General features: G+C 42.2%; 2 protein-coding genes and 1 long non-coding RNA gene across 3 annotated transcripts; 1 reads left to right on the top strand and 2 right to left on the bottom strand.

Annotated features, from left to right (window-relative positions):
* Positions 1-20,304: 20,304 nt before the first annotated feature.
* On the bottom strand, positions 20,305-39,045 carry LOC125923919 (uncharacterized). The gene is made up of 3 exons (XR_007458196.1): positions 39,025-39,045; positions 37,031-37,181; positions 20,305-21,427 (listed from the first exon to the last, which is right to left on the bottom strand). It is a non-coding gene; the product is annotated as an uncharacterized LOC125923919 (long non-coding RNA).
* Positions 39,046-42,564: 3,519 nt separating this feature from the next.
* On the bottom strand, positions 42,565-60,791 carry LOC125922511 (collagen alpha-2(I) chain-like). The gene is made up of 5 exons (XM_049630092.1): positions 60,400-60,791; positions 55,507-55,564; positions 50,037-50,755; positions 43,588-43,683; positions 42,565-43,014 (listed from the first exon to the last, which is right to left on the bottom strand). Exons 1-4 carry the CDS (start codon positions 60,789-60,791, stop codon positions 43,623-43,625), a joined length of 1,230 nt encoding a protein of 409 aa, XP_049486049.1. The 3' UTR covers positions 42,565-43,014; positions 43,588-43,622.
* SLC25A4 (solute carrier family 25 member 4) lies at positions 60,663-64,665 on the top strand. Its single transcript, XM_049632602.1, has 4 exons — positions 60,663-60,900; positions 62,228-62,714; positions 63,238-63,378; positions 64,216-64,665. Exons 1-4 carry the CDS (start codon positions 60,790-60,792, stop codon positions 64,371-64,373), a joined length of 897 nt encoding a protein of 298 aa, XP_049488559.1. The 5' UTR covers positions 60,663-60,789; the 3' UTR covers positions 64,374-64,665.
* The last annotated feature ends 7,223 nt before the right edge of the window (positions 64,666-71,888 follow it).

The following is a 71,888-nucleotide window of genomic DNA, read 5'->3' as shown; positions in this document are numbered from 1 at the left end:
GGTCACGGAGTTATCAAATGGAAGTGAATTTAAGTGGAATTTAGAAAAACAATCTTTCCGTTAAATGAGATAATGCATGTAAAGGTCTCGGCCGGTGCGGACCTATTTTAACTCCTCGTTAAATGGAACTACTCCTGGCGTTGCATAACTCAGAGCTGCGATGTGGAGTCCCGGAAAGGCCGTGGACTTTCATATCAGATGCACCGGGGTTCTACCGGTAGTGCTCCCTCAGCGGCTTAAGTCATCTGGGCAAATCACTTAAACTTTCTATACATCTGCTTTCTCCCAAGCAAAACGGGGATGACAAAGCGATAAAGCGTATCAGATAAGCAGAGGCGTTTGTTAATACCAGCAATGAAATTATAGTCTGTTCTTTGGTACCTTGAATCAAGAATATAAAGAATTAAAAGAGCGGTCTCCTGTCATGAACACGTATCCCCTAAAACTGAAGGGAGGAGGCCAGGCCCACATCAAGTCCACCCGCAGCACTCCTACACCTGGCTCACTGGCCACCTCATGCCGTTCCCGGGGCACTGACGCTTCAGCCTGCGTGCCCTTACCCTGCTGCCTCCTGGGTGTTCGGGAACTCCCCTTGGAGCACCCTGCTTATGTCTTTTTCTCTCTAGGCTCCCCTGTTTTTAAAAACTCTCCCTTTGTGCACCTCATTCTCTCAAGCATCTGATTCTGACTTTATAAGGTAAAGACTACTTAGCAGATTAACTTACCTAAGGTAGCACTCCCAAATCCTGTTCTGTGGAACCCTAGCCTCTAAGACGCTCCATGGGAAAACGTCAAATAACTCTGAGAAACGCTACAGACTAAATCCCACTGCAGCAGACGCCCGCCTGTAGATAAGGCCGACCAGTGTCTCCTCAGCGCTCCTGGTTCCCTTTTACACTAAGGGCTTCCTCCCACAAGCACCTACGCCTCGGCCTGAGAACATTCTGACCGGGAGCTCACTCTGCCAGCCTCTGGACACAGTCACAGGACTTACGCTGCCAAGAGGAGCCGCAGCCAATGGCAGGTGAGAGCTGACAGGTGTATCTACTCCAGCTTCCTTGTCCTCGACTGGCACAGCCCTGAGATGGATTCTACACAGTCTCCCAGAGGTCCTTGGCAGGAGAGCACCCCAGACACCCATAGCAATGGCTTGCTCGTTAATGCATCCTATTTATATTGGCTTTTCCCCCTTCTGTCTGATCTCCCTAATACCTTACTAGAATTTCATAGGACTGTCTTTGAAATAAACCACTTGTCTTAGGATCTGCTTTTCTTTCTTCGAGATTCATGACACACACTAGCAATATTAAAGACTATGGGAAATCTTTGGGGGAAAGGAATTCATTTACTATATTTAATCAGAAATTTTATTTAATAAGTTTTCCAAACTTATTTGGCCATGGGAACCTTTTTATTTATTCCTCCCTTCCTTCATGTATTTATGTAGATTCCATGGGACCCTATTTATTTATTTATTCCTTCAAGTAGGTTCCATGCCTAATGTGGGGCTTGAACTCACGTCCTCGTGATCAAGAGTTGCATGCTCTACCATCTGAGTCAACCAGATGTCCCACGGGAACCTTTTTAAAAGGGTGAGAGTTTTGATCCTGTGAAACTAGTGTTCCTCTTTGGTATATACTTTGGGAAACACTGACTGAAGCATTAATGACTGACAGAGTATTATCCCTCTCAGAGATAATCAGTATCTTAACAACTTCTGCAAATCAGTACTTTCTCACTCAAAGAACTGGATCCCTTTAGATGAGAAGGTCAGGCTCCATGGTAGATGTGATGGAAAATAATTTGGAAGCGCGTGTCTTATGTCAAGCCCTTCAAATCAGGTCAGGTTGGTAACTGTCTACTCTGCTATCAAGAGCTAACAGGAAATTATGGGTAGGTTTCTTGGTTCAAGAGTGTAGTCCTGAGACTTGGAGGACAGTGCAGGAGGTATATGGGATGATGACTGTTATTTTCTGAAATTGCTCTGGAGAAAAGAAATATCTTTAGGAAGAAGGAGCTCACTTTCAGTGGTCTCAGCCCCAAACAATCAGATGCCCAGGACTGCAATATTCCTTAAGATATCTGAAGAATAAAATAGTCGATAGTGATCAGAATTTTAAATAGTTAAGCCTTGAATTACTCTTTAAACTCCATGAAAAGAGGTTCTATGATAGAGAAATACAGATTGGGAATACTCTGCACAGCAGTCTTGCTCTGCCCTTAACACAACCATTGGCAATAGCAGGGTACTCGCTCTACTGTCCAGGCTGGACCCCCCTGGAAGAAAGTGGTAAGAAGTCTTATGAATGGACAGTACCTGGGAGGTGAGTGAGGGTGTAAAAGGTCAGCATGGTAAGAGCATGTTTAGAGCAAGTTGGGACAATTCATCTCCAGGACCTGATTTCTGCCATTGTACAGCAGTTTTCTTCCCAACTCTGCAACACAATTTTACACTATCTCCTTTGTCATCACGCTGTCCCCTCTCATGGCCATTTTCCAGATGTTGAGATAGTAAATATTTCAAAATGAATTGCCATGGATCAGCATTAAAGCATGCCACATTTTGGGTCAACATGGCTATTTTGAAAATCTCACTTATAAAATGTTAATAAATGAGATACAAATCAATAAAGAGAAATTTCAAATAATCCTAATTCTTCTAGTGGTTCATTCTCTGTATTAAAAACAACAAGAACAGAAAACCAGTGTGGAGTGACAAAATGTGGAAAAGGAGTACCGAGAATCAAACGTGGCCGTGAACTGGAGGTATCTGACATTTCCATCTTCATCAAGGGGGATTCTGTCAAGTAACAACTCAAACTCTTCACCAGTAATCTCCACACCAAACCTGAAACGAATAGCATTTAGCATCAGTCACCCCCCAAGTTCACATCTGGGTCACCCGTACCCACAATACCCTAAGCATATGGCTGCCATTACCGCTTTGTTATTGCTGCAGTCCTCAAGATCAAGAGCACCACGTGAATATCAGAGGTTAATCAGGGTGTTGATCGCTTCAGCTTTCTCAAAGAAAGAGATTCTACCACAGAATCCCTGCATTGGTGGTGCACAGAAATAGAAATACCGGCATGTTGAATTGTGTGTGATTGTCTTCTGTAAAAAGTTATTCATTACGCTAAAACACTGGTATTGCTTAAACAAGTTAACTCTGAAAGGCCTTTCAATTGGACTGCTTAGCATGAAAGAAAAGGTAGAGAAAAAAAGTGCCTTTCGAAAAACAGCTTCCTAATGCTCTTGCAAAGCATTTCATAATGGCTTTAAAGACATTTTGCATACAAATATTTAAAAAGTGGCAGTGTTTATTCATCAGCAAGAAAGTGTTTTCATCTCCCAAGAACAATCAAAACATAATCCTTGAATTACTGGCATAAATAAGAATGACTTAAGCAATAATAATGAACAAGGCATTCATTCATCATTCTGCAAAGCTGATAAGACCCAGCTGACTTTTGGAAAAGAGGAGGAATAGATTTTCTTTGGGCAATGCTATGAAAGAATAACATGAGAAAGGTTTTTTTTTTTTCTATTTTCATTATGACTTCCTTGATAATTATAAAACAAAACATATACACCATCAAGAATAACAAACAAAAATGGCTTTTTCATAGGCTACAAAGAATTGAGTTATCACATATTCGTATTTCAGAAGTACTTGAATATGTATAGTGTCTCAGAGGCTTTGCAGTTGGATGTCCTTTTTTCACTTGCACCAAATTAGGAAAAAAAGGATAGAATCAATTATTTAACATAACACATCACACTATATCTTATTCCTCGCTTTTCTCTCTTCTTTTTCATTTCTTTAGCAATGATGTTACCGGTACTAATGAACAAATCTTTGGCATTTTCTGAGAAGTTAAAATTAATTCTCAGGTTTTATTTGGACTTAAATTCCTGAAGTCAGTACTTAGAAAAGAAAATAAACAGGTTTTCCCTAGGAAATTTTTACCGGGATTTTTGACTGAAAAAATACCAGACCAAAACTCAAGAGAAGGATCTATTCTGTTCACGGTTATGTACTCACGGCAAAAACACTAGACTTGTCATATTTCAGTTTTCTCAACTCTCAAGTGGTCTGTAAGTTCTCTGTATCTTACTCAGTGGCCACAGGATTAGGAGAGAATGAAAATAAAAGTGCCTTGAAAAACGAGAATATCATAAAAATACTGTGTATTGTAAAAGAAATATATTGTGTATTGTGTATTATTATTACTGATAGAGAGTACAGTTTTAAAAATCTTCAAAAAAAGACTAGAATATAGTGCTTAAACCTAACAGTGACACAAAAAGCCCTTTTTCTCCAGAGGTTTTCCTTCTGAGTGGAATACATCGTGGAAAAAGCGTGGGCTTCAGATTAACTGAACCAACATTCGAATCCTGCTCTGCCATTTAGCTGTATGTAGCCTTGGGAAATTTACTTAATTCCCAGAGCCTCAGTTTCTGTACCTATAAAAAGAAAGGTTACTTAGAAAATTGAAACATTTAATACATATAATATGCACATACTCTCTTTAATGAGAAGTGTATTTTGGGCGGGTTGGGGGAGGGGAATCTGTATTTTCTTAAATTACCTTCCTTTTTTTGATGGATAAAACGAGCCTTTCTCTAACCGCTTAACTTCAGTCCACCTCAGCGACCTAGTTACTATTATATCATGCCTTTTTTATTATTATTTTCCTTATCCTTTGCTTTAAAAATAGGTACCCTGCCTGCCATGTGTTTCACTGTATCCCTAGAACTTCTAACAATGACCAGAAAGTGCTCAGTAAATATTTAATAAATGAATGAATGAATAACTCATGTCTCCTATAAGAGGATATATGTTCATAAAAAGAGGAACCTTTAAAAGCTACCATTCCATTATCCATCCTAATAGAAGGTAGCTGGATGGCCCACAACAGTAAAAAATTAAAGTCAGACATGTTTGCTTTGGAATACATTTTATGCTCCCCATTAAGCGTGGATATCCTATATTAACAAATTTAAACAGACTTCTAATAAAATAATAAAGCTGAATTTATTCATCCTTCTGGTTATTCAACAAATATTTTGGAACCACCTACTATGTGTTAGGCAATATATTGAATGCTTGGAATACAGTGATAAGACATACCTTACTGTAGAGCAAGGAAAACAGTAAATGAGTATTACTTATAAAACATGATTATGATAGAAGAAATACAGGATTTTAAGGGAGCTTTTAACAACATGACCTAACTCAGACTAAAGATGAGAAAAGGCTTCCAGAGGAAAAGATGAGCTGAGAGTTACCTAGGCAGAGAAGGAGAAAGAGCATTATAGGTAGAGAATAGGCACATTCTGGACATGAAAGGATCTCAATCTTACTAAAGCCTGGAGTTTAGGTGAGAGAAGGGAGAGAGACCAGGTTTGGAGAGAGGCCCGAGAATTCCAGCCTGCCCTTCCTGAGAGCCTCCCTTATGGCGTTTAGACTTGCCTAGCCAGCCTCGACCAGGGTAAACCAAATCCTTGAAACAAATCTTTTAATATACATCTCCTGTTGTTTCTGCTTGTCTGGTTGAACCCTAACTAATATATCATTAAAGGATTTAAAGCATATAGTGAAACCAAATTTGTGTTTTTAAAAGCACTCTGTCTGAAATGAGAGGGATTTGAGGGAGAGTAATACTTGAACCAAATAGACACTTCAGAAGGAAGCTGTTGAAACAATCCCCATTAGAGAGGATGGGAGCTTGATTAAGATCATAAAAGTATGAATGAGAGAAACAATGGGTTGGGGATATTCTAGAAGTAAAAGATACAAGATTTTGGGAATGCAAGCTGGTGCAGCCACTCTGGAAAACAGTATGGAGGTTCCTCAAAAAACTAAAAATAGAACTACCCTACGACCCAGCAATTGCACTACTAGGCATTTATCCACGGGATACAGGTGTGCTGTTTTGAAGGGGCACGTGCACCCCCATGTTTATAGCAGCACTATCGACAACAGTCAAAGTATGGAAAGAGCCCAAATGTCCATCGACGGATGAACGGATAAAGAAGATGTGGTATATATATACAATGGAGTATGACTCGGCAATCAGAAAGAGTGAAATCTTGCCATTTGCAACTAGGTGGATGGAACTGGAGGGTATTATGCTAAGTGAAATTAGTCAGAGAAAGACAAAAATCATATGACTTCACTCATATGAGGACTTTAAGAGACAAAACAGATGAACATAAGGGAAGGGAAACAAAAATAATATAAAAACAGGGAGGGGGACAAAACAGAAGAGACTCATAAATATGGAGAACAAACAGAGGGTTACTGGAAGGGGTGTGGGGGGGGGGATGGGCTAAATGGGTAAGGGGCATTAAGGAATCTACTCCTGAAATCACTGTTTCACTTTATGCTAACTAATTTGAATGTAAGTTAAAAAAATAAAATCAAGAAAAAAGAAGATACAAGATTTTATATTTTTAATTGGAAGAATTGGTAGGAAGTGAAGGAGAAGTCCAGGATAATTCCTAGGTTTCTGGCTTGGATGACTGGGTAGCTGGGGGGTCATTAACTGAGACGAAGGAACACTGGAAGAGAAACAGGTTGTGATGGTGCAAGGGAAGGTCACGAGTTCAGTTTTAAACGTGCTGAGTTGGGACTGTGAGATATCCAACACGAAGTGTCCAATAAGCAGGTAGAGGCAGGCCTGAAGCTCAGGAAAGCCATTGGCTGTAAATCTAAATTTGAGAGTCACCTGTATATAAAGGTGATCTGAGGCTAGAGGATTAGATGACATTACAAAGGAAAATACATACAGTGAGTTGAGAAAAGGACACAGAACAGAGACCCTACTTAAGGAAAGAACAGAGGAAGAGAATCTGCAACAGAATCTAAGGAGTCATGGGAAAAAATGGCAGAAAGGAAGCCAAGAGAAATGATAACAGGAGCCAAGAACACGGAGGCTTTGAAAAGGAGACTGTGATCAGTCATTTCAAAAGCAGTCAAGAAATCAAGCAAATTAAATTTCTATTGAATTTGGAAGTAAGAAGCCAATGACCTGGTGAGAGCTGCTGGTAGAGTGATGGGGTCTACAACCATAGTGTAGAGGGTTCAGGAGCAAGTGGAACTTGAGGGAAGACAGACAGAATGCATATCTCTTTCAAGAAGCTTAGGTAGGAAGGGAAGGAAAAAGGCAGCAAACAGGAAGGAAAGGTAGAGTCAAGGGAGCTGTTTTTTTAAAGATGAGTAATATGAGGGGCACCCGGGTGGCTCAGTTGGTTAAGCGTCCAACTTCAGCTCAGGTCAGATCTCGCGGTTTGTGGGTTCGAGCCCCGCGTCGGACTCGGTGCTGACAGCTGGGAGCCTGGAGCCTGCTTCGGATTCTGCGTCTCCCTCTCTCTGTCCCTCCCCAGCTTGGGCTCTGTCTCTCTCTTTCCCTCTCTCTCAAAAATAAATAAACATTAAAAAAAAAAAAAAGAAAAAGAAGATGAGTACCGTGAGCACTGTTAAATACCGACGGGGGCAGTATCAAGGTAAAGGTTAAAAACAGAGAGGGAATCATTGATGGATTCTATGAAAGATCAAAGACCACAGGTAGACTGGAGAAAGAATACCTCTTTCACTGAAACAGGGGGAAATAAGGAAACAATGTGTTTACAGGATTTGAAGTATCAGGAGTTCCCCCTTTTCTAATTTTACTGTGGAGATGCAAGGCTACTTTACTGAGAGTGGGGCAGGGGAGGAAGGTAAGTGAAAGGGCATGTGTTTTGAAGAAATTGAAAAAGGTCTGAAATATGCAGAGTGGAGACTGGGATACAGAGCTGACTGAGAGAACATAGTAGGCAGTGACAGAGAAGCTGAGAGCCCAGCTGAGGTTGGTGACAATGAATTTATTGTGATATAAATCTACTCAGTAGTATGATTGTCCCCAGTAACCTGCGTGCAGGTGAAGACAGAATGGACAGTTGGGTTCATCCACATTTGGGAATCTGCCACATAGATGTGAATAAAAGATGGCTTATGATATTGACAAGAAAATGTCTACCATGTGGGAAAACAGATTTTAAGCTGTGCTCTAGCTCAGACAGGGTGGTCAATGGACTAGATAGGAGATACTGATCAGAAATAGGCTGAAAGTGTGATTTCATAGGTATAGCTATTTTGGATGACGACACACTCTGTTGGGAGAGTCAGGTAGATGTAAGGGTAAAAACTAAAATTTACCAAGAATTTAGTATGTTTCTTAGCGTCCTGAAACCAATAACACACTGTGTGTTGACTAACCTGAATTTAAGTAAATAAATAATTGTAAAAGATAGGTTCTTAGCACTGTGCTGAGCATTTTACATGCATTGTCCCCATATAATCCCTGCAACCATCAATTAAGTATTATTATTATCATTGCCAACACTGTCCTGGCAGTAACAGTGAGATCCCTGAGGTGCCTAAAGAGGGCAGGAGAGAAATGTGTCTGGAAATGACACTGAAGAATGAAGACGATGGGCTCTCGTCAGGGCTTCCAGGAAGCAATGTCCTTAGCAGAGAGCCAGATTTGGTTAAACTAGATTGTAATATTTCAAAGAAGTTAAAAACGTAGTAGACCGTACTCCTCCTGGATTGGAGCTTCCATCAGGCACAGTGGGAGAGTGTTAGGAGGACAGGAGTGAGAGTGTGAAAGAGGGAACGAGAAACCCAGATAAACCTTAGGCTAAGAGAACACGGAGAGGGTACATAGGTTAGACAGTTGAGAGGTTCACATCATGGGTAGTATGACAACAAAAATGCATGTGAGGCCACATGGATTTAGAATCTAGAAGAAGCCTTCAAACATAAACATCCAGCCCCTATTTTCATCTCATCACTCATTCTGTCCCTACACGCAGTGGGTAAGTAACTTAAATTCTCAGACTGTAGTAGTAGCCAATATTCATTGACCTCTTACCACTTGTCAGACGTTACACGTACTAATTTCCTTAATCCTCACAGCGATAATATGAAGTACTGGGGTGCCTGGGTGGCTCAATCTGTTACGTATCTGACGTCGGCTCAGGTCATGATCTCAGGGTTCATGAGTTCGAGTCCTGCATGGGGCTCTCTGCTGTCAGCACAGAACCCGCTTTGGATCCTGTGTCCACCTCTCTCTCTGCCCCTCATGCTCCCCCATGCATGCATGCATGCACTCTCTCAAAAATAAACAAACATTTTAAAAAAGCAGTACATACGATTATCATCTCCATTGTACAGTGAAACCTTACACAGGTAGCATCTGGTAGAGCTTGAACTTGAGCCCCGCTAACTGACTTGGAGCCCTAAAGCTTGCCATGTTGCCATTCTCACTGCCTGAGTAGGGCTGTCATTTCTCTCCCTACAACTGTCTTTCCTACACCACACGCTTTCTCTAGCAGAAAAAGGTCTCTCCACAATCCTTCCCGAGAAACTTAAATGTCAATGTATGATAAGCTTATGATAATGTCAGTACATCCATAGCTAACCTTTAACACCATACTCTATAAATGGATCTTGAAATAAGGACAATTCATCTTGGACTTTATCCGAGAGAACTTCCATTTTTAAGTACCCAAAAGACCTCCTTTACTTACAGGGTAGGCTTAAGGCATACAGCTCAAAGATAGTATTTTAGCAGCAATCTAGTGTGTTTTAAAAAATTTATCACACAATAACTTTATTCTGTTGTCAGGGTGGAAACTGGTTTCTGATATTTCTCCCTGAGCACAAAGCACAAGTTACTGTCAGGTTTATTGTTTCAAGCTCCATAACAGATAATATCTGAGGGATGTTTTTAGCTCCATACATGTTTCAGCATATAGTAAACAATCAAAGTAGCTTTCATACATATAAAGTAAGCAGAAATCCCATTATATAAATTCCCCCTTTCTGTTATTTAACCATTTTAAAATATCAAAGTACAGTATCTGTGTATAGAATGCACGAAGTAATAAAACTTAAAAACCCAGCAAAGGAACAAACCATAGTTGGATTCTATCTTAATACTGATTTAGCAGTCAGATTTTGCTTTTAATGTGTGACATTTCCAAAAAACCGAAAAGACTTAAATAAAAAAGATGTGGTATAAGGAAGGCCTCACATTTAATGAAGGCCTTTTATTTACTCCAACAGTTAACTACAATAGGAAGGCTTTACTTAAAACTGAAGTGTTGGGGCGCCTGGGTGGCTCAGTCGGTTGAGCGTCCGACTTCAGTTCAGGTCACGATCTTGCGGTCCGTGAGTTCGAGCCCCGCGTCGGGCTCTGTGCTGACGGCTCGGAGCCTGGAGCCTGCTTCCGATTCTGTGTCTCCCTCTCTCTCTGCCCCTCCCCCGTTCATGCGCTGTCTCTCTCTGTCTCAAAAATAAATAAACGTTAAAAAAAAAAATTTAAAACTGAAGTGTTTATATATATATTATTTTTGAGCTCTTTACCAAGGACTTTGTAAATGGGATTCTTCAGAAACAAACAAAAAAAAAAAAACTTTCTATATTAGCTAAATATTTCAAAATAGAGATAATACTATGTCTGTTATCATAAATTTGGGTTTGTTTCATGGCATTTTAGCATTGATTCTTCAGCCAAATCCCTAGAGATAGGACCATATATTTTCCTGATCAATCCATGTTTAATTGGATACTTAGATTATTTGTGTTATTAAATTATATTTAATATTCAGAAAAAGCATTTAAAGATGATACTCTTTTCTCTAAAGAAGTATTTGGGGCTAGGGGCGCCTGGATGGCTCAGTCATTGAGCATTCGACTTCAGCTCAGGTCACGATCTCATAGTTCATGAGTTCGAGCCCCATGTCGGGCTCTATGCTGACAGCTCAGAGCCTGCAGCCTGCTTTGGATTCTGTGTCTCCCTCTCTCTCTGCCCCTCCCCTGCTCACACTCTATCTCTCTCTCAAAAAATAAATAAACATTAAAAAAAATTTTTTTAAGAAGTATCTGGGGGTTGTTTTAAGTCTTTAATTTCTTACGTTAAGCTTTTTTTCCATTCAGACCACTATATATTTAAAATATAGACAAGGATATACGGTTCAGGAAAAAAATATTTTTCATCACCTCTGTTTCCTTCATATTGTCGAAATCTTTACTACTACGCTCTCTCAGAAAACATCCGGATACTATTATAAAATAAATTCCAGGCTCTGAAAAAAGTACCTTCAGCCTTTATTTTAAAATGGAGAAGGGAACCTCCGTGGCTCAGTCGGTTAAGCATTTGACTCAGGTCATGATCACAAGGTTTGTGGGTTCAAACCCCGTGTCAGGCTGTGAGCTGTCAGCACAGATTCTGAAGCTGAGCTGCTTCTGATTGTGTGTCTCCCTCTCTCTCTCTGCCCCTCCTCTGCTCGTGCTCTCTCTCAAAAATAAATAAACATTAAAAAAAATTCAAAATGGAGAAATAATTTAAGCTAATGTTGTTTTTTATTTTTTAATTAGTTATCCTTAAAAACAGAAGGATATTTGATATTATAGGGTAGTCCTTTTCTTATGTTAACCAAGATGAACATAAGAAAAGAGCTTTGGAAAGTGGATTTTTTTTTTTTTTTTTAAAGAATCTCTTAGCACAGGTAATAAAGTGCAAGTCCTGGGTTTGAGTCCTCACTTCTGCCACTTACTAGATGTGAGACTTTAGTCAGTCTCTTAATCTTTCATAGATTATTTCTTCATCTGTAAAATGAGCAAGATAATCACATTTAACCTGCAGGATTCCTTCCGGGGTCAAGTTGCTTAATAAACACAAAAACTGCTACAGATAAATTCTAAGGCAGTCTCTTGGTGTCAGACATACGTAATGTTAACAATACAATTGGGTAAAGTCTGCATTCACTTCAACTTAACGGGGAAAAAAGTGGGTGGCTGGTTTCCTCACACTCCCTTTGCATTCCTTGCTCCTCCAGACCTAGTAAACTCCCGTTTCTGCCGAATACGATTTAATTTGCGTCAGCGGGAAACAAAGCAATTAGACGATGACTAATAGCCCAGACAGGATACAGCTGAAGGTTTGTGCAAAAGAATGATGAGGAAAGGTTTGATCCTGTGCAGGTGTTCTCCCTAGATTGTCCAACGTGGGGTCGATGGACTTTGGGAACTACGGCTTGTTCCCAGGTGGGTGAGCCTTAGGGCCACTGGTTTTTCGAGATTTGGAAGGTCTCCTGAGGTCCTGCGGGAGGAGGTTAGGGGGGTTTTCCAACCATTAAGGCGGAGATCTCACCTTGAGAAAGTCTCGTTACCGACCACGAGCCCTCTTCCTGAACTAAGAGTCGGAGACTCCAGCCTGTGTTTGAGCCCTGGCCCGGGACTATGAACCGCACAGGCCTCTGGGAGAGCCTGCTGTGGGCGTGGCAGTGGGGCGTGCCGGGATGGGAAGGGCATGCTGGGAAGGAGGGCTCCTGGGGCCCTGGGGCCTCTTGGGAAGAAGGACCGCCCTGGGTGCGGGTTTTCGGTTATCTCGGAAGTGAAGTTGCCCTGGTAGTGTCCATTTTAGAGCTGTTCCTACAAGGCAAGGCAGCTTGGATGCTTTTCAACCAGCGTCTCTTCTCCAGTCAAAGATGTGTTTTCCCTGTTGGGTTCTCCGAAGTTCCTCCCCTTGGTCCAGATGGCCTGAAGGGGTGTGTTTCCTGGGGTCTCTCCCCACGTTCCCCAGTGTTAACGATCCCCACCTGTGCTGACTTCCACATCCTGGCCCTTTAAGTCTTCTCTGCCTGGGCTCTGACTTTTTACAGCCCTGCAGGGAGAAAGGCCTCTGAAGTTTTACTTTTCTTCCACCTGGTGTAAATAATACAGGCCCTCCAAAGTGTCCAAAATCGTATTTCAATTCCCAGTGTTACCTTTTTTTTTTTTTTTCCATCTTAGACAAGTTCATTTTGTGCTTGCGTTAATTTGGGAGAGCCCCAGGCCTATGTGAGTGGATTATGGATGAAATCCCACTAAACAGAACTCTGACCTGACCATGACACCCATATTGGAATATGTGCTTCTGCGTCATTTTGAACACAACAAAGGATTTATACTTTCTCTCCACTCCCCCACCGTGTCCCCCACTCTCTTGGGTATGACCGGCTGAGATTTGACAATGCACTAGATAGATTCTTGGTCTGATTTCACACTAGAGGTTTTCCTAAGTGATAAGTGGAAGAATATCCTTAACTCCCAGGTGAAATTATCATCATTACTCTTTTTTTCATATGTAACCTAATCTAGCTCAAAATTTAGGGCAATCAGGTCCATCTGTGCAAACCATTACACTCCAATCCTGCTATTTTCTAAAAGTCTGATTTAAAATACTCTGGTAGGTGTATTGTAGGATATTTGTGAAATCTTGTTCTCCCTTTCCTGTCGGTGCTTTGTGATTCTCTCGTGGAAAAGACTGTCTGTAAATCAAAAGCAATTGGAGTTGCCTTATGAGATTTACAAAATATAAGAGAAGAGCTGAAGGGACTATTTCAAGGTAATCAAAGGAAAATATTCAATCGTTGGAAAAAATATTAATTATGTCAATATGTAGGTTCTGTTGTTATTATGGATCATGTTTAATATTCCATTTTTGAGCAAATACAGTATATTATAGGACACGTTTATGACCATAATCATCACCTGTTAAGTCTGTCACTTGCATCACTTTAACAGACATTTTAAATGAAATTACAACGTTTACTTTGGGATCACCACTTCATAGATAAAGATAGAGGTATAGCTAGATGTACAGACATAGGCACAATTCTGTATGAATTTCTTCAATGTTAGGTTTCAATGCAAATAAATAAAATTTTCTTTTTTCAACTTCATTGTTTCTTCTGGACAATACAGCTTATTTCTGTACTAGTTATGACTTTTTTTCCTTACAGCACAATGGAAATTATAGCAGTTTTACCACAATGTCTTGAATAGCATCAAAATGTGTAATCTAAAACATAACCCCCTCCCACAATAACTTCTCCCCCTCTCCCCCCAAAATAACTACCTTTGGCTGTTTGAGGCTTCATCCTTTAGATTTTTTTTTAATGCATCCATATACTAACATATATCATTATTTTACAGCAAAAGTTTATTTGAACAGTTACTCTGTCATTTTATTTTTTCACTAAGTTGATCTCAGATAAGCTGTGCTAATATTGGTTACTTAATTCTTTTTAAAAGCTATATGGTATTCCATTGTGTGGATTGATATACCACTTAAATAGCCAACCTCTTACCAATGCATATATTGGTTTGGTCTGATTTCTCCTTACAGTTTTGCCACCTGAACTGTCTTTGTTTTTTTCTTGTCGTTGCATCTCTACCACCTCCTGTCACCACTAGTTTGGTGTTTTCTAGTGACCCAGGACCACTTTACTCCTTTTTCATTTAGCCTGTTTTCTGAAATGTTTTTCTGACTGGTCCTTTCCTTTTGAATCTTCTCTTTTCATTCTCCTATTTTCTTCTCGTTAAGGACAAAGGTCCTCTGACACAAAATCTCTCCCCTCTGGTACAAGTGTGCACCCCTCACACTCTTTCCAACCCCAGCGGTGACGAGAAAGAGGCACTGAGTATTGGGTTTCTGGTAAGAAACAAGAGACGGCTACTGGCAGGGAGCCTTGTCAAGATCTCCCTCATTCTGAGCACTCCATTCCCACGTGAACAACAATGAATGGAGATTTCGCCCGCCCACCCCACATTGTTCAAGTTGTCCTTTGCCCTTTCTGTCAAATCTTGGCACCCAGGAGACAGCAGAACATGTTCTGAATTCAACCCTGGGGAGCCACCGATCAATATCACTTGACTCTTCTTACCCATTAGTTGTTCTCTTTCTATGCCTGACGTGGAGTGATGCCTAAGCTATTCTTTGTCATGGCCCCTTCTCAGTTGGCCCAGCTAACCCCTATAGGGTGGGATGGCGCTCTCCGTCCCCTAGGCAGAGTGCCACAGGGGGGGAGCAGAGCGTGGATGAAGTTCGAGGCGGGGTCTTAGGACGTGGGTTCTCTTACCACTTCAGCTGCAGGCTCCGAGGCTGTGGAGAAAGTCAGTATGTTTTACCTCTTTGTGATCTTGATTACCAAATCCCAAGAGTATTAACTGTCCACTTAGCTCACGGAATACTATAAAAATGAAAATCTATAAAACGCTTTGAAAGTCAGATTCCAGAGAAATGGAGTTTACTATTTTACATGTCTCCTCTCCCTTTTTTGGTACATACAATTTTAATTGGCTTCCCTTTTCTTCCTTGTTCTCATTTCTAGTTTTTTTCTGCCATGCCTACCTATTCCTTCTCATGAGTTAATTCTCATTTATGGAATACATACAATATATTTGTCTCCACTGAGACCTTCTTTCGGCAGAGGTGTTTTTGGTTTTTGTTTTGTTGTTGTTGTTGTTGTTGTTTTGAGGAGGTGGGGCGGGTTCAGGGAGGGAGAAAGACACGACCGTTGTCATTTTCTTAAACCCTAATTTTTTTTATGTTGCCCAAATTTCTTTTGTACCCGAAGCATTCTCTGGAATGCTTTTATGACGATTGAGGCCTTAATTCTAAGTGGCAACATTCAAATAAGCACAAAAACTTTAAAGGGAGACTGTATTCTTGCCTGATTTTAAGTGCTTCGGAAGTTAGAGTAATTCCTCCAAGCCATAGATAAACCGGTCAGGAAAACCAAATCAAATCCCTAAATCAACTCATTATTGGATTGACTCTGACCAGTGTCTTAATCTCTCTGTATTTGAATCTTCCAACTTTAATATTGGTGGAACTTCGATGCCAAATGCCAATTCTCTTCTAATAATCAGATAGCAGATTCTGGGTCGATTAAAACCAATCTAACCATGACACTAAACTTCTCGGGAGGAAGATGTTTTAGAGTTTTTCATGTTTAAAACTAAGATACATGTTAGGAGCTTAAGTGGGACAAATTTTCAGAAAATTGCAGATCTCATCTCCTGTTAGAGTTTATGGTGAATGAAAAGCCTGAGAAATCCTATTTTAATGGTCATGAAAATATTTTCTCAATGATAAAAAGAGCCTTGGCCAATGTATAACGGTTCTTTTTTTTCTTAGTTGAAAATGGCCCATTTCTAACCACATATTACTATCCCTTCCTCTCCAAATTAGTTCTTCGTTCCCAAATGCATTTTAATGCCATACCAATGAATTCCAAAACTAAATTATTATTTTGGCCCTTGATTCCTGAGGAAGGGGAAAAAATGCGAAATTCTTTTTTTATTTATAAGACCATAACTTCTTTTTTTTTTTTTTAACGTTTATTTATTTTTTGAGACAGAGAGAGACAGAGCATGAACAGGGGAGGAGCAGAGAGAGAGGGAGACACAGAACCTGAAGCAGGCTCCAGGCTCTGGGCCATCAGCCCAGAGCCTGACGCGGGGCTCGAACTCACGGACTGTGAGATCGTGACCTGAGCTGAAGTCGGACGTTTAACCAACTGAGCCACCCAGGCGCCCCTAGAGACCATAACTTCTATAGGTTATACACAATCTCATGACTCACAACAGTCTGAATATTCAACATCATTTGGATTTTCAAATACAACCCTTCACTGTAATAAAAGAAAGCCTAAGACTCAGAATTCAGTAGAATTAGGCCATAGTGGACATGATCATGCTGATTAAAGTGATTATAATTTAACGATCTCGCTGAGCATTTCATCTTTGCTGTATAAATGACAGAGCTTCAGCCCATCAAGTAGAAGGAAAGAGCATAGAATGTGTGACTAGTAATTGATGCTTCCAACGTCCCAAACTTACAGCCTAACTTAACTAAAAGCACTTTATGCCCACCACGTTGGAAAATAACAGTGTGTTAAAGATTTCAGAAAGGAGTTGAGTGTAAACACTGTTAATCACTAGGATAAAGTTCCAAATAACTACATGGCTTTATTGAGGAGATCTGACATAAGTCATACCGACAAAAGTATTGATTACTTGTAAAATTATAGAGCAAGCCTTCGCGTAATTGAAGTTTGAGGAAGTCACTCTAACATTTTGTAACAGAAGGAGGATCTTCTAAAATGCTGGCACAGTCATGCGGTAAGCCAAATGGCTTGCTAACCGGTTGGATTCCCTGATTTGTATTTATGTTGGTCCAATTTGGCCTGATTACCCTGGACCCTCTATAAAGTTACCCAGTCTGTATAGGGAATTAGGAACTGGAAGCATGAACAGCCACCGCCCAAATAAGTCCCAGACCCGATCTCTTTCCCCCATGCCCTTCTCCCAGCCTCTGCTCTCTTCATAACCTGCCAATATCTATATTCAATATATCTAAAAGCAGATGAGTCCAGAACATGTACAGAGAAGTAATGAAGAACATGAGTTTCAGAGTTAGACAAACCTAGTCTGGAAGCTCAGCTCAGCCACTTACTAGCCATGCGATCTTGGTCAAGATCTTTAATTTCTCTGAACCTCACTTTCCTCACCTGAATATGCAAATAATAAGGATGAAAATATCTATTTTGCATGGTCACCACGAGGATTAATTATTTTTGGCCCAGGGTATGAATGTAGCCGCCCAAAGAAAGTACCAGTATTATTACTGTTAATTTCTTGAATAGTCTCTATTTGTCTGATATGTTAAGAAAAAACAAACGGGAAGGTAGAACTAATACCTAATTCTCAGAGAGTATCCACCCTTCCTACCAAAGGACTTTGTTGATGATGACATATGAAATACTGTGTAATATTACTATTACCACCTTACTTCATTTTAGAAAAAGGCTTTGTAAGTGGATACCTCCCCCAAATTCATCAGTTGCCAGTTCGATAACATTTGTAGAATTTGGGGATGGCAGCCAAATAGCCATAAAAATAGTTGGAGTTCACAGCACTTTTTAAAAATGTGTTCTTCTCAGTTTCATGAAAGTTAAAACTTCTACTTTTCGAAAGATATCCTTAAGAAATGGAAAAGCAAGCCACAAACACACATGTCTGAAAAAGGACTTATATTTAAAATATGTAAAGAAGCCTTATATGTCAATTAGAAGATAGACAATCCAATTAAAAATAGGCAAAATATGGGGCACCTGGGTAGCTTAGTCGGTTAAGCCTCCAACTCTTGGTTTTGGCTCAAGTCGTGATCTCACGGTTTCATGAGTTCAAACTCCATGCCAGGCTCTGCGCTGGCAGCATGGAGCCTGCTTGGGATTCTCTCTCTTTCCCTCTCTCTCTCTGCCCCTCCCCCACTCCCACTATCTCTGTCTCTCTCAAAATAAATAATTTTTTTTAATGGGCAAAATCTTTTATCAGATGCAGAAAAGAAGACATATGAATGGCCAATAAACTCATGAAAAGACATTCAACTTCCTAAGTCATCAGGAAAATGCAAATTAAAACCATAATGAGTAACTACTCTCCACAACCATTAAAATGGTTAAAATCAGAAAGACTGACAATACCAAGAGAGGCTGTGAGGCAATTGGATTCTCACACACTGCTGGTAGGGATGTAAGATATCATGACCATTTTGGAAAACAGCTTGGCAGTTTCTTATAAAATAAACTGATGCTTCTCATCCAACCCTACAATTCTACTCCTATATATTTACCCAAAAGACAGGAAAATATATGTCTATACAGAGATCTTTATACACAAAGACCACCAGCTTTATCCACAACAGCCCCAAACTGGAAACAACCTGAATACTTATCAACAGGTGAATAGGTAGACAAATTGTGGCATATGCAAAGAGTGGGATACTAGCCAGTATTAACAAACTACTAACACACGATGGGTAAATCTCCAAAGCCTACTAGTGAAAGAAGACAGACACCAAGTAAAACATACTGTATGATTCACATATATGTATGAAATGCTAAAAATAGGAAATCAGCTGGGGGAGAGGGAATTGACTGCAAGGGAACATGAGGGAACTTTCTAGAGTGATGGAAATGTCCTCTATCTTGATTGTGGTTACACAGATGTACCATTGTCAAAATTCACTGAACTATAATATACTTCAAATGGGTGCCTTTTATTGTATATATGTGTATCTGTATGGTAAAGAATTTAACTTCACCCAAAAAGGGGTCTGGACTTCTCCCTCAGCCTCTGGGATGTAACCTCTAAACCCTTGGAATGTCGTGTGTGATAAGAGTGTCTTTGTTTATTTGGGGTCTTGGATTCTGCCAGTAGTCTAATAATGTGATAGAGTGTTGGAGCAGACCACATCAGAAAGCATTTAGGAAGCATTTAGAAAGACCAACAATTTGAACTAGGATAGGGGCTCTGGGTCATACAATAGCAGCCTGAGCAAAGGAGAGTGGAGAATGAAGGAGAATGGAGCCTGGAGAGTAAAATTAGCACGTAGGCAACTAATAATGCGTACAAAATGGAGCCTCAATAAAACCCTGAACTTGAAGGCATAGCTGTACTGCTCTAGCTGTCAATATTCTATGATTCAGACACAGATATAGGAGGGAAATAATACATCCAAGGCTCCGTGGGGGGAAGACAATGGAAGTTCCGTATTTAGTTCTTTTCCTGGATTCTGTTCTGTGAAATTTTTCCTTAGCTTCTTTTATTCTGTACCCTTTCCCATAGTAGAGCATAACTGTGAGTAAACAACTTTCAGTGTGTTCTGTGAGTCTGTTAGCAAATGATCAAGCCTGAGGGTAGTTTTGGGAACTCCCCCGAACGTGCAACTGGTGTCAGAAGTGAGAGTGGTCTTGTGGAGAACTATGTCCGCACTAACTCTGCAGTTTCCTAAACTCCTTGGGAGTTAGCTCTAAACGTTGGCAATGTCATATCTCAGTAAATATATATTTTTTAATGTGGTCTTTTACCCCCATCTATGTATTTTGAGGTTACCTACGTATGTACACAAATGGATATGTTTGTATACGCATACATCTCCAATGAAACACTGCTTTTAATGCTAGGAAAGAAAGAATCTCTTAAAAATTTTGAAAGCCTGTTAATATTTGTGCTCCAAATTTTAAAGGCATAGATAGCATCTTTATATGAAAGAACAGACCTCAACTCACAGTGGTTATCTAGTAGGAAGTGGGAAGAGATAAGCAAACCAAGGGTTGTCATTTATTATTTTCTATAAATATTATTCAAGTGGTACAATTAATAGTTATTTGGGGGGCTCCTTGGGGGCTTGGTCAGTTAAGCATCTGACTCTGGCTCAGGTCATGATCTCATGGTTCATGGGTTCAAGCCCTGCACTCTGTGCTAACAGCTCGGAGCCTGGAGCCTGCTTCTGACTCTGTGTCTCCCTCTCTCTCTGCCCTTCCCCCTTTCGCACTCTGTCTCTCTCTCTCACTCTCTGTCTCAAAAACAAATAAACATTTTTTAAAAAGAATCATTTTTGTCTCTTAATATTTTTCAGGATTTTTCAAATTCATGAAAAATAAATGTATACCGGGGAAATTTTAGAAATATATACTAACATATATTAGAAATTCAGAAATATAAAAATGTGACACATAGAACCTTACAGTCACAGGAAATACAAAACACCTCGTTTCGTGTATGCACATACTCTTGTTGCAGAGAAGAAGAAGAATATGGTCAAAGCTTTTAACCCTAAAACACTTACAATAGTATAACATTCTACAGAGAAAATAAAATGGAAAGTAAGATGTCACAGAAAACAAAGGAGAAATGTAAAGTATCCAACTATAAAAGATGAGCTTGTCTTGAAATTTTTAAAATAGATGATGGTGGCTATCAAATCCCTGTGGTATTTTGCATTCAATTAGATTCATTTAAGAGCGATATAATAATTTTATTTTAAAATTTCACTCTTCCCACTATGCCAGAAATTACATCTCTTCTGTTACGTAAACTTTTGTTGAATAATTTTACACATAAAGTTGAAAGTTTGGGGGGCATGCCTATGTTTTCAGAATTATTTTAGGGTCACATGAGCCAAAGGTTTGAAAGCCACTCACATTAGCTATAGGCTACGTTTGGCAATCAGTGGGAAAAATGCAATATTCAATCTAAGCCAAGGGCACTCTGCCACCTGGTGGCTTAGAAATTTTCATGGTCACTAAGCAGAAATAAAAGCCTCTTCTCACATCAGGGATGATGATGAACTCATTCATAATAAATAGAATTAGGGACATGACTTATTTGATTACAAGATGTACGGGTACAGAGGAATAAATAAAGTGGTTCACTCTGAATATTATCATTGGAAATCCAGGAACTTATCATTGGTAGTTTTTTTTACTGGGTAGGAAAATATCTAAAGTTTCTCACCTAAGATCCACTCGTTTATGTAGTTTTCTTTTGTGAACTTAAGTGAAAGCAACTTTTCGTTGTTATTTTAACATGAAAAAAAAAATTGATCCACTATGTGCAGTGTAGAAGTGAAATCACCAAAGATTCCATCATGCACAGTACTTTACTGAGAAAGCATATATGTAAATCTGTTATCTGCTTTCAATGGCCGATTGAAATTCTTGTTGACTAATGACATGTTCTCTTAACTTGTCCATCTCTCTGTCAAAAATAAGCAAAAAATAAGAAAATGTAGAGTTAGTCATAGTAAATCCGGTAGCTGTATTTCTAACTTCCCGAAAATCATTCGACAAGTCCTCAAACTTACAAGGTGGTAGCATTTTAAAATGGCCCCATTTCCAGGATGTGTGATTTGAACTTCTATGGGTATTCTTCTACCACATTCTCTAGATAACTTGGAACAGACAGAAAAGAAAATATAGTCTCAGGATGCAGCTTCACAATCTTCGGAGTTATTGATAACACACAAATCAAACTGCAGATGATTTCAGAGCTCTCAGTCCCTTTCACAGAAGTGCCAGCTGAAGTATATTTCTCTCACATCCCTGTCCAAAACCAGATTCCGTTTACTAGGTACTGTAAACATGGCTGGCTTTGCAACGTCCTTCAGAGGAGAAAGTCACCAATACAGAAACAAAAAAACCAAAGTGGAACATCCACCTTGAGTAAACTCTTACTTGAAAGTAGTCAAGAGTAAGAGAAAACCAATGTGAAACAAATTTGCCAATTTGACTTCAATTCCAATTAAAGTGGAGCCGAACCCTCTCTAGTCACAAAATCTATATTTTTAAAAATGTAACATAAAGAGGCTCAGTCTGTTGAGCGGACCAGGTCTTGATATTGGCTCAGGTCATGATTGGCTCACGATTCGTGAATTCAAGCCCCGTGTCCAACTCTGCGTTGACTGTGCGGAGCCTGGTTGGGATTCTGCCTCCCTCTCTCTGCTCCTCTCCTCCCTTGAAATAAATAAAAATAAACTTCAGAAATATAACATAAAAATTATCATCATGTCTTAAGTTGAAAAGGGATATGGTATCAGGAACCCAGTGTCAGTCAGCTGACGCTGACAAAAAGGACAGAGACGAGATGTGCTCCACCCTGAGCCTTTGAACGAGCCTGTCTGATGACGTGATGCCCAGAGCAGCTGTGACCCTGAAGTGATGAGACCGAAGGTGACAAGTCAGCTTGCAGATGGCAGGGCACAAGGGTCTGGGGCCTCCGGTGGCATAATGGCGTGGCCAAAACAACTCTGGAACCCTTAGCTCCCAGAGAGTTTTTATCTTGCAAGATTACTAAATGTCTTTATTGCTTAAGCCACATTTAGTTGGATGTCACAGGTAGCCAAAATCATTCCAGCTTCTACATTACAGAAGGATGTTCCTGACAACAGAATCATTCAGACCCCCATCTGTCCCTTGGGTATAATCAGCATCCTGGCCCAGAGGGCCTATATGCGCACTGGGTCCCCTCACAGAGTAAAGAAGATGGCGGCTCTATCAGTGACAGTCGGACCACGTTGTGTTTGTCTTTTACCACGTGACGTCTGGTGGGGGTACAGATAACAGTGGGGTCAGAGGGAGGGGTGGATCCCCTCCATAACTGCCCTGTCTGAGTTCTGGGAGGGTGCACCCTCACGGGGCAGGGTAAACTTCATTACGCGTCGTGGTCAGGTGGGAGGTTTAACCCAAGCCCTAGCTTTCCTGAGCCACATGTGCTAGGTCTCGTGTGTTGCCAGGCCCCAGAAGTAACCAAGAACCCCGGTGAGGAAGTTTCCCCAGAGGCGGCTGCCATACCATGGGCAAAACGGCTCTGTGGAGAAACACTAGCTGGGCAGGGTTGAATGGGCATGTCAGCCAAATCCTGCAGGATGACAGCCATCAGATGCTGGGTTGAGCTCATGTCAGCCAGGGACAACCGCCAGGAGCACGGCACCAACAACACGCCCTGACTGTCCACACTCGTCTCTGCACCAGAGACCTGCAGGGCATCCCTGACCAGATGGCTGAAGAACACTGCCCAGAGGCCAGAGGACAGCAGACACACGCTAAGCGGGCGAGAGAATATTGGCTGCAGGTCACATAAGCTGCACTCCTTCCCTCCCTCTCCTTTGTTGTTGAAAGGAGCAGGCCCGGAGGACAGAATCTCTGGGAGACTGACCCTTTCATCCAAGTCAGCCTGAATACCTCCCTAAAAGACACAACCTACCAGGTAGACTAAGGTTTAAACAAGCCTGGGAGCGCCTGGGTGGCTCAGTCGGTTAAGCTTCTGACTCTTGATTTCAGCTCAGGTCATGATCCCAGGATTGTGGGACTGAGCCTCACACCGGGCTCTAGCACTGAGCATGCAGCCTGCTTGAGATTTTGTCTCTCTCTCCCTCTGCCTGCCTCCCCCACTCATACTCTCTTTCTCTCTCTAAAATAAAAAAAAAATTTTTTAACAAGACTGGAAACTGTTCATTTTTGCCATCAGCCTGTGAGCAGGGGTGATGGAGATGAGTTGGGGGCAGGGCTGGAAGGCTGGATTCATTATAGACAAAAAGAGCATACGTTTTAGCAGCACACGTAAGTTGTAATGTGAGTTCAATTTATAACCTTGCTACACACACTATTTCATAAGGAAATTGATGGCGTTTGGCCTGGGTGTTGGATGAGGGAGGGTCCTGGGGACAGACTGGGAGACCGGGAGTCTGGAGGTAGGTTTGCTTTCTGTGGATACCTTTTATAGTCTGAATATCTTACCATGTGTACAGATTACTTCTTCAATTTAAAAAAAGTGGCTGGTTGGGGCACCTGGATGGCTCAGTCGGTGGGGAAGGTGTCTGTTTCTTAACCTTGGCTCAGGTCATGGTTTCACGGGTTCATGAATTTGAGCTCTGCATCAGGCTATGGATGGACTATTAGTGTGGAGCCTATTTGGGATTCTCTCTCTCCCTTTCTCTCTCTGTCCCTCCTCTGCTCTCTGTCTCTCCCTCTCAGAATAAATAAATAAACTTAAAAAGAAAAGTAGTTAGTAAAAAACCAATGAAAGTAAATGGCATGAAAACTGTAAATAAATAAAAGATAATTTTTTGAAGACACAGTGGGCCAGACAAGAGATGGCATACCTCGAAAGCCGTATTTAGCAGGTAACACTGAAGAGGAGGGGAGGCAAAGGAGAACACCATACGGCCTCCTCGAGTCACCCAGGCACGGGGAGGGGCTCCCGTTGACCAGGCACAAAGCTGGACAATCGCTACTGGGAGCAGCAAATCTAACTGTGACGGGCTAGTGGCAAAGTGAGGCAGTGCAGCCCAGAGGTTACAGAAATGAGCTGTAGCACCAGGCTGGTTTGAGTCTGGGCTGCATTTACTAGCTGATGACTTTGGGCAGATTCTTTACCCTCTCCTTGCCTCAGTTCCTTTGTATGTCAGTTGAGAAGAACGACTCATTTTTTGTCAGACGACGCTGTCATAAAGATTAAGTGTAAACACTCAGAATTGTTCCTGGTGCACAGTAAATGCACAGCTACTACTGTTATTTCTGGAATTGACCGAGAGGGAAAAAAAGGCACCAAGCCTTTCAAATTCTAAGCTTGGAGAACCACTGTCTCTTGGGGCCAGTCAACAGCACAGGCATCGACACCCTCCTCTTTCCTCAACTCTGGCCCCAGTCAATATGACAGTGGACCCAGATCAGGAAAAGTTTGATGGTCACGAAGAAAGTCAATCCCTGCCACTCATTTCACCTGCCCAGCAGGGAGGGGGCAGTTGCGTGGGAAGGCGGCCAAGAAAACAACACGTCAAGCTGTGGAGGTCCAGAAGCACGGGATGCTGACATCTCATTTCCTGGTTACAAGCTGCTTGACATTGGAACATGTCAGGGAAGGGAGGAGATGACATGGTGAGACAATTTGGGGGAGGAGAGCAGGACACACAACTCCCAGCTCTGAGGAATGGAACACGGGCCCTGGTCATGCCTCCAGACCCCATACCCGGGAACCACAGAAAGTAAGTAAAATTAGGAGCATAATCACCCCGCGTGATAGATGAATATGCTAAATAAGTTGGAAACATTTGTAAATCCAATGTAAACACACCAGGCCAAAAATGCATTCAGTCTTTAAGGAGTTTACAATGCAGACACAATTATAATGGAATATACAGTAGGTTTTATGAGACAGTTATAACAACACAGAGGAGGGCATCTAAGTCAGATGGGAGGCTCCAAGAAGGCTTCCTGGAGGAGGTGACCCTTCGACTGAATTTAAAGGATGAATATTAACTAATTAGAAACAAAGGGGGAGCACCTGGATGGCTCAGTCACTTAAGTGTCTGACTTTGGCTCAGGTCATGATCTCGTGGTCTGTGAGTTCGAGCCCTGCATCGGGCTCTGTGCTGATAGCTCTGAGCCTGGAGCCTGTTTTGGATCCTGTGTCTCCCTCTCTCTCTGCCCCTCCCTAGCTCATGCTTTGTCTGCCTCTCTCTCTCTCAAAAATAAAAATAAAATAAAATAAAATAAATAAAAAAAGAAACAAAGGGGATGAGGAGAGTATTTCAAGATCAACACAAAAGAAGTGGAGGTAAGAAATCATGCAATTCACACACACTGTGGAGCGGCTGAGACGGAGGAGGATGTGTGTGTGTGTGGGGGGGGGTGATAGCAGATGAGGCAAGAGAGAAAGGCCATATCCAGAAAATGCAAGACCTGGCATGCAAAACCAGAAGGATTTTACTTTAATCTTACGTCGGGGGAACGACAGGCGGTACACGGGAAAGTGACATGATGACATTTGCAGTTTAGAAGGGTCATCCACATAGCAGTGTGTGCCGGTCCAGGAAGAGGTGGGCAGACTGGAGGCAGGTGGACCAGCTCCGAGGGCCTACTGCAATCTAGGAGAGGAGAAACAGTGTCTGATCAAAGGCAGAGAGGACGGAGAAGGAGGGTGAGATGACCAGGAAGTAGTCTCTACATTCCTTGGTGACCAGTTAAGTGTGAGACGAGGAAGAATGGGAATCTAGGATGCTTTTTAGTTTTATCGGATTTGGACAGACGCCGAGAGAGAGACAGGAGACCTGGGAGGTGGAGCAGGCATTGAAAGTAGTAAGTTTGAGGTGAAGCTTGTAACACACGTATGCGTCTGACACTCAAGCAAAAGAGGTCTGAGCTAGCCAGGTAGATATGAGAGTCACCAGCACAGAAGTGACATTGAAGCTACGCGTGTGTGTGAACGCGCTTCTAAGAACGTATAAATGAGAATAGCATCTGGGCAGTATTGGCACGTAACGAATGAGAAGCTAGAACCCACCAAGGAACCTATAAAGAACCAGCCAGAGAGGAGAGTGGAAAACCAAAAGAATGTGACGTCATACAGTAAAGCCAAGAGTAAATACAGATTTAGGAAGAAGTGGGTGTTCGGTAGAGGTAAATGTTCCAGAGAAGTCATATAAACCAGGGACTGGAGAACATGCCTTTTGTTTGGCATCGTGGAGCGTGGAGGTCCCAGGAGACCTCGGCAAGAGTAACTCCAAGGGGAAGGAGAACCAAAGCCGTGGATTGTGTTGCGAATGAGAGAGTGGAGAGCAAATGGCACTTCAGAAAGAGTCTGCCAGGGACACAGAAGGTAGAAAGATGCTGGAAGAGAATCTAAGTTTGCAGGAAAGGTTTTCGCCACGTTCACCCAGGAGTCTGGAAATAAGCAAACACAGCAGGGTGCAATCGCCCAAGTAAATTACGTTGAAGTTGAATTCTGGTTTAAAATTGAGAGGTAGATTGTTATGCTAAGTGAAGTAAGTCCTACAAGAGAAAGACAGATACCATATGTTTTCACTCTTATGTGGATCCTGAGAAACTTAACAGAAGACCATGGGGAAGGGGAAGGAAAAAAAAACGTTAGGGAGGGAGCCAAACCATAAGAGACTTTTAAAAACTGAGAATAAACTGAGGGTTCTTGGAGGGTGGGAGGGAGGGGAGTGGGTGATGGGCATTGAAGAGAGCACCTGTTGGGATGAGCACTGGGTGTTGTATGGAAGCCAGTTTGACAATAAATTTCATATAAATAAATAAATAAATAAAATTGAGAGGTAGAAAGTAAGTGCTGGCCAAGATGCCCCACTCCTTTGAGGTCACCAATCAGAAATATTTGACAACTGGGGCGCCTGGGTGGCTCAGTCGGTTGGGCGTCTGACTTCGGTTTAGGTCCTGGTCTCACTGTTCGTGAGTTCGAGCCTCGCATTGGGTTCTGTGCTGACAGCTCAGAGCCTGGAGCCTCCCTCAGATTCTGTGTCTCCCCCTCTCTCTGCCCCTCCTATGCTCATGCTCTGTCTCTCTATGTCTCTCTATAATAAATATAAATGTTTAAAAAAATTTTTTAACAACAAAAAAAAGAGAACTATTTGACAGTCTTCCAGGAACACCTATTGAAAGAGCCTCGGTCATTCGCTTCCAGACCTATTGCTTAAGCACCGCAGCTTGGTTGATTGATTTTTCACTGAGTTTGCCTGAGTGGGTTTCCCACTCTCCGTGTTGTGAGAAGATCCACGTCAGCTTTTATCTCTGAAGAGAGAACAGTCCAGCAAACAGGGACCTGATGTGCACCTAATGTAGTATGAAATCAATCTGTTGACCACCAGACAGAGAAATGCAGGACTTCTGATCATCTACGTGTTGGGAAGCAACACAGAGAGAATTTCTGCCCAATGGAGAAGAATATTCTAGGTGATTCTGAACCTATGTCTGTTGAGGGATTGTGGAAGATGTCAGGGACCCAGGAGCACTGAGTCCTGTCAATGGCTTGTATTACTTTAAGTACCTAGATCTATAGTACTTCACAGGACAATATTTAACAAATGTTACAGTATATGTTTCCTTAAGTTAATTTACATAAATGTAAACACATTCCACATTACTACAAATATTCTGCATTTAGCTATAGCTTAGGGGTATTTTTTGGTTCAAAGAATATTATTTGGTCTCTTGGAACCCTACAGAACAAAGTACCATAATGATATAAACTTTTTCCTACCTTTCAGAGAAGTGCAATTCTTTATTTACACATATACTCACTAAGTTTCACATCAGTAAAATAAACTGATAAAATAGTATGAAGCGTTAAGCATTCTACCATTTAACAAAACTTCCTAAAGTTATCTTCACAGTGTTTGAGAGGACTCTAAGGGAAAATCACAGTAAAACATTCGGGAGTCTTTTTCCTCTCAAATCCTAACATCAAATGTGGTGTTTATGTTAGAAAGACTGCCAAAGCAGACTGCAACCTTACACTTAGACATAAATGAACTCCTCTCTTCCAGTCATAAACAAAACCGAAAGCTTCAAGCCAAAGATCCCTCCCAAAGCAGGCTTTAGTCATTCTTTCCCAAAAACCTAGGCACGTACATTATATATCACAGGGCCTAGTCTCAGCTGGGGTTTGGAATTTCCTTTCTTGGTTCTACCAATTGGAGTGAAGAAAACTAATCCCTTCAGTGTTGGAACACACTGTCAAGCTATTCTAAATCACTATGGGCTAGAAATCTCCTGAGTTTTCTTCTCATGATTCAAAACCAGTGCAGATATCAAGACCGGGCTAAAAATCATGTTGACAAGTAAATTAGGAAGAAAGAATAAAATGTTAATGGAAAGCGAGCTGAGTGAGAGTCTCTGTGTCCCTCTTATATCAAGCCCACGTATATAGTCCAAGAGCTTGTGATGTCCTCCTTTGGCCCGGTGGTCAGAAATAGGCATCTGAAATTCTAGTATGTGACTCACTAGCTGTTTCACTCTGGGTCCCTCTCTGGGCTTCTGCGTCTCACACACAGAATGAGGGGATTTGCCTGCAGCATTGCTAAGAGGTCTTTGCCTTAACTTTGAAAATCGCTGGGTTTTTTTTCACTAGTTAATATATATCTTAAACATGCCTCTAAGTCACAACAGGGCACCTGGTGGACTCATAATACATGTTCTTTAAACTAATTAACTAGTTTGGATACTAAGAACAAGAGGCTCTTTGGGAATTATATGATAAAGTATAGTTTATGAGATCTTTTTCTTTCAGAGTAGGAGAGAAAGTCACACAGTGGCAAGCAGCTGGACTAAAATATTTCTAAAATATTTCTGGTGACTCCAGCTCTGTTCGATCTGCGTGGCTCAAATATCAAAGTCTCTCAGAAACCTAAAGAATTCCTTTTACTCGTAAATGCCCAACAGGATCTGCATGCCCCAAATGCAAAATCTGGACCACCTGGGGAATGCATTTTACAGACAAAATTTCAGAAGCGTAATCCCAAACAAAGAGAACTGTAGTGGGCCTTCCAAACATAGAAATAACCTGGGCAGCTGTGATTTTCACTTCAAATATACAATGGAATAATAGAAAATAAAATTATACTTAAGCAGCTATGTGCAGAAAATAAAACAGGACATGCTGTAAACGGTGTAAAAGAACTAAACGCCTACTTCTATTACTTATTTTTACATTTGTTGAGCTCAGTTTTGCCATTATGGAACCTTTCACCTTGGACAAGTTAGCTTTCTATTTTTGGATTTCTCCTCTAGAAAAAAGTAAAGTTTGGGGTGTGGAAAAAGGGCCCAGATAAATTTGAGAGTCACCTTTAGCTCCTATAATTCTCCATAATACTGCTTTTCTGGTTACAGAGGTCACAGAGTTCATATCACAAATTTGTTTTAACATGGATGCTAATGAGGACATTATGCTAAAGCAAAAGAAGCCAGGCATGGAAGGACAAATGCAGGATGATTCCTCTCATGTGAAGCATCTAAAATCATTGAAACAGAAAGTAGAAAAGTAATCATCGAGGGTGGTGGAAAGGGGCGGGAGGCGGGGTGGTTAGTGCTTAGTGGATACAGGGTTTCAGTTTTGCAAGAGGAAATGTTTTAGCTGCACAGCAACGCAATTACACTTAACACTACTGAATTGTACACTGGAAAATTGTGAACATGGTTAATTCAATGGTATGCATTTTTTTACCACAATAAAAAATAATTTTGTCTTAGTATAAAGAGAAAGAAATTTAAAGCCATCCAAAATTCAACCACTGAAGGAAAAATTTCTATTAACCAGTTGATGCTTGTCCGCCAGATATGTTCACTATTATTTGCTTCAATGTTTATTTATTCGTTTTGAGAGACAGAGAGCAAGAGAGGGGCAGAGAGAGAGTGAATCCCAAGCAGGCTCCACAGTGTCAGCACAGAGCCAGATGCGGGGATCAGTTTCACCAACTGTGAGTTCATGACCTGAGCCAATTTCACGAGTCAGACGCTTAACCAACCGAGTCACCCAGGGACCGACCCCTCAACATTATTTTTTTTAACAGCTAACGAGTGCCTACCCTGTGGTTCTGTCTGCTGGAAACAAAATAATGGGCATGACATAGACCCAGCCTTCACGGGTAAGGAAGTGGCAATTACAGTAAAGGGTAGTAATAAGTTCTACACTAAGGGGACACACAGAGAGTAATGGAAGCATAGAGAAGGAGCAAGCAAACCAGGGTAGGGATGAGGAAAAGCTTCCCATCTGAGATGTAAAAGATGAGAAGATATCAAGGCAAAAAGAAGGCAACAGCACTCTGGCCAGAAAGCACAGATGGAAGAAGTCTGGTCAAAGCCAAGTACGTTACTACAGATGGAGACAGAGGACCTTCAGAGATGAGGTGCCAAAGAGCAGCAGGGGCAGGATTACAAGGGGCTCTGGACCCCGTGTTCACGAGCCCGAACGTCTTCTTTTTTTCTTTCCTTTTTTTAAATGTTTATTTATTTTTGAGAGAGAGAGAGGGAGAGAGAGAGAGTGCGAGTGGGGGAAGGGCAGAGAGAGACAGGGAGATACAATCTGAAGCAGGCTCCAAGCTCTGAGCTGTCAGCACAGAGCCCGATGTGGGGCTGGAACCTACGAACCATGAGATCATGACCTGAGCCGAAGTCCGGCGCTTAACCATCTGAGCCACCCAGTCGCCCCAAGCCCGAACATTTTCTAAATGCTGTTGCTCCGATGGTTGGAGAGTGGTCAGTGTGGCATGGACAAGATTAGATTTGAATTTTGAAAGACCTCTGGGCTTGGCTGCAGAGAATGGATGGTAGGGGTCACGCTCAGTCGAGGGAGGCCGTTTAGGTGGTGGTGAGCCAGCATGATGAGACAGGTAAAGGCACAGCCACCGTCATGCTGCATTTGCAGTTTGGGACTCAAGTTTTTTCACTTAGTATTCCATAATTAGCATTTTCCCATTTCAGTAAAAAAATTGTGGTAATCCTTTCTGATGGCTGCATGGTATTTCATGGAATGGAAATTCTATGATTGATTTAACTACTCGTCTATGTTTGAATGTTGTTTCCAAGTTTTTGTTATTCTTTTTACTTTTTATTAAAAAGATATTTTAAGTTTATTTATTTATTTTGAGAGAGACAGAGACAGCACAAGTGGGGAGGGGCAGAGAGAGAGGGAGACAGAAAATCCCAAGCAGGCTATGTGCTGCCAGGGCAGAACCTGACGCAGGGCTTCAACCCGTGAAACTGAGAGATCATGACCTGAGCTGAAACCAAGAGTCAGATGCTTAACGGACTGAGCCATCCAGGCACCCCTAAGTTTTTGTTATTCTAAAACAAGAGGGATGCTTATTTTGGTACAAGATCCTTATCTACATTTTAAAAATATTTTCATAAATGTTCAGATTATATAATGTCTTGCAGCATGGCAGAAGATATGTAAAAGAGATGATTATAATCCAGGCATGGAAGGCAATGTTACCAAAGGGGTGTGTGTGTGTGTGTGTGTGTGTGTGTGTGTGTGTGTGTACACAGCTTTACTTTGTCCTAAAAGGCCATTCTGGATGCCAGACCTTCCAAAGAAGGTATAATATAACATCCTCCATATTGCACAGGACAGGGGAGACTGTGGGTTTGAGCTCCACAGTACGTTGCTCTATCCAGGCAAAAGGTCAAGTGCTGCAGAAGGCCAAAGCTAAAAATAAAGTGTGGCACTGGGAACACTAAGGAGCTGTTTCAGGGAACATTAAGGGGGAAGTGAATCATCCTAAATTCGCACATGTGTATCCTCCCAAGACACTGTGTAACCTCCACAGCCAGGGAAAGTAGACCAATTCTTACTTGAAACTAATTTTAATAATAATGCTAATAATTTTAGTAACAAGACAGAGTAGTTTCATTCCTGTCACACTCTGTTCCCAAAGGCCAAATTCTCACGAACCATCTATGGACCAGGCTGGCCCATGTCCATGAACACGGGTCCTGAGAGAGATACAGCACCACGAAGGTGAGGAATCTGAGTCTCCCTGAAAGTTTACCAATGGTTAGCGGACTAGAAGACTATCGTAGCCATGCGGAGGGTCCGTACAAACTGTGCATGGACTTGGAGAGGATTTTGATCCCTTCATCACTGTCCTGGAGGTTCCGCAGGAACTCCAGATAACTACTGCCAGTTGCACTGCATATAAGGTTGCGTCTCTTCAGGAAATCATTAAAGGATTCCTCCTTCAGATGCGAGTCAAATTTTTTCAGGACTGAAAAAGAAATCTTCTTTTCCAATGTCTGAGAGAAAGAGAGAGACAGAGGGACAGAGCAGAGAGACAAGAGGCAGAGAGGGATCGAACACCACTACTTTACAGAGTTTCCATGTGAATCATAGATTTGGGTTTTTTAATTTTTTCTCCTTACTAAGAGTCATGAGGAAGATGGTGGAGAACAATTTGGGGAATTTATTCAGCATATTTTTTAGAACATCTACAATGTAAGTATAAAATACAATGGGGTTATAAAGTCATAGTGACTGTCTTCTTATGGCTTACAATATAATTGCAGAGCTAAAACTCCACGATAACAATTATTACAAGTATGCAAAGTAACGATTACCTATCAGGTGCTACAACAGCCCCCAAGAGGCGGGGCTCACTCCCTGCTGGGACATCCAGGAAGAAGAAGATAGCAGGGAAATTTTTTTTTTTTTTAACGTTTATTTATTTTTGAGACAGAGAGAGGCAGAGCATGAACGGGGGAGGGTCAGAGAGAGGGAGACACAGAATCTGAAACAGGCTCCAGGCTCTGAGCTGTCAGCACAGAGCCTGACGCGGGGCTCGAACTCACGGACCGCGAGATCATGACCTGAGCTGAAGTCGGACGCTTAACTGACTGAGCCACCCAGGCGCCCCAGCAGGGAAATTTTTTAATGAAAGGTTATTTCTTTCTAATTAGAGCCTGTATATTTAAGACTAACAATTTACAATTTTATAAAATTATATCATTCATACAATGATAAAAGGAATATATAAAAAATGCTCCACACTTAGATCACATAACTTTTCTGATTAGATAACTTAATCTATAGGTTCATTCTCAGACTTCATTTAACTCAGCTGATTCATCCCCTTTGGCAGAACTAAAAATCCAAGTGAATTAGGTCGATTTTGTATTTTGCTTACACAGTGTCCCCACCTTGACTAGATATACTGGGATTTCTAAGGATCCAGGAAATGCTTTTCAGAGACTCACAGCAAAAGAAGAAGAAAAGCAGAGAGCTTTGATAAAAATACAAACTGGATAATAGAGGAGTCAGGGAACTATTTACATGAATAACAACTATGTGCCTAATGAATCTTGAAATTAATAAAAACAGCTTTAAAAAGTATTTTGGCAATACAAGGTCAAACCAGGCAAAGTCTACAGAACCTACTGGCCTCTTTGTCTTCAAGTTGGTTTAAAAAATGCAATTCCAATGGTAAGCATTTACTAAATGCTAACTATGGTTTCCCAGTGGTGGTTATAAAGGTTAGTAAGACAAAGGCCCAGACTTCAGGAACTACTGTCTAGTAGGGAAAATGGACATGCCAATACAGATTAAATAACATAATAACATTTACAAACATTCAATTGATTTTTAAAACTATTAAGATTGATAAATCCAAGTGTTGGCAAGTAAGTATTAGAGGCTGAATTGTGTTCCCCTAAAATTCACATACTGATATTCTAACCCCCAGGATAACTCAGAACGTGACTGTATTTGGAAATAGGACTGTTTAAAAGGTAATTAAGGTAAAATGAGGTCAAAAGAGTGAGCCCTAATCCAATATGACCAGTGTCCTTATAAGAAGAGGAGGGGTGCCTGGGTGGCTCAGGCCACAAAAAAAATGTTTAGCTTGGTGTTTGGCTCATAGTAAATGCTCAATATATATTAGCTTACTGGGTAAAATACTAACTTAGTAAATAAACATATGTTCAACTATACAGGTAATCATATGTAAACAAAGTAAAATAAAATTGAGTGGTTATTTTTGGCCAAGCTTTATCTTGAAATGAAAATACTGTATTATGACAGGTGGGCACCTGGGTGGCTCAGTCGGTTAAGCATATGACTTCAGCTCAGGTTATGATCTCATGGTTTGTAAGTTTGAGTCCCACATTGGGTGAACTAGTGCCCCGCTTTGGGTGAACATGAGCCTCACTTCAGGTGAGACCTGCTTCTCTCTCCCTGTCTCTCTCTCCCTGTCTCTCTCTCCCCCTCTCTCTCTCTGCCCCTCACTCACTTGCGCCCTCTATCTCCCTGTCTCAAAAAAAACAAAAAAAAGAGGGGCACCTGGGTGGCTCAGTCGGTTGAGTGTCTGACTTCGGCTCATGTCATGGTCTTGTGGTTTGTGAGTTCAAGCCCCACATTGGGCTCACTGCTGTCAGTGAAGACCATGCTTCAGATCCTCTGTTCCTCTCTCTCTGCCCCTCCCTGGCTTGCACTATCTCAAAAATAAACATTAAAAAAGAAAGAAAGAAAGAAAATATTATGATAGGCAATGTACTGTGATAGGCAATCTCTAGACCTTGGTACATGCACCCTTGAATAATGCCCTCCCCCTGAGTGTGGCCTGCATCTACTGACTTGCTGTAACAAACAGAATATGGCAACATCTTGGGACGTTGCTTCCAAAATGAAGTTATAAAAAGAGCGAGGCTTCCTTCTCAGGCACTCTCTTTCTCTTGCTTACTTGTTCTGAGGCAAGCCAGCTGCTTGCTATGTTGTGAACTGCCCTATAAAGTGGCCCGTGTGCCAAGGAACAAATGTGTCTGGTCATCAGCCAGTGAGCGAACTTAGATGTGGCTCCTCCCCAAGTAGAGCCTTGATTCATCACTCCTAGCCAATAGCTGAACTGCAGTCTCATGAGATCCCTTGAGCCAGAAACACCCAGCCCAGATCCCTGACCAACAGAAACTGTGAGATAATAAATCTTATTGTTTTCAGCTGACAAATTTTGAGGACTACTCTGTTAATGTGCACTAGATAACTAATACACCCAATATAGGCCAGGGTGAAAGCTAATGCTGTGCACATAGATAGTGTTAGTAAGAATGTGAATGGGTATAAATTTCTTGAGAGCAATTTTAGCACTATTCCTGAAGATATTTAAATTCTTTTCACCCTAAAAATGAAAATTTGCGCTAAGGAAATACGATCACAAAAACTGAGGTATATTTTGTAAAGTATTCAATGTACTAAATAAAACAGTGAATAACTGGTAACAACCTACATGCCCAACACTGATTGGGAAATTGTGATATAATAAGAAATACAGATTTTAGTCTTTAACTCTGGCTCCTGGCCAGAGCTCCTAAAACTTTTGGCATTTCCTAAGTGATAAAGGTTCTAGGAGAATCTTTTGTTTTAACGTTTGGTCTTTGACTCCAGTTCCTGCCCCAGAGTTCCAAAACCCCTTAAAATTTCCCGGGTGATACTTGCGTCTCCTGTTCTAATGAGGCAAATCTTGGTGGGCTCCTGGACAGCTTCAGGATGGGGGCTGGTCACCAGAAAGACCAAGCTTAAAATGTCCAGGCCCATCTCCCATCCTTGGGCTAGGGCCTGGGGATTGAGTTAATAATCCATCCTGCACATATTACAAAGCTTCCATAAATATTTCTAAAGTATGGGGTTTGGAGAGCCTCTGAGTTGGTAAACATGTGTTGGTGTTGGGAGGGGGGCATGCCCAGAGACCGCATGGAAGCTCTGAATCCCTTCCCCCCTACTCCCATTCCTTGTCTTATGCATTTCTTCCATCTGCCTGTTCCTGAGTTGTATCCTTTTATAATAAACCAGTAATCTAGTAAGTAAACTGTTTTCCTGAGGTCTGTGAGCCATTCTAGAAAGCTACTAAACACAAGGAGGGGTCATGACTTATGGCTGATTGATCAGAAGCACAAGTGACAACTTGGGGTCGGTGTCTGTAGTTGGGGATGAGGGCAGTCTTGTGTGACTGAGGTCTTAACCTGTAGGATCTGATGCTAACTCCAAGTAGGAAAATTTAATTAAATGGCAGGACACCCAGTTGGTGGTGTCCACAGAGAACTGGAGAATTGCTTGGTGTGGGAAAAACCCACACACATTTGGTGACCGGATGTGAAGTATTGAGTGGAGAATGTTGAGAATAAAGTCGAAAAAATGGAAATTTTTCCTTTCAGGAATGGGAAATAAGTTATGGTATATCATTTGATAAAATCTTAAGCATACATGAAAATCATGCTAAAGTTCTAGTTAATGATTTGTTGAAATATCCACAATCTAATAATAACTATGTTCACAAAATAAAAATAATTGGGGTAATCCTAATTTTTTATTTATTTAATTTTTAAAAGACTAAATATGTACCGTCATGATCATAGCAAAGATCTCGAGTGATTAAGTTATTAGGTGATTAACATTTTCTTGGGTATATTTTTCCATAGGTTCAAATTTTTATATAATAAATATGTACTATTTTTTTAATTTGGAAAACCTTTAAGTGTAAAATAATTAAATATGGAACTAGTATAATTCTTAAAATACATTTACCTTGCCTATTTTTTCTGGATCATATTTTTCAAATTCTCTCATGTTCCTGAATCCCTCTCTGAACTTGTCTTTCAGCCACTTTTTTAATCAAGTAAATCTTCTTGTTCTTCCTCTATTTTTGGTATTTTTCTGACATGGCTTCCAGATATCACTGAAAAGGAAAGACACCAAAGTAAATTTTGACTAAAGTTGCAGGATATAAAATTAATATATAGAAATGCATTTCTATACACTAACTTCAAAGTAGCAGAAAGAGTAATTAAGAAAACAATCCCATTTACAATTGCACCCAAAAGAATACATTTCTACACACTAACTTCAAGTAGCAGAAAGAGTAATCAAGAAAACAATCCTATTTACAATTGCACCCAAAAGAATAAAATACCTTGGAATAAACTTAACCAAAGAGATGAAAGACCTGTACTCTTAAAACTATAAGACACTGATGAAAGAAATGAAGATGACACAAACAAATGGAAAGATATACCATGCTCATGGATTGGAAGAATTCATATTGTTAAAATGTCCATACTACACAAAGCAATCTACAGATTCAACGCAATCCCTATCAAAACATCATAGTATTTTTATATAACTAGAACAAATAATCCTAATATTTGTATGGAACCACAAAAGACTCCAGATAGCCGAGTAATCTTGAGAAAGAAGAACAAAGCTGGTGGTATCAGATTCTAGATTCCAAGATATGCTACAAAGCTACAGTCATCAATAAAAGATTGATATTGGCATAAAAATAGACATATAGATCAATGGGACAGTCAACTAATGTATGGCAAAGGAGGCAATAATAAACAACAGGAAAAAGACAATCTTTTCCATAAATGATGTTGGGAAAACTGGACAGCTATATATGCAAAAGAATGAAACTGGACCACTTTCTTTCACCATACACAAAAATAAACTGAAAATGGATTAAATACCTAACTGTGAGACCTGAAACCATAAAACTCCTAAAAGAAAACATAGGCAGTAATCTCTTGGGCATCACCCTAAGCAACCTATTCATGGATCTGTCTCTTCAGGCAAGGGAAACAAAGGCAAAAATAAACTATTGGGACTACACCAAAATAAAAAGCTTTTGCACAGCTAAGGAAACCATGAACAAAATGAAAAGGCAATGTAGTGAATGGGAGAAGATATATGCAAATATCAGATATATCCAATAAGGGATTAATATTCAATGTATATAAAGAACTTTACAACCCCCCCCAAAAATAAGTGTAGTAAAAAATAGGTAGAGGACCTGAATAGACATTTTTTTCAGTGAAGACATACAGATGGCCAACAGACACATGAGAAGATGCTCAACATCACTCATCATCAGGAAACTAAAAGTCAAAACCACAGTGAGCTATCACCTCATACCAGTCATAATGGCTAGTATCAAAAAGACAAACAAACAAACAAACGTTGGCAAGGATGTGGAGAAAAGGCAACAATTGTGCACTATTGGTGGGGATGTAAATTGGTGCCACCACTGTAGAAACAGTATAGAGGTCCTCAAAAAATTAAAAATAGAGGGGTGTCTGGGTGGTTCAGTCAGTTAAGCATCGAACTCTAGGTTTTGGTTCAGGTCATGATTTCACGTTTTGTGAGATTGAGCCCCATGTTAGGCTCTGTGCTAAAAGCATTTAGGATTCTCTCTCTCCCACTCTCTCTCTGCCCCTCCCCAGCTTATGTACACTCATACCTGCACATGCTCTCTATCTCAAAATAAATAAACACAAACAAACAAACAAACAGACAAAAGTTATTTAAAAATTAAAAACAGAAAAACCACATGATCCAGTAATTCCTTTACTGGGTATTTACCCAAGGAAAATGAAAAAATTAATTGAAAAAAGATATATTCACTCCTATGTTTATTGCAGCATTAGGTACAATGGCCAAGATACGGAAGCAACCCAACTGTCCATCAACAGATGAATGGATAAAGAAGAGGTATGTGTATACACACACACACACATATACACCATTTGCGACAACATGGATGGATATATATATATTATATATATATGTATATTCCATTATATATACGTATATACATGTATATGTATAATGGAATATTACTCAGCCATAAAAAAGAATGAAATCTTACCATTTGCGACAACATGGATGGACCTGGAAGGTATTAAACCAAGTGAAATAAGTCAGACAGAGCAAGACAAATGCCATGTGATTTCACTTACATGTGGAATCTAAAAAACAAAACAAGCAAACAAACAGACTCTTAAATACAGAAAACTAATTAGTGGGGGGTGTTGGGGGGGAGGGAGTAGGGGGATGGACAAAATAGGTAAAGAGAATTGAGAGGTACAAACTTCTGGTCATAAAATAAGTAAGTCATGAAAATAAAATGTACAGCAGAAGGAATATAGCCAATAACGTTGTAATAATGTTGAATGATGACAGATGATAATTACGCTTATCGTGGTGAGCAGTGAGTGATGTATAGTATTGTGGAATCACTATCTGTACACCTTAAATATAACATTGTATGTCAGCCATACTTCAATAGTAAAGTTTTTTTTAATCATATAAAATCTCAAAAAGGTAATTAGGTTTCAAAAGTAATATAAAAACAGGGAGGGGGACAAAACATAAGAGACTCTCCAATATAGAGAACAAACAGAGGGTTACTGGAGGGGTTGTGGGAAGGGGGGAGGGGCTAAATAGGTAAGGGGCATTAAGGAATCTACTCCTGAAATTATTGTTGCACTATACGATAACTAACTTGAATGTGAATTAAAAAAAAATAAATTTAAAAAAAGGTAATTAGGTTTGACCCTTTGCATGCAGTATCATTTTACTTCAGGAAATTAAAGATTTAAATAAGCTTACATAAAATCCAAAATGTATTTATTTGGGCCAGAATTTCTTTCCCCAGGGTCTGTGAACATCTGGGGCTCACAAATGTGTTTCAAGTTGCAATTCACGAAACTGTATGCAAAATATCAAGTGTATGTAGATCTTCATAGAAAGTGAATGCACAGTTTAATCAGGGTCTCAGTCAGGTCTGTAATTGCGGTGACAACTATCCTGGCTTACCCACTACTGTGGCTTTTAGCACATAAAGCCCCGAGTCCTGAGAGCTCCTCAGTCTCAGACAAAAAAATGGAACAGGTGGTCACCCTTCCGCAATCCAAGAAAGATCGATAAAAAGTAATCGATTAAAAATAATTCAAAGATTTATTTTCATTTCAGTTGAAGGTACGAGTAAAACTTAGAAGATTACTTCTCAAGTCATAGAATGCTGCTCTTTCTTCTTATTTAACCCATGTCCTGAGAATGACTTTGTATATAAACCAAAACTACTGGGATCCTTCCTAGTTTCTAGGCTAACTGCGATTTGTCAATGACCCCCTCGTTACCATGAACCCTTACCTTTCATATGTGTATTTTACTAGACTGAGATGTGATTACCTAGCAAGGTCACTACCCCAGATCAATCCAAAAGGAAAAACACGTTATCACGTAAGAATCCTGATAGGGAACTCGGGGGCTCTCAGTTGGTTGAGGTGTCAGACCGCTTCCAAATCGTGTAAGTTAAGCTAATTTCTGTCCTCATCGGAGGCAGGCTAGAAGTCAGGAGAACCATCCTGGGAGAGGCCTCTCCATGTTCCCACCACTGCGTGTGGGGAAGGATGGGGCCTGTGCACTCCTGGGAGAGGCCTGGTCTCACAAGGCATACTCAAATTACAGTATCTTTTTTGATTTCTACTTTTAATCCACTAGCCTTTGGTAAGGTCTTCTTGAACAGCCTACTTTGTCTCAGTGGTGTCTCAGAGAATCTTAGGAAGACCTTTAGGCCACCACCGGGGAGAGCAGTCCTTCTGAGGAGGATTTTCCAGTCCAGCCGACTCAACCAGGACATTCTCTTTTCAGTGCTCACCCTGGACATTCTGGTTTTGTTCTCCGAAGAAAGGTGACTTTTGTCACATGCACACGCTTTACGATGTCAAAGTATAAACATAGGTGGCTTTCTCCATCTGTTTAGTTTTTACCTGAAACTTTTATGTTTTTCCATGATCCATCGTGAGCCTCAATCCCCAGTTTTTTAAGAGTTACACCTATTCTGTTACCATCATACCTGCATTAGTAGAAATGACGCATATAATTTAATATGTAAGTTTTATGAAACCGTAAGTACATTATCTCAAGATGGCAAATGTCAGACATTTGGGCCACCACTTTCCCCTTGAGGATCCAAATCAGATACCACTATTAATCACAGTGTTCTTTTTGTTAAGCCTAAACTCAGCCTCGGAAATTTTCTCAACTTCTACCAGACATCTGGCAATGGTATATATACAGCATGGTATATATTTATTTCTGTATATATGTGTGTGTGTGTGTGTGTGTGTGTGTGTGTGTACATACATATGTATACACACAGACATAAACACATATACACATACTTAGTAGATATGTCTATTCTTATCATTTTTATTTTATTTTATTTTTAATTTTTTTTAACGTTTATTTATTTTTGAGACAGAGAGAGACAGAGCATGAACAGGGGAGGGGCAGAGAGAGAGGAAGACACAGAATCAGAAGCAGGCTCTCTGAGCCATCAGCGCAGAGCCCGACGCAGGGCTCGAACTCACGGACCGTGAGATCGTGACCTGAGCTGAAGTCGGACGCTTAACCGACTGAGCCACCCAGGCGCCCCTATTCTTATCATTTTTAAAATGAACAATTGTTTAAAAATTCTATGCCAGGCATGTGTCCTGATTTTGAGTTAAAAAAAATATCATCACTGTATGCACACCACATATACCCCTACATACATAATTATGGAGAAATATATCCACAATGCTTTGCCCTCAGAGAATGACCATAAACTTTTGGCTTATTAACAGGTTCATCTTACCCTTCCTGGTATCCAATATACGAGAATCATCCTGAACTCGAGGTGAAGATCAGAAATAAAGAATACAAGTGAAGCAGCACACACATGATGGGTCAATGGCACAGGCTCTGGAGTTCAACACTGAGTAGGCTCTGAGTCTAGGTCCTGACTCAGCAGCTTGTAAGTTCTTCTCATTTTCTCTCGAGTCTCAGTCTCTTCACTTATGAAATGGAGAGAATAATCCCTACTTCACAGGGTTGTTAAGAAGTAAAGGAACTTTGTGGGGCGCCTGGGTGGCTCAGCCGGTTAAGCGTCCGACCTTGGCTCAGGTCATGATCTCACGGTTTATGGGTTCGAGCCCCACATTGAGCTCTGTGCTGACAGCTCGGAGCCTGGAGCCTGCTTGGGATTCTGTGTCTCCCTCTCTCTCTGCCCTTCTCCTGCTCGTGCTCTGTCTCTCCCTCTATCTCTCAAAAATAAATAAACATTAAAAAATTTTAAAAAATCAAGATGAAAGTTACCATTGCCAGTTTTCAAACCCCATTTCCTTCACATGAAAACCTAGTTTGTTAAGAATTTCCTTAGATTCTTGCCCGAGTATTGTTCTTCTTTCTTCTGTGTTTTTCCGTGGTGTGAGATCCAGGAAAACCTGTTTTTAACAAAAGGAACAATGGGTTGGTTAAAATGTGAAATACATTCCACTACAGATACCTCTATATAGACTCCCAGGGTCTTGGTCCTTTGAACTGTATTATTTAGGTTGTTAATGTGAAAGAGAGAAGAAATAACCAATAAAATCATGCACGTCCAAAACAAATGTCTCCGGTAAAACAATTAACCATATAAATTCTGATATGAGCTCTTGGACATTTTTAGTTTGCTTGCATGCATGGGTTAGAGGCATGCACTGATTTGTTCATCAGGCCAAGAGCAGAGAGAAGTGTCCACCTTTTGAGGGCTTTCCTTTGAGGTCAGTATGGACCTGTGAGGGTGTCATCAGCGCCCCCTGCCTTCTGGGTCAAACCAGGTAGGAATTTCTGAAGGAATGGGTTCCTGAGCTGCTGTGTAGAACTCGTCGAAACTTATCATGATCTAGTCTTGGAGTTTCAGCCTGTAAGAAATTAAGAACATAAGGGAAAGGAAAAGGCGAAACATTGAGACATATCTGATATACAAACATAAGATCAGACTTCTATTCCAGCAGACATAAAAACCAGGTCCCTTCCCAAAACTTTTACCCCTTTTAGCTCAGACATTACGTTGTAGCTTTTAAAGTGTTGTTTTGAATTTTATGATTTTATCCAAGTGGGTATGGAAGAGAACTAGTAATTTAAATTAAAAAGTAAAATGAGGACAGAAGACTTTGAAACAGGATTACCAGTCAAAGAGCAATTTCTTCATAAATATATATGTTGTGTGTATATGTACGTGTGTGATTATAATCCTGCTTGCTTATATGGCAGGATTGGGCTTTGTGTTTTCCTACGGTAGAAATGGGACTGCAGAAGACAGAAAGAAAGCCTGACAGCAGGGAAGCATTCCTAATCCCTCTGATGCTTGCCCAGCTGAACCAGCCTCCAGTGTTCCCCCCACTACACAACCCTCAGTCCACCCTACCTGTGCTCTGGTTCTGTGTGGACTGAATGACCTGTCCTCGTCAAAGGCCCTATGCCAGGTGACATACCTGTGCAGGGGCTGTTGATGCTCCTTGGGACTGATCTATCTCCTCAGAAATTGAGATAACACCATGAGAAGCACATCTCTGTAAGCATTAAAGAATCTATAGGAACAAAAATAAGATATGGTGATAAGCAAAGAAGAAAGGCTGGCATTGTTGATCACAGACGGGATTGGGATTTGTGTCCAGCATAGAAATGGTATTACCTCAAACTCTCCTCCTTCCAGATCCTATGTAAATAATTCAGAAATTCAATAAAAATTTATTGAGAACTGAATGCTTTGCAAACACTGGGGATCCAAAGGTCATTAAGACATGGTCTCTGCATCAAGAATGTTGGTCTAGGGGCGCTTAGGTGGCTCAGTCGGTTAAGCATCCGACTTGGGTTCAGGTCATGATCTTAACAGTTCGTGAGTTCAAGCCCCATGTTGGGCTCTGTGCTGACAGCTCAGAGGCTGGAGCCTGCTTCAGCTTCTGTGTCTCCCTCTCTCTCTAGCCCTCCCCAACTCGCTCTCTCTCTCTCTCCCCCAAAAAATACATAAACATTGAAAAAATTAAAAAACAAAAAGAATGTTGGTCTAGTTGGAGACAGCTGAGTATATCATGATTAGTGCTGAGAGCAGAGTACAGAAGCTTGTAGGATCCTAATACCAGCCACTTGAATCAGGATGAAGGGTTGGGGCGAAGAATGGGTGTCAGGGAAGGTTACCCAGAAAAGACAATCTTGGGGTGAATTTTGAAGGAGGAACAGCAGTTCAGCAGTTGACTGGGCAAAAAGTGTGTGTGTGTCTGTGTGTGTGTGTGTGTCTGCAAATGGGAGTGAGCAGGCGGTAGGGAGTTGGACAGAAGTCACATCAGGAAACAGCTGAAGAAGAAAGTGAGAGAAAGCGTTGCAGGGGATTGCGGGTGAATCCGTAGGGCTGCGGTGGAAGATGCAGGGAGGTGTGGAGAGAGACTGGAGAGAAACGAGGCCAGAGAGGTGGGTGGGATCAGGTTGACAGAGACCTTAAGTAGCAGCCACAGGAAGAAAAGCAGGTAAGGAACTGCTTCTTACCCCCAAAGCTGGGGAGCACCACAGAAGGAGGAGCAGCGGAGAAGCAAAATCAGGTTGATGTCACAGAAAGATGGCTTTGGCTACAGCGAAGTCACTGGCCTAGCAAAGAGCCAGGCCAGAGGCAGGCAAATAGCTGGGAGTTATTGACATAACCTAGGTGAGAGCTGACAAGTGGTGGCGTAGAGAGGAGGGGACGGACACGGCAGGGCTAGGTGAAAATGTGAAAGAATTTCTCTCCACCCTCCTTCATGGAACCCACCCGCCTCCAGCACAGTCAAGGAGCTTTGGCCCTTTTAGAGTCTGAGAAATATACTTTTCAAGCAGAGTGAGGCAATATACCCTAAGTGCTTGAGTGTGACTTCAGCTCCTGACTGGTCTCGTTGGCTTGCTTTTTTTTTTTTTTTTTTAATGGATCAACATTAAATCCTTGCCAGGTTTCCAAACCACCCCCCTCCCCCACCACCACCACTTCTCCTCCCCTCAGGAGCTTGGTCATCTTGCCCGGCATAAGAGCCAGGAGGACCTACTTTGAGTCTTTAATGATCTGAGTACCTTCTGAGAATGTCAGCAGGAAACTACAGAGACAGGTCCTAGCCCCTTATGCCCTATACCATTTTGGAAGCTCTTTCTCTCAGCCGGGCCCAGACACAATTTGCAATCCTTACAGAAAAGTGTTAATATTTTAAAAATAAGAACTAATTTAATTAAAGGAAGGAGAAAAGTAATTAATATAAATATACTGCCCAAAGATCATCGCTGCTAACATTTTGGTGTTAGCATTCCTGTTTTTTCTGTGTGTATTATTAACAGTTGAGGTTATTATTATAGAGTTTTATGCAGATAGATAGATCCTAATATCTTGTTCTTTTCACTTAACCTTATTATATGAACCTTTCTCATGTGATTACAAACTTTGGGGGGAGGGCTATTTTACTGGCTGTGTAATATTCCTTCAAGTGAAAGTTCCACACTTTACTGTTTATTTAGCCACTTCCCGAATGTTGGTTGTTAGAGTCATTCCAAGTTCTGTCTATTATGAATAACTCTCTAATGAGGAATTTTACACAACCAGCTTTTCTCTGTATTCTCAATTATCTTCTTAAAATTACATTAGTAGAATAATTGAATCAAAGAAAATATTTAACCTTCTTGACAAAAGTACCTTCCCCAACAACGTATAAGAGTGCCAAGATATGAACTTGAAACTAATTCTACTTCTTATTGACTGAATTATTTGGGGGCAGTTATTTAACCTCTCTGAGCCTCAGCTTTGTTAACTATAGAATGGAGGTGCCCACCTCACAGAATTATGAAATTTAAAAGATGTAATGTGTAATTTGGCACATGTTATGGTGCATAGGAGGTGTTCAACCCAAATATTAGTTCCTTCTTCCCTTCTGCTATTCTTTTTTCCAGTGTTTTTATTTTATTTAAAAAATTGTTTTAACCTTTATTATTGAGAGACAGAGGGAGACAGAGCATGAGCCGGAGAGGACCAGAGAGGAACCGCGAGACCATGATTTCAGCCAAAGTCGGACACTAACCAACTGAGCCACCCAGGTGCCCCTCCACTGTTGAATAAAATAGACTTCAGGTTTGTTGCATTTCCTATTAGTCAGGCATCTGGTCATGGTTGAAACATCTTGACCACGAGGCCTGTGAAGTGGGTAACTGTACCATCCAGGCACATTGTTTGTATTTGGCTTCTAGAACTCACCAGATACTATGTAATCGAATCCGTAGTAGATATTTGGTGCATTTGTTACTGTTACCGCATTTCTGAACAGGGCTAGTGTTTTATATAGTTTTCTATTTTCTCCTTATGCAAATTATTTACCATCTCTGTTCGCAGCTTCCCCATCAGAAAAAATAAGGATAATACATACCCGTCCTATCTTACTTGGGTAATGAAAGCATTTCTCGCTATCAAGCTTTTAACTCACAGACTAACTACACACACACTGAGCAAGATATGGGTAGAATTAGCCATACATAAGAGAGACATAGAAGGAAAGAGGCAAGAAGACACTAACCTTTACCCAAAGCCTGTATTTTACACGTATTAATTATACACACGCGCACACACACACACACACACACACACACACTAGCATGAGGTGCTTCACAGATATTCAGATTTCACAGACAAGGAGGGGAAGCAATGTCCTCGAGTTGCCAAGACACAATTCAAATACTAAACTGTATCGTCACATGCAGGAGGACACTTTTCTGTTTTTTGGGGGACTTAGTCTTTATTAAAACTATTTATGAGGTTGAACAATTAATTGTTTTTACTAACTTGCACTTTGCTACTTAGAGAGAAAAGCACAACATGGTGAATTCATCTGGGCAATTTATTTTATTGCTTCTGTTCAAAGGATCCCCTGAAAGGAAGCTGCGTTGATAACCACCAGACATCAGCGAAACCAGAGGAAACTATGATGTGTGTGCATGATGAGGGGGCAGGAAGAGTGGAAGAGATTTCATGATCCCTTAGTTTCGTTTGTTTTCAGGTTATAAAACATAAACGAACTTCAGCTGGAAGACAGTTCAATTAATATGTTAAGGATCGAGTACGAGCTCTGTGCTGGCTGCTCGTGCCTGTAACCACCTGTAACAAGCATGAAGGACAGTACGTGCACCTCTTGGAAAGGAGAGGCACAAAATGAAAAGGCTTTTCGGGGCTCCTGGGTGGCTCAGTCGGTTAAGCATCTGACTTCGGCTCAGGTCACGATCTCACGGTCCGTGAGTTCGAGCCCCGCATTGGGCTCTGGGCTGATGGCTCAGAGCCTGGAGGCTGTTTCAGATTCTGTGTCTCCCTCTCTCTCTGACCCTCCCCCATTCATGCTCTGTCTCTCTCTGTCTCAAAAATAAATAAACATTTTAAAAAAATTAAAAAAAGAAAAGACTTCTTATATTACTGAGGGCTCCTCTCACCAAAAAAAATTTCTTAGGACAGGTCAGAGTGATATCTCCACCCTACCCCCCCAAGAGAAATAAATATGTAGGGGAAAAAAAAAAAAAACCTGGTCAAGAGTGTATATTAAAAAAAACTGATATGTCCATTGGGTGAAACCACATGAAACTGCAGTTTTGTAGGCCAAAATCAGTCAAATATCATCATTTTCATATGGCTGAGTTTATACAAATGGCATTGTTCCGTAAGTCTAGAGAGAGTTGTTTCCAGGAACTGACTTCAAAAGTGACACTTGGTAGTTAGGATTTGGGTGAGCTATTGCCTCTAAATTATATTCATCACTTTTAAAATGGAACTCAAATTTATATTTATATAAATATGCATTTTTTTTATTTGAGAGAGAAAGAAAGTGTGTGCAAGCAGGGGAGAGGGGCAGAAAGAGAGAGAGAGAGAGTGAGAGAGAGAGAGAGAGAGAGAGTGAGAGAGAATCTCAAGCAGGCTCCACACGGGGCTCAATCTCACGACCCTGGATCATGACCTGAACCCAAATCAAGAGCCGGATGCTCAACCGACTGAGCCACCCAGGCGCCCCAAGGAACTCTGAAACATTTTGACAGATATTTCAAACTACACAAAAGAAAAATAACTTAGTTACAACAGAATCTCCAAATCCTGTGCTTCTTTCCTTTCTTCACCTGAAAAATCACCTGAATAATAGGTCGAGTAGCTTTGTGTATATTTTGATGGCTGCATGCACAATACTTTGTAGGAATATCTACGTTGCCCCCAGCACGGGAGAGGGCATGAAATAAGGAATTAGGAGGCCTGCTGCCTTCCAGTTGTGTGCAAAGCTTGGGCAAAGCTACTCGCCATCACGGCTTTGGTTTACATCTGCATGAAACAAAGATAATAACTTGCCTCGTGGAGTAATTTGTGAGCATGACACGAAATGTAATAAAGTGAGAGACCTTTATAATGACCAAGTGTTACACAATTAGAAAAGCTGGTTTCTATACGTTAATAAAGATTAATGCTGCGGATCACTGAGCATTCTACAACCAGAAACTTAAATCGATTGTTTTCCGTTACCTCTTGCAGGGTAAGGAGAGACAGAGCCAACTGTAGTGGCTTCGGCTTGGTCCCAGCACAACGCCAAGGGCCACATGTCTGTTCTCTTCTTGACCAGTTCAACGTGGCTGGTGTAGACAGATCCCATGTCCTAGCTGGGGCCCTCAAAGATTATTTTGTGGGCTTAACTGATGCAGATAGGCTTCACGCACGGATCGGATTGAGTGGGGAATTGCAAAGTGCCCATTTTATGATCCCGGTGGTAGGGAGACACAGTTGGAGACAACCTGGTTTCCTAGATTGTGCCGATTTGCAGGCTTAGTGCATTCCTGCAACGTCACTTCGGTAAGTAGCAAGCATTCTTACAAGATCTGCTTGAGCGCAGCAAAGATGTGGCCACTGTCCTCCAGGGCCTCGCACCGGAGCCTGGGGTCAGACAGGTGACTTAACAACAGCACTGCGGTAGACATCAGAGTAGACCAAAAAGGCGACGGGGAAACCGAGCAGGGAGAGATCAGTTCTAACAGGCAGTTTAGGACGCTTCGTTGAGAAGGAGGAATTAAGTCAAATTGGGTGGCTAGGAAGGAAGGAAAAGAATTCAAGCGGACGAATAGTTTGATGCAAGAAACCAGGGGTCCACGCGGCAGTTCATGTGCAAGCTACATGGGGCTGGAGATCCGGGAGGGGGTGAGAGGGCTTTGAACACCTGCCAGGAGCGGAGGCATTAGGCCTTTATTCTGTGGGAAGCAGGGAGACGTCCTAAAGGCCTCCAAGCAAGAAAGTAACGCCTGGAAGTCCCACAAACCAAGAAGGAGGTCAATTCTCCAATGGAAGGGTGGGTGGGGAGATAAAGGAGCCTTTCAGTTCGCAGTGACACAGGAGCCCTGAAACGCAGACATCCTTCAAAGGAGATACATTGAGTTACACTGTAGGCTCCCTGAAGGCAGGGTCAGGGGCTTAGCCATTTTTGTTTCCTTCTTGTCAAGCACAGTTCGCGATGGTTAAAAAAAGACAGGAAGGAGGCAGGGAGCGAGGACGAAACTTTGCTGAATGAACCAAACTCACGTAGGAATGGTGCGGCTGTTTGTTTTGTTTTTCACTTTTAACGTTTATTTTTGGGGGGAGAGCGCGAGCGAGCGTGGGGGAGGAGCAGAGAGCGAGAGGGAGACACTGAACCTCCACTGCGGGGCTCGAACCCACGCACCGTGAGGTCCTGACCTGAGCCTGAACCCACTGAGCCACCCAGGCGAACGGTGGGGCTTTAAACGGCTGCACCCCCGCGAAGGCTGAGCGCGCAGGCCCCGGGGGTGGGGGGGGGGACTGGCCCCAGTCCCCCCCCCCCCAGCCGGGGGGAGGTCGGACGGGCCTCCGCGCAGCCCAGAGAGTCGCTCTCCGGAGGGAGGAAAGGGCGCCTACCTCGGCTCGGCCGGGAGAACCGAACGCGCCCACCCAGGCCGAGGGCGGAGTCCGGGCAGCCACGCGAAGCGGTCGCTGAACTCAGTCTGCGGGAGGCGGGAGGCCTTCGGAGCGGCGGACTCACAAAGCGAACGAAGGCGCCTCTGGGGCGGGTGAGGCGCCGGGAGGGCTCTCCCGGGACGTCGTCTCTCCCCGCGGAGCCGGAGGGCGACCGTCCCCGGCGGGAAGGGGGCGCGCCCGGTCCCACCCGGCGGCCGGGAGGACCCGCGCGAGGCCGCGCCCCGCTTTCGGGGTTGCCGCGGCGGCGGTTTGGGGGTGCTGCGGCTTGAGAAGGGGGCACCGAGAATGCAGAGGGCTCTGATCAGAGCCGGCGCCCCTGCCGGCCTGCCCTCGACCGCCGCCGCCCCGAGTCCAGGGCCCTCGTCTGCGCCACCGCAGCCGCGCAGCCTGGGCCGCTGTCCCCGGAGACTTGTGTCCCGGCACGCGGCAGGGCCTCCCCGCGGCGCGTCTCCGGAAGCCGAGGGAAGAGCTCTCGAACGCGGGCGGCGCGGGGCTGAGCGGAGGAGACCGACCGCCGCCGCGCCCCGGGGAGTGTGTGCCGCCGCAGGGCCCGAGCTACCCCCGGAGGCGCCGCAGGGCGCAGCGGTGGCGCAGCGGGGTCGGTGGCCCGGGTGGGGGACTGCGCCTGGGGCGCCTGCCGACGCACGGAGGTCCGGGTTCTCTCAGCCCTAAGAATGGGCCTGGCAGGAGAGGGTACCTGCAAGAAAGGAATGAATCTGCAGGTAGCTACGTTCTTTCTGTATTAAGACAAAGCACTGCGCTCCCCTCTGGATAAATCAGAAAAATAACAGTCAAGCTTGACGGAGAGTTAGGCAGCGGGTCCCGAGGCAGAAACCCTTTCTACCGCCTCCCCTAGCTGTCTCTGTTTCCTCAAAACAAAAACTACCGTGTACCTGTCTACACAGCGTCTTCCGGAAGATTAGGATAAAGAGATCTTTTCCTTACCAGGAGAGTCTGCTAGCATCCTATGTTCTTTGCATTTCCACGTAAATTTTAGAATCCGTTTGTCAATTTCTGCCCCCCCAAAGAGCTTGCGCAGACTTTGATCAGCGTTGTATTGGACCTATTTTGTCAAATTTATTCCTAAATATCTCATGTTTTTGTAAATTTAGTAAAAATTTGATGCTATTGTAAATGTTATTTCTTAATTCAATTTCCAAGTGTTTTTTGCCAGTAGAGAGAAATCCAGTTGGGGCGCCTGGGTGGCTCAGTCGGTTGAGCATCCGACTTCGGCTTAGGTCATGGTCCCCGGGTTTGTGCGTTGGAGCCCTGGCTCGGGCTCTGTGATGACAGCTCGGAGCCTGGAGCCTGCTTGGGATTCTGTATCTCCCTCTTTCTCTCTGCCTCTCCCCTCTCTGCCTCTCCCCTCTCTGCCTCTCCCCTGCTGGTACTCTGTCTCTCTCTGTCTCTCTGTCTCTCTCCCTCTCAGAGATAAATAAACACTTAAGAATTAAAAAAAAAAAAAAAAAAAAAGAAATACAGTTAATTTTTGTACACTGATCTTTTATTCTGCTAAACCTTAATATTGGATTTTTAGCTTCCAGAACTGTGAGAGAATAAAGTTCTGCTGTGTTAAAACACCCAGTTTGTGGAAATGTGTTACAGCAGCCCTAGGAAATGAATACAGAGATGTTGGATTCCCAAACCCTAATTGTGGATTTATCTATTTCTCCTTGCAATTATATCAATTTTTGTTTCATGTATCTTCAAGCTCTGTGTTTAAACATACAGAATTGTTATGTCCTCTTGAGACACCAACCCCTTTCTCCTTATAAAATGATCTTTTTCATTCCTGATAACACTCTCTCTGTTACACCTTTCCCTATCTTTTTATTTTTTAACCTATTTGTATCCTGTGTGCACAGTGCATTTCTTCTGGCAGGCACGTACTTGGGTCTTGCTTTCTTTTCCCGTATGACAGTCACTGCTTTGACTTCATTATTTTTGCCTACTATTTTGAGACTTCACTTGCATGCCTTTTTAAAAGTAGGGAGGGTTTTTTTCCCCTTAGTTTCTCCTTAGTGAACTATTGACAGGTTTTTAGTAAAAATTGGAGACCTCGAATAGGTACTCTTTTGAGAATAGCTACATGTGATCTCCCCCTAGTGGCCACGTTGAAAAATGTTATGAAATTCAATCATTTTATCCCAGAGCACAACTTCTCCATGGCAAGCTATGTGTATTTGATGGCTGGGTCAATTCCTTGTCACCTTGACTTTAGTGCTTCCCATAGCAGTGAATAACCTGCCTCATGGTCCCAAGAGACTCCCAGTGCCAAAATAAGCTAAGAAAGGAAACTTGGCAATCTTGAAACCTGACAAAATAATAGCCACCCAAGTAATTAATAACAATGATGGTGTTATGAATACCTTAATAAGTAACTCAGAAACACATAAAATGGTTGATGTAGGATAGTCATGGAAAGTAAGTAATGTAAATGTTGACTTTCAAAAGCGTTCAGAAGGAAGACGAATAGAAAGCATAAAATAAAGTGACAGAAATAAAAATTTTAAATATGAATACTAGTTTCTTTGCAACTTCCTTTGAATCTACAATTACTTCAATATAAAATTTAAAACATATCAGTTGTCATGATAAGTGGAAATGGATCCAAACTCTCTAGCTAAAAGAATAAAAGTATTAACTTTGTTTTTTAAGGAAAAAAATAACATATAGAACTTTACAGGGAACACACATAAAACACACAGAACTCTGAAATAAATAAAATACTCTGAACTCAGAGTAAAGGGTTAGAAAAAGATAAACTAGGAAAATGCAGACCAAATGACAGCAGGTATTGCCCTGTTCCTTTAGAGGGAAAAGACTTTAAGGCAAAAACATCACTGCAGATAAAAAGGACCACAACTTAATGATAAAAAGTTAAATATAGCAGGAAAGTATAACAATTCAAATCTTGTATGCCTTTAAAATTAAAGCCTAAAATACGTAAAGGGAAATTTGCTAGAGCTACAAGGAGAGATTGATAAGCCAACTATTAAAGTGGCTGTGAGTTTTATATGGCAGACCATTATTACAATCATATTTCTGCTAGTATAATTACTCCTACTTTATATGACGAAATTCCATATGCCTATATTTCATAGTGCTCCACAAAAATTATGGCGGGTTACATGTGCTCCGCTTCTGCAAAAGTTGAGAACTATTGCACTAGAAATCGAGGCACATCATTTCTTATTCATTCAACAGCATTTACGGAACAACTATTATGTTGACGGTATCATGGAACATATATGCTCCAAGAGTAAGTTGTACCTATTTAGTTTAGCCATTTAAATAATGCATAAGCTGGAGTTTCATAGAACTTCAAAAGGAGAACTGTAGTTTTCTATAACTATAGTTCTAGCCCTGAAGTCCCTCCACCGCCATTCTCTCTCTCTCTCTCACTTTCTGTCAATTAAGTCTGTATCTCCTTCTTAAATAAATGTGCTTGATGGAACAAGCAACAGTAAAGAATTTCCAAAATTGTGATATGTCTTCAATATATTTTCTTTTAAAACTAAGAAAATACTATAGCAAGTACAAATACTGGCCTAGAAACTCAACTGTATGAGGCAACTTAATCTCTATTAAGAGACTCCATACTGCCAAGTGGTGAAAACAATTGGGGTCCCCTTCTCTCTCCCCTTTTTGCAATGATTTACATCTAAATTCCAGGGATTTCTGGAGTACTAAGGGTAGGAAGGGGGGAGCATATGGTCTGATCTTCACCTATCCATGCTGGCATCAGAGGCCAGGTCCTTATCGCCTCTGGTCTTCAGTCACTGCTCCATCAAGGTCACTCGACATTTGCCTCATTTCCAACCATGAAGCTCTTCAGGTCTGGCTTGTTTTCAGCTAACCTTGTTGTCCTTGGGTACAAAATGTTATTCTGCTGCTCCCACACCTCCTGGGGCAGGAGAAACTTCATGGGGGCTATCTGGGGCCCTTCACACTGGGAGACTAACCTACAGGGGCTGGGATTTGTATAATTTTTTTTTTTTAACGTTTATTTATTTTTGAGACAGAGAGAGACAGAGCATGAACGGGGGAGGGTCAGAGAAAGAGGGAGACAAAGAATTGGAAACAGGCTCCAGGCTCTGAGCTGTCAGCACAGAGCCCAATGCGGGGCTGCAACTCACGGACCGCGAGGTCATGACCTGAGCCGAAGTCGGAGGCTTAACCGACTGCTAGGGGCTGGGATTTGTTCACCTCCTCCCTTATGCTACTTGGATAGACGTGCGTACTAAAACATCACCCGGCCTTTTCTCTCCTGCTTCTTGATGCCTCTCTGAGCTGCGGGGGAGAGTACAGAGCCCCTGTTTCTCAAGGACCCCCACTAACATCTTGCTCCTTGCTTCCTCTCTAACATAACCTCCTTTCTCCCCAGGCTTGGGAAAATTTGATATACTCTTTAGAAGGATGGGGTGGGCAGGAAAATTCACTTTCCTTTAGGTATTCTCCCAAATCTACTGTTTATACTTGAAATCTTTCTCTTCTTTTGGAAATTCTAATGCCAAGAATTGTTTTTATTTTCTCTCTGCTTTCTGAGTGTTTTCTTTTTTCTGAGGCAACAACACAGAATATCTATCTATCTGCATGAGAAAAGGGTCATGGGCTAAAAGAAGCATATAGGGGGGAAAACCCTTATGCGTTAAAATAGCAAAATATTGTTATTCAACAGTACAGAGCAAAAATGGCCTCTCTGATAACATTGATTTTAATAGTAACAGGGATTGTCCTGTTGATGAAGTGAAAGCAGATGAGCCCCTAAATCATAAAAAAGATGGCATGCCATTTTAGTATACAGGTCAGAGACAGAATTCACTGAAATGTTTTTAAAAATGATTTGTCGGGGGTGCCTGGGTGACTCAGTCGGTTAAGAGTCCGACTTCAGCTCAGGTCACGGTCTCGCGGTCCGTGAGTTCGAGCCCCGCGTCCGGCTCTGGGCTGATGGCTCAGAGCCTGGAGCCTGCTTCCGATTCTGTGTCTCCCTCTCTCTCTGCCCCTCCCCCGTTCATGCTCTGTCTCTCTCTGTCCCAAAAATAAATAAACGTTAAAAAAATAAAAATAAAAAATAAATGATTTGTAAGGGGCGGGGGGGGAGGTGCCTGGCTGACTCTGTAGGAATAGTGAGCGACTCTTGATCTTGGAGTCACGAATTCAAGCCCCACGTTGGGTGTGGAGGTTACTCAAACAAAAACTTTTAAAAAACACAGTTGGTAGGTTGTATGAAACACTAACTACTAGGGAAGCCAGTTCAAGACGTACTTAAAAATCAATCAAGGCAACTCCCAGTGAATAATGGCTTTATTCACAGAGAATGCAAGTCCGAAACGAGAAGTGTCCACATGGAAGGTAGATAGATACTTATAGTCGGAGGCGTTATTACTATCCATACAATTAAGCTTACTTGCGCCATAAAATACCGAACATGCTTGTTGGAGTCTTGGAGAAAGTAAGGAGGGGTGCTAAGATTATGAATGGGAGAGAAGTTATGGAATTTTCTTTAGGAAGGAGGGGATCTGCCTGTGTTAGTTGGGGAGTGGGGTGCCAGGCTCCCCTGCCTCCGGCAGCCCAGGGAGCGAACTCTCCAGGGATAAGGGCTTTCCAGGAAAACAAGTCCCTCTGACCATTTATTTATTTTATGATTCAGGGGCTCCTCTGCCCCCAGAAATCATAGCCTTTAAATAATGGTGCCTAAAATCTTTCTAGCAAAGCTTTTTGTTTCAGAAGCATTCATACGCCGTTAAAAACACAAACTCTGAGGTGCCACATTGAAAGTTATTCACCTGGGAAGACAACCGGAGCCCTCGTTGGACCCTGTCACCCCCTGCACTGGAATGGCCTTGTAGACACCACACTCTTACCTTTCTGATTTTCATATCACCAGTACCCTACAAAGTTTTGGGTGTCTGAAGTGAGGATCCGATAACGTTTGTTGAGAGATGAAAAAAGAAAAAAAGTAAATGAATGAGTGAATCAATTGGGTGCTAATGGTTCCGATCATTTCTATTTTGGTGTGGGAGAGTAGGAGGAAAACGCATACCCTAAGGAGTGGACCACTAAAGGGTAAAAAGCTTCTAGAATGAACAGTGGGTTAAAAAAAAAAAAAAAAAAAGACACATTGTTGTAGTTTCATAATTTTCCCTGGCATTAGCTACAATAGGGACTAGTAGTTGAAGCATTTTGTAGGAATACCCACTACTTACAAAGGTATGTGGTGTGTGTGTGTGTGTGTGTGTGTGTGTGTGCTTTGATAAGGACTTTACTCTAATGGCACCTGGTTATAAAGGATTTGTTAATTAAGGCATTGTTCTCACTTGATAAGCTAATGAGCAAGAATGGCAGAGAAATATTGCATTTCTTTTCTTTTGCCTTTTTGGAAGCAATGCATCAGTGTGAATACTTTTGAGTGAAATTCAGAAATTTATATGTGGTCTTATGCCATCAAAACAATAAGTTCTCAGAATTAATTCCTCTTTGCTTAATGGGGAAATTTACCATTAACAAATAGTAATGGTATGTACTAATTATTAACAGTTTTAGATATATACCTACACACGGGCATTGCATTATCACCACGATCAGCAAACCCTTAAGTGTTTTTCTTTATTTCCTGTACCTTTTCCTCTTTAGCAGCTCCCGTTCTCTATTCCAAGTCTGGTAAAATATCAAAGATTCCTTAAAGTTTCCACTAAAAAAAAGCCAAAAAGATGGGGCGCCTGGGTGGCTCAGTTGGTTAAGCTTCCAACTCCTGATTTTGGCACAGGTTATGATCTCACAGTTCGTGAGATCGAGCTCCACGGGGGGCTCTGTGCTTATGGTGCAGAGCCTGCTTGGGATTCTCTCTATCCCTCTCTCTCTCTCTCTTTCTCTCTCTGCCCCTCCCCTGCTCATGCTCACTCTCTCTCTATCTCTCAAAATAAAATAAATAAACATGAATTTAAAAATTCAAATTCAAATTCAAATTCAAAAGAGACTGGCTCAATACCTTGCTCTCATTTCTATATAGCCCTGTCCCCCCACCCGCCAGCCTCCAGGACTCTATGCCACATTTGAAGGCAGAGTTGTCTCTCTTATCTCCTAGATACCTTGGCCATTCTCATGCTGGCAGAAAGCCACAGAGTGCTGGGACTGGCAGGTGGACACATGTTCTGCTGGGTGCCATTCTCTGCCCTGCCTGTGTAAGTGATACATTGATCTTGTGATCGTGGGCAGCTCATGCTCCTGAGGACATCTGAGGCCTCTCTTTTCTGAGAAAGCCCGTGGAGGGAGAGGACAGTGTAGGAATTTCCGTGGAAAACCTCTTGTCAAGGATTCCAGCTATAGGTCACCTGACACGACGGGATAATTGGACAGAAGCCAAGGAGAAATGCGATACCTTCCATTTAGAAAACATAAAAAACTGTGACTAGTAAAATCAAGTGTAAAAAGATGATAATACTTCCTGAGTGAATATGTTAATATTTCATTTTAATATCTATTAAAAATTGTCTAGTGATATTTAAATAATTGAATACCTTGAGAGGAAAGACAAATCCAGACATATAGGCAGACAAAACTTTCTGTTTTTTAAGTGGTTGTAGAATCACATATAAGTTGTCTTATCTTTTTGAAGATCGGTGATCAAATAAATAAGTCACGATGTGGTGATTTCATTCATTAAAACTACTTAAGAACTTCATATATGACAAACTAGCATTAGTAATCTAAGACAAATAATGGAGAAAAGGAGATAACTACTTAAGATTTAGTGTTGGGATACCTGAGAATGGTACAGTATGAGATGAGATCAAAAGAAGTAGAAGGAAATAGGCTAGTAGGACAGATAATCTGCGAAAGAGATACATTTATATCAGAACATGAAGTATATCATTGTAACAGGGATCTGCTTGTATTTAAATATATAGCACTGTTAGATCAATGTAATAAAAAGTATCAAAAGAAAAAAAAAGTAAATCAAAGCGCCTGGGTGGCTCAGTCGGTTAAGCATCCGACGTTGGATGTCACGATCTCACAGTTCATGGGTTCAAGCTCCATGTAGGGCTCTGTGCTGACAGCTCAGAGCCTGCAGCCTGCTTGGGATTCTGTGTCTCCCTCTCTCTCAGCCCCTCTCCTGCTCACCCTCTGTCTCTCTCTCTCAAAAATAAACACTAAAACAATTTTTTTAAGTATCAAAAGAAAACAAAATGAACACTGCTCAACACATATTTATTGCTCCAAATATATAAAGAATTATAAATACAGATACATACTCTGCTTTCACGCCATAGGCAGTCACCGAAGATTAAAAACTTACACAAAAGGGAAGCAAAAATAATATAAAAACAGGGAGGGGGACAAAGCATAAGAGACTCATAAAAATGGAGAACAAACAGAGGGTTCCTGGAGGGGGTGTGGGAGGGGGGATGGGCTAAATGGGTAAGGGGCATTATGGAATCTACTGCTGAGATCATTATTGCACTGTATGTTAACTAACTTGGATGTAAATTAAAAAATAAATAAATAAATAAATAAAGTAAAAAAAAAAGGTTAAAAAGTTTTTAATTAAAAAAAAATTTTTACAAAAGGAAAACCCTGACAAACTAAATGGAATCACATGGAGTATGGGCAGTTCCATAGCAAAGATGTGCAAATTAGAACTAATTAAATGGCACAAATAACTAAAAGATGCTTTTTTTTTTTTTAAGACAGTGTTGGAGGAGGATCCATAACCCATTGACCCTGCCGGCGGGCTGCATTATTTCTGAAGAGGAACTTCTCAATATGTAGCAAGAGCTAAAAATCTTTTAAGGCATTTAATCTGTTCCACTTTAGGAAAGAGAAAAGAGAAGGAAAAATCACAAAGGGGAAAATGAACTTTGTGCAAGTATGTAACAGCATTATTTTTCATAGTGAAAATAAGAAACATCTCTAACGCATAAGGAAAATGGTTTAGGCAACTGCTCAATGTTAGTTAGCAGAATGGAACCCAGTACACTATCATGTGCATTTTGTTGATCCATGAAAATCTGTATGTGAAGCTGTACCAAATAAAGCTCAACAAGGGATAAATATGTCCACTGCTAAACTGTTAGTTTCTTGGGAGACTGAACCATCTCATAGCGAATGCACAGGGCCAAACTTTGTTCCTGGTACACGATAAATGCTCGTGACTGTTGAATGAACGCATAAATGGCTTTTCCGTTTATGCTGAATTCTTAACCTTCTGCCTGCTCTGACCTTGGTAAGCGTGCATTGGCTAGCCTTCATACTGCTCACCTAGATTTCTGGACTCTTGCCTGCCCGACCTCAGATAAATGCATACCCTTTGTGGTCCCGGCACCCAACCAGTGACCTCTCTCTGCTGAAGTTTCCATACCCAGGGCGTCACACAGCTGAGTTCAATTACCTAACATGAGGTCTGCATTCATCAGCAAGCTTGTGAAAAAATGCATAAACTTTGTCAAATGTACAAACATGGGAAGAAACCTGAGTGGAGCGTTTACAGTTAAAAGCCAATTGCAATCATTCTAGGGGAAGGAACAGCTGTATTTGAAAACCTGCATGATTATATGAATGGCCTACAAAAAAAAAAAAGTAGGAAAATCAAAGTTCATAGTAATACATTAAAAAAAAACCCAACAACCCGACACGAAGTTGCAATCAGTTTCCTAAGACTAGAGAGCATATGTCCCAGGTGCCTATTAAAAAGGGGGCAAATACAGTCAAGGATTCGACCTTCTCTTACTCCATACCACACTCACCCAGCAACTCCAATGGAAAGGCTAACAGCAGTGACCCTCAAGAAGCCGACAGCTGCCTTGAGAACATTCTGCCCAGAAAATGTCCTGAGATTCCGTTGACAGCAAAACAGCACATTAAGCCCTTAAGGGATTTTCAAAAGAAGTGTCCTGTAAGGCCCCCGTTCTTGGAGTCCCCCCTGCACTCGACCTTTCCTGGTGGCATTGAATGCCAGGACGTAAGTATTTCATGGTAGGATCAACGACTGAATGACTGAATGGAGGGAAGAGGGGATTCGGCAGGTTGCCAGATTATGAGGTAATCACAGCATCAAGCGACGTTAGCATTTATTTTGGAGGATCTTGATTTATTTTCGAGAGCACACAACTCCGAAGGGGCCCAAATCCAAGCAGTGAGCCTGGTGAGGGAAACCGTTAGGAGGAAGGGGGGGGAAAAAAACCCAGCCTGAAATCCCTTGGCCAGGAGGGGGTCCCGTGCAGGCCCGAGGTTAAAGCAAGCCCTGCTGGAGGCGTCGGTCCCCAGGTCGGCCCCAGCCTAAGCCTCCTTGTGCTATAAATACAGCGGCCCACATGCTGCGGAGACACGGTGTTCCCTCCGCTCGCCGGGACAGATAACATGAATTTGCCCTTTAAACGTCCCAAGCCGAAGGCACAGCCCCCGGCCCACCCCTGCCTCCCGGAAGCGCCTTCGCCCCGGTTGCCCTCTGCCGAGGAGGGGGACGGCGAGGGGGTGTCCAGGCACCTGCCCAGCCAATGCGCACGGCGCGCACGGCCCCAGGGTCCCTCCTCCTCTCGCGAGAGACTGGGCGGGGGATATAAGGAGGGCTGCGGGGCGACGCGAGCGGCCCCTTCGCGTCGCCAAGGGACGGAGAGCGGGCGGCCGTGCCTGGCCGGGCGGAGGCGAGAGCGAGAGCGCGGCTCCCGGAGGCTGTGTGCGCCCGGCAGTCACCATGACTGATCACGCCTTGAGCTTCCTGAAGGATTTCCTGGCCGGCGGCGTCGCCGCTGCCGTGTCCAAGACCGCGGTCGCCCCAATCGAGAGGGTCAAACTGCTGCTGCAGGTAAGGACGGCGCGGGCGCGGCGCGGCGCGGCCAGCCTGGTGCGGGCCCGGCGGGGCGCGCGGGGCGCGGGCGAGCTGCAGCGGCGCGGGGGCCCGCGGGCGCGGGGACCGGGCCGGCCGCCGCAAATCTGTGCTAGGCCACAGGCCCCGCCGCCCGGCCTACTGGAAGGGGAAGGTGCCCTCTGCGTAGAGACAGGTCCAGCGTCAGTAGCAGATTCCTGGTGTCGGGTGGCGCCCTGCGTTCGGGTGTCTATATATGGAAAGCCACCCCGAGTGGGTTACCGCCAGCCAGATCCTGCTCCTGGGACGGCACTGACGCTCCGCTTAGGCCTCATAGGTCGGCCTCACCTTTTGATTTTCAGTGTTCGTTGCACCTTTTCCCCCGTGCATCCACCGTCTACAATAAAAAAACCTCAAAATAATTGTTACTCAAAAGCCAGCTTACTGTGACCCACGCACTAACGCTGTAGGCTGACATATATATTATTTATCTTTGCATAACCTCTGTAAGGAATTTTCTCCCCGGTTTCGCAGCGGAAGAAACAGGTTTTGACAGATTAAGTAGCAGTTTTTAGAGTAAATTCAGATTGTCTTACCCTGTCCCCAAATCTTTTCCTCTGCAGCCTGATCTCTGGTTTATCATCATCTCCATCGTGTTTTTCTCTACTTGCCCCGAAGGCAAGGGCCCCTCAATGAGAAACTGGGCCTCCTCGGTTTGGGAGTCAAAATTATCATAAAGAAAAACCCCAACAAATTGCTCACTTGCAAACAGCAACAGACCCCTCAATAATTAGTTACTTGCATAATCTGCTTGAAATTTTTCACGCTCTAATATCTGGTGGATTTATTCTCCTTCTTCTGTTAGAGCATCTAGTACTCAGAGATCCTGGTCTCCAGGGAGACTCCGTGAAATTGAAGAATCATTAGCTCCTGCCCATCCTGTCTGTTAAATTAGAGCAGGGGCCCTTTAGGGCAGGGCCCTTTACCTCCCTTTGAGCCCCCAATACAGTTCTGGAACCTAGGGAAAATGTAGTGCATACATGACTCTGTTTACAATGAAATATTTTCAGTTTATTTGGGGAAGAACCGTTTCTCTCAAATGCCCTGGTAAGTGGGGCAATATTGGATTTTTTTGGCTTGTTATCCAACTAGCCGACATATTTATTTGGACTTGATATCTGATTTCCCCATTTATTTAAGAAAGAAAATCAGGGAGTGGTAAGCATTCATTTTCCTCCTATCCTCTTTCCATTCCGCCCCCCCCTTGCCCCCTGCTCTGGCCGTCCTCACCCAATTCCTTCCGCCCTCCCCTCTCCTCCCCCCACAGGTCCAGCATGCCAGCAAACAGATCAGTGCTGAGAAGCAGTACAAAGGGATCATTGATTGTGTGGTGAGAATCCCCAAGGAGCAGGGCTTTCTCTCCTTCTGGAGGGGTAACCTGGCCAACGTGATCCGTTACTTCCCCACCCAAGCTCTCAACTTCGCCTTCAAGGACAAGTACAAGCAGATCTTCCTGGGGGGCGTGGACCGGCATAAGCAATTCTGGCGCTACTTTGCCGGTAACCTGGCTTCCGGTGGGGCAGCTGGGGCCACCTCCCTCTGCTTTGTCTACCCACTGGACTTTGCTAGGACCAGGTTGGCTGCCGACGTGGGCAAGGGTGCTGCCCAGCGTGAGTTCAGTGGTCTGGGCGACTGTCTCACCAAGATCTTCAAGTCTGATGGCCTGAAGGGTCTCTACCAGGGTTTCAGCGTCTCTGTCCAGGGCATCATTATCTACAGAGCTGCCTACTTTGGAGTTTATGATACTGCCAAGGGTGAGAGAGGGGCCTCGGGGTGCGGAGTGGGGAGGAGGAAGGTCCCTAGGGGTCTGTCACTCACAGAGGACCTTCTATTTATTAATCTTGGGTTTTTTCTCCCCTAGCCCCTGGGCTAAACTGAAGCTTCTGAATGAGGTGGTACGGTGTGGATAAATGGCTAAAGGGCTCTCCTTGTCCTCTACTGAAATAAACTCTGGCCTGGAGTTACTCAGAGAGGGAGAAGGGGAGCCTGCTTCCCCCTTGCCACAGCTCTGTCACTCACGACTTGGAACTCGGGGACCTCCTTCATATGCCCTGTTCCTTGGGCAGAACTCGGGGTTCCCTGGATCCCGAGGGCAGCCCCCAGCTTTGGCTGGCTGCCTGGTTATTTGTGAGGCGCCCCACAAAGGTCAGGTCCTTCCAGAAGGGTAGGGCATGGAGTTGGAGGCATGGTAGCCTCTTCTCCATCCCTTCCTGCTTTTTGCTGAGCTGCTGAGAGAAATCACTTCATAGCCATTTGGCTTCTTGCCTCTGCACACAGGGATGTTGCCTGACCCCAAGAATGTGCACATTATTGTGAGCTGGATGATTGCCCAGAGCGTGACAGCGGTCGCGGGGCTGGTGTCCTACCCCTTTGACACTGTCCGCCGTAGGATGATGATGCAGTCTGGCCGGAAAGGGGGTAAGCTTGACACCTGTGGGCCTCTTATTTCTCTGCCCAAGGAGAACACCAGTCAGTGCTCCTTCCAGTCTTCACTATTCTCCTTGTTAAAATGATGTGATAAGGACTTAGGAAAGAAAACTTACGATCAGTCCCCCCTCGCACGGTCAGCTGGTCCTTTAGAGAATAGAATTTGCTTCTATCAAAGGGATAAGAACATCAAAAATGAGATGTCGAGATGTGACTCGACTAGTATTATAGAGGCCTTAGGCCCTTTTCCCTTAGGGCCTGGGTACAGAAACACAGAAAATGAATTAATTCGTTTATTTCAAAATAATTCTTGCTTCTGTCATCTTGCTACTATAGGTGTTAGTGGGAGAGGATGTTTTTGTTGGGTGAGATGGCCTGGAGCGGTTTTGGCTGCCATAGATCGAAACATAGGAAATTGCCATTTTTGAGGTCAAAAAGTCAAACCTTAGTGCCATATGGTTCAGCTTAATAGCTGTGTCTCTTTTAACGGTGTCCTCTTGGGCAGCAGAATCTGAGACTCCACCTGTTTTCTCACCCATAAAAAAGGGGACCATCTAGCTTAATACTTCCCGCTCCACCCGATGCCCTGATTGTACAGCTTGACCACGTGTGGGTGAGCTGGTTAACCGCCCCAGTTCTTCACTTGATCTTGGGTTGAAGGAGTGGGCTTGACAAAAGATGCTGCCTGCTAGTTATGCAAGGAAGGGGGTGCTTAGCAGGATGCCTAGAGCTGAAGTGACTGACTTTTCTAACTGTGCAGATGTCTTTCAGAGGAAAAGCCTCTTTCCTCCAGAATTCTGGAGCCCTTACCGACATTTGTTTCCACAGCGGATATTATGTACACTGGGACGGTGGACTGCTGGAGGAAGATTGCAAAAGATGAAGGAGCCAAGGCTTTCTTCAAAGGTGCCTGGTCCAATGTGTTGAGAGGCATGGGCGGAGCTTTCGTATTGGTATTGTATGATGAGATCAAAAAATACGTCTAATGTAATCAAAACTCAAGTTCATTGGTTCCAGATCCATTGTGTGGTTTAATAGACTTTTCCTATGGGAAGTAAAAAAAGATAGATCTGGGATAAAACCAGACTGAAAGGAATACCTCAGAAAAAAATGCTTCATTGAGTGTTCATTAAACCACAGATGTATTTTGTATTTATTTTACATTTAAATTCCCACGTCAGATATGAAATAACTTATCATACTTGTATAATTAACTGAAGAACTGATAATGAAGAAGATAACCTAATGTGACACCCCAATAAAGACCACTTAACACACCTTGTTTTACTGAGTTCTTACTAACTGCTGTGTGGATTTAAAAATAAGACCAGCAATGCAGATCTTTTAGCAGGACTCATTTATAACTCTGTGGCCCAGCTTCTGAATGTCAGATATCATACTGTGTATCTTGTGAGTACCTACAATGCTTCAAGTTGGGCTTTCACACTTTACGTTTATGCACTTTCTGTCTTACCTCATACCATGGTGCTTGAGGCTCCAACATGGTGGCATGGATCATAGCTTTCGTAATCCCACCTTATTTTATGTGCTTTCGTGCAATTTGCGGGGACTCTGAGGGTACACTGAGCAGTTTCAAGAATTTTGTGAGATTAGGGAATGTTCTGTCTTAGTGCCTTTAGAGAACGGTGATGCTTCAGTCTCACAAGCGGACACCATTCATGGAGAGTCAGTTAACAGGTTAGTATTTAATACCTGTTAGGCTCTGTGGAAGAAACGGGAATTCATTCTGAAAGAAGCTTAAATGCGGGTAGGGAGAGGAGTGAAATGGCCATTACTAAATAACGTAATGTCTACTATAATCTTGGTTGAGTAGGACTAGAAGGGGGCAGATGAAATGTGGGGAGTGGCAGGAGATGCGGGCCTGAAAGAAAACAGCTAGAGTTAGATACACGGGTATAGAAAGGACCCGCCAGCAGTCTTCTCTGTGACAACTTAGCAAGACCTGGAGGCAAAGACAGTTTTGCATTTGACTCTCATAAATTGGTGAGCAAGAGAAAAGTCAGGACAATTTCCAGTTGGAAAGTACTTTTGGTTCTGAAGTCCAAATAGTTGATGCAGCTCTAGCTTGTTAGCCATTCATTGGAAACCAGTCCCTGCGTCCTAGGCCAAGCTTGGAAGGCAGGCACACGTCTCGTGTATCTTTCCTGGGGGGTGGTTTGAGGGGGGTGCGCCTCTGCACCTTCTGTTCTTTACCCTCCTTCCCAAGCTCTTGTGCCTACTCACTCTTCCCTCCCAAGGAGAAAAACTCACTGCTTGTTTTGCCACGGTAGCCAAGGTTACATCTGTCCTAGTGTAGTGGATATCTATGCCGGTGGAAACAGGCTAAGGAACTACAAAGAAAGTCTCTCGATCCCATTTCAAGGCCAGGTCACAAACATGTAGCGTTAGGGGCCTTCTGGATACGTTATCCTCATGTTGTTTTCATCCTTAGGATATGAATGGTCCAAATTCTGGTGCTGATCAGGCCAGGCTAGTAGGGCAGATACTTTTGTGGAGTGTTATCTTCAAGTAAGGCCAGCAGCCCTTGCAGTATTTTGAAACCTAAGACTAGGTGACGGAGGAGCCATGAAACACAGCTGGGAACTGAAAGCAAGGAATGATCAGTGAGTCTTCATAGACCAACCAAGGACTGAAATTGTTTTCCAGTTTTTAACTGGGTCCTCCCTGGCATGGGACGGGAAATGGAGAAGAGGAATCCCATTTATTAAATAGTAACACGTTATCTGCCTTCTGCACGTGACCCAGATGTCAGCTCCGCCCCCCTCCCCCCTCTTTTTTTGCTAAAGTTCTCTCTACTGCCCTGGGGGAAAGGAGATCTGCTTAAAGAGAAGAGCCAGAGCACACTGACTCAGTTCCTCCTTCCAGCTACTCCATTCACCAGGAACTCCCAGAACTAAGCCTCTGTCAGAATTGCTGTCATCTGGTTGGGGACATCCTGTCTTTACAAATCCTCTCACTGCACTGTCACTGGGCAAAGCTGTCACACTTGAAAGTCTGAGAAGATGAAAAGGGTTTACATTAAACTAACAACTCAGAATTGAGTGTCCTGCCCCCAGGAATTTCTTACTAGCCCCCTTTCCTGCAAAACTTCCTCCCTAAATGCAGCCCTCCTTTTACCTACCACCCACGCCCCAGTGCCAAAAAAAAAGCACTTTTCCTTTTTAATGTATTTTCTCCTTTACAGGCTCACCTATAGGCATCTTCTTTTTAGCCACCTTATTTTATATTTTGAGTCTAGGAGAAAAACCATGGAAGATGACAGAGGTTAGCCCATGATGGTAACATTTACAAACTTGCCTCAACTGTTCTGTGTTTAAATCTCAACTGTTTCCTTTCCATTTTACTTTGTATAAAATAACGCAGCACGGCTTGTGCTGAGGCAAAATTTACAAACACCTACAACGTGCAGGGCTAGGAGGGAATGGAAGCTCTCCAAGGGCAGTGATCTTTATTTTTTTCGCTGCCACGTGCCTGGAGCCCCGAAGGGTGCCTGGGAACAGACACTGTTTAGTGTTTGTTGAATGCAAGAATGAGGAAAACATGCACCTAAAACCCACAAAGAACCAACAGAATATCTGGGGAAGGGCAAGTCCTCCAGTTTGGGGGAATCCTGAACATGCATAGCAAGGCTTGGACAAGCATGTGGGGGCATATAATGGATGGAAATTTCTGGCTGCCTTACATTCAATTTTCAAGTCTTTAAAAATACATTTTTACAAAGTTCATGCCATGACTTCCTTTTAGTTTTGTTTTGTTTTGTTTCTCTTGAGTGTCAGTTTTTAATCAATCCATGATAAAGTAGTTGACCCTCATCAAAGATCATGTATTTGCAAACTGGCCTCGTCTTAAAATTCTATTTCTAACCTCTCTGTGTTCATTCTTGGGTATGCACCGAGTGGCGAAAAACGGGTCAAACAAGGCCAGATAGGATCTGCCCTCTAGTTTCAGCTGTCATAATCTTAAGAAAGAGGCCTTTACATTTCTGTGTTTTGTCGATGATTTCACTGTTTAAAATGGCCCCCCAGCACAGTACTGAAGTGATGTCTTGGGTTCCTAAGTACAAGAAGGCAGTGATGTTCCTTATGGAGAAAATATGTGTGTTGGCTAAGCTTCCTTCAGGCATGATATATACACAACAATCTATAAAGAGCCACTGAAGGGGGACACCTGGGTGGCTCAGGTGGTAGAGCACGTGACCCAATCTCAGGCTCTAGAGTTCAAGCCCCTTGTTGGATGTGGAGCCTACTTGAAAAAAAAAAAAGAGCCGCTGAGCTTTTTGTGCAGGGAAGTGACATGATCAAATTTCCATTGCAGCACTTTGGCAGCAGTGTAGACAATGACTTGGGGGACAAGGAGATAGTAGCGGAAACAGAAGAGTAACATAACAGCAGGGCTAAGAAGGGGCTTGGAGTGCTGGTTAAAAGAAGCCAGAGGGAAGAGGCTAGGCTCACCCTCAGGCTTCTGTCATGGGTATGAAAAGACAATAGGATCATGTTAATCACCATCCCCAACCCTGGAAAGGACACAGTGGGGGAAAAGAAAATTGGGCTGCTTCATTAGACAGCGGGCCAAACACCTTCAGGTTCAAGATCGGCACAACTCATTTGTCAGTTTCACCATAAGATCTAAGAATTTTCTTCAAAAACAAGTGAGTTTGTGGTTTATAAAGGTTTCCATATTGGCAGACTAGGTAAGTGCAAACCAATGCTCCCTCTGAAAACTACTAGAAAAGGGATTCAAACTAATATTTAAAATAAAAATCTGCTCAAAGTCACTGGAGAACTAACAAGGCATGTGATATTACGGGGCCAATGCCAAGATCTGAACCCAAAGAAGTGAGCCTAGTATTTGGGGGTCAGTTTACCCCATGGAGTATCTTCAAATTGTGGAAAACATAGCTGCAGTGCTGAGGAACTAGAAACAATTTGAAAGACCTCTTGAGGGAAAAGGGACAAAAACCAGAACTCAGGGCCTTCCAAGAAAGGGGAGCCCTAGATAAACACCCATTTGGACTGGGACCCCCGAAGGGTGACACTGTGACAATAAGGGAACTGGAAGCCTGCAGTCACTGATGCCGATTCAATCTCTGTTTTAATGCGATTTGCGACTTCGAGCACCCTGCTGCCTGCCAGAAGCAAAAGTAAATCCTGTCTGGAAGAAAACACCATTCAGAGCAGGGGTCAACAAACTCTTTCTCTGAAAGACAAGGCAGTAAATATTTTAGGCTTTGTTGGCCAGATGGTCTTTGACACATTGGCTTTGCTGTATTGCAAAAGCAGCCTTGGACGAGAAAATGAATAACCATGGCTGTGTTCCATAAAAGTTATGTACACACGCTGAAATGTGAATTGCATAATATTCACGTTACAAATATTCTTCTGATTAATAAAAAAACATTTAAAAAGGTAAAAGCCTTTTAAACCTGGCTGGCTCAGAGGCTTTAAACTTGCAGACCCCTGATGTAGAGTTTTAAGATCTTTCTACAATTTTTCATATAAACCAAAAACACAAACGTAACTTTAAAACATCCTATTAAAAATATATTCTAGGAGCACCTGGGTGGCTCAGTCAGTTAAGACACTGACTTTTGATTTTGGCTCAGGTCATGAGCTCACAGTTTGTGCGATGGAACCCCGCCACATGTTGGTCTCTGAGCTGGGCACGGAGCCTTCTTAAGATTCTCAGTCTCTCAGTCTCTCTGTCTCTGTCTCTCTCTCCCCCCTCGTCCTCTGCCCCTCCTCCACTTGTGCGCCTGTGCACTCTATCTTAAATAGATAAATAAATAAATAAAAATATATTCTAAAGAGCTCATGGGTTAAAGAGTAGAAATCACAATGGAAACTCAAAAATATTTTGAACTTAATGAAAATAAAAAAGGCTGTGGGCACCTGGCTGACTCAGAAAAGCATGTGACTCTTGATCTGGGGTTGTGAGTTCAAGCCCCACATTGGGCACAGAGTTTACTTAAAAAAAAAAAAAAAAAAAAAAAAAAAAAAACCAAGCCTGAACATCAGTGAACTACACATCCATTTCGAGGAATTAGAAAAATAATGGCAAATTAAACCTAAAGAATAAAGCTGGAAGCCAATAATTAAGGTAACAGAATTCTTTCTTGAAAAAGAGACAACAATGCCAAATGAACTGCATGACTAAAAGTGAAATGTAAGGAGCACCTGGGTGGCTCAGTCAGTTGAGTGTCTGACTGGGGCTCAGGTGATGATCCCGCAGTCCATGAGTTTGGGCCCCGCGTCAGGCTCTGTGCCGACAGCCTGGAGCCTGCCTTGGATTCTATGTCTCTTTCTCTCTCTCTGCCTCTCTCTCTCTCTCTCTCAAAAATAAACATTGAAAAATTTTTTATTTTAAATGTGAAAGGTCAAACTTTTGGAAAATAATAGAGCAGAATATCTTCATGTGTTTGGTTAAATGAAAATTTCATAAAATCCAACATTTTAAAAGAGCACTAACTATAAAAGACTGATAAAGTGGACTGAAGTAAAATTAAGCACTTCTGTTCACAGACATCATTTATAGTGAAAAAGCAAGCCAGACTGGGAGAAAATATTTGCAGTATACCTCACACTGGGACTGTATTGTATCCAGAACACATAATTCTTACAAATCAACAAGAAAATGACATTCAACCTATAGGAAAACAGGCAAAAAACTGAGAAAAGGGACTTCACAAAAGATAGCCCAATGGCCAATAAACATGAAAGTGTTCAATCTTATTAGTCATCAAAGTAGTGCGAGTAAATCATGGCATAACACTATATACACACCTAACTGGTTATATTAGCGAGGCTATGGGACAACAGGAACTAATATACTTCTGGCTGGAGAGAAAACTGGTACACTCACTCTGGAAAACTCTAAATCTTACCCAGCGACTCCACTCTGAAGTATATGCCAACCAAATGCATGCATATGTAATCAAGATATGTCTACAAAAAACTTCATATTAGCATGATTTGTAATAACCAAAAACCTGGAAACCACCTCAAATGTCTATCAACCACAGAATGGATAAAAAAAATCACGGTACAGTCACACGCTAGAATATTATACAGAAATGAGAACAAATGAATTACAGCTGCATGCAACATGAAAGAATGTCAGAAACATGAATGCGTACAGCAAAAGAAGGCAGACACAAAAGAATCTAATTCCATTCGTAGGACATTCAAAAATGGGCAAAACTACACAACAGTCTTGAAAGCTAAGATGGCAGTTACCTTTTGGCAGGAAAAGAGTGTCGTGACTCGTAGGGAGCCCCAAGGGATCTCACGAGTTCTGGCATATTCCAACTCTGGATCTGGTTATTGGTGACACGGGTATTTGCGTTCTAACAATACATGAGGTGTACATTTATGTTTGGTGCCCCTTTCTGTATTTCTGTAGCATTTACATAAATGGTTAACAAAATCTTTATGTCATGCTCACATCCCTCTCACATTCCCCAAAATATCATTAAAAATTAAATCTTCTTAAATTAATGGTAAAATTAGGTGCTTCTAGTTAGTATACACAACTACATGCAAAGAAGATATATTTACTTAATACTAGGTATTTTCTTCATGAAATAAAAAATTCTCAGAATGAAATAAAGAAAACAAAGCTTACTTCAAACTTGGAGATTGGCTATCATTCCCAAACACATGAAGTAAGTGTGTGATTTTTGGTGAAGACTATCATTGTAATGAAAATACTGTAAGAATTTGGAACTATAGTTTTTAATAGTTTTTTGGTAGCTATCTACATTCTTTTACCATTTTATAATAGTGGATGTCAAATTAGGTTCGTAGGAAAAAATCCTGTCTCTCATTATAGTAAATTAATGACAGGTTACCTCGTAAGTTTACTTTGTAAAACAAGAAAACCTTAAAAAAACGTCATCTAGAACAAATACTGCAACTTACCTGAACTTACAAACCGAGGCACAGAACATTTAAGACTGTATTCATGGAGCCTCCAGAAATATCTCAGTGGCTTAAAAATCTGTCACCAGAATTTTAAAATCAAATAAAACTTTCTGCTACGATGTAATCTTATTTGCTGTAAGCATCCTTGAACTTTGTAGTTGGGAGCTCACATATACTACTGCTGGAACTACTCAGTGATTTATTCCAATGGCATCATTATTATTAACACTCATCAAAAAAATTCCTAAATTGAAGCTTTAGCAGCAAGTTTTAAAAAGAGTATTTCTTATCACTCATAATGCACGTGAAATGTTGCTGTGGACGCTTAAAAAAAAACAAAACAAAACATTCTATCAGGCTATAAGGTGTTGCAGCATCTTAACAATTTTACGGAACAAATTAGATGATGTGGTTTAAAGAGGCGACCAGCAAGGCAATTTTAAGCAAACTCTTTCCCACGTAAATGTCGTACTTTCAAAGGTATAACTAATACCCTCCTTCCAACCTCATTTTAATTCTTAGACTTGTAAGGCACATAAAAGTTATTACTCTCGGGGCACC

This window comes from Panthera uncia, chromosome B1 (genome assembly GCF_023721935.1).
Source record: "Panthera uncia isolate 11264 chromosome B1, Puncia_PCG_1.0, whole genome shotgun sequence".
In the NCBI taxonomy this organism is placed as follows: Eukaryota; Metazoa; Chordata; class Mammalia; order Carnivora; family Felidae; genus Panthera; species Panthera uncia.
The sequence above is the reverse complement of the archived record's forward strand: the minus strand, read 5'-3'. Positions and strand labels throughout refer to the sequence as shown.

Bases quoted from the DNA above. Each gene is read 5' to 3' on its own strand.
- SLC25A4 (XM_049632602.1), top strand. From the start codon at position 60,790: ATGACTGATCACGCCTTGAGCTTCCTGAAGGATTTCCTGGCCGGCGGC. The intron at 60,901-62,227 runs GTAAGGACGGCG...CTCCCCCCACAG, and splicing joins GGGTCAAACTGCTGCTGCAG to GTCCAGCATGCCAGCAAACA. The intron at 63,379-64,215 runs GTAAGCTTGACA...TTGTTTCCACAG, and splicing joins GCAGTCTGGCCGGAAAGGGG to CGGATATTATGTACACTGGG.
- LOC125922511 (XM_049630092.1), bottom strand. From the start codon at position 60,791: ATGGTGACTGCCGGGCGCACACAGCCTCCGGGAGCCGCGCTCTCGCTC. The intron at 55,565-60,399 runs GTATTTATAGCA...TCATAATCTTAG, and splicing joins TCCGCAGCATGTGGGCCGCT to CACCCCTCCTTACTTTCTCC. The intron at 50,756-55,506 runs GTAAGCTTAATT...TAGGGCTGAGAG, and splicing joins TTCGGTATTTTATGGCGCAA to AACCCGGACCTCCGTGCGTC.